This window comes from Rhineura floridana, chromosome 6, assembly GCF_030035675.1.
Source record: "Rhineura floridana isolate rRhiFlo1 chromosome 6, rRhiFlo1.hap2, whole genome shotgun sequence".
Taxonomy (NCBI): domain Eukaryota; kingdom Metazoa; phylum Chordata; class Lepidosauria; order Squamata; family Rhineuridae; genus Rhineura; species Rhineura floridana.
In genome coordinates, this window is record NC_084485.1 from 37,701,038 (window position 1) to 37,773,126 (window position 72,089).

At 41.9% G+C, this 72,089-nt stretch overlaps 2 long non-coding RNA genes across 2 annotated transcripts; both read left to right on the forward strand.

Moving 5' to 3' along the window:
- The first annotated feature begins 14,677 nt into the window (after positions 1–14,677).
- LOC133387211 (uncharacterized) lies at positions 14,678–44,513 on the forward strand. The gene is made up of 4 exons (XR_009763414.1): positions 14,678–14,765; positions 15,359–15,413; positions 29,601–29,723; positions 40,511–44,513. It is a non-coding gene; the product is annotated as an uncharacterized LOC133387211 (long non-coding RNA).
- Positions 24,034–27,661, forward strand: LOC133387212 (uncharacterized). The gene is made up of 3 exons (XR_009763415.1): positions 24,034–24,171; positions 26,976–27,063; positions 27,545–27,661. It is a non-coding gene; the product is annotated as an uncharacterized LOC133387212 (long non-coding RNA).
- Positions 44,514–72,089: the final 27,576 nt, after the last annotated feature.

Sequence of the window (72,089 nt, forward strand, 5' to 3'; positions counted from 1 at the left end):
ATTATGATGGTTTACAATAGGGAAGGGAGTAGCAGATAATAGGGATGCTTACTAGCAGAAGCCTTGCATTCACTAAAAACCAAACTGGTTTGTGGGGTAAGTCAGAAGAAGCTCACAAATCTTAGGAGAGGCTGCTGGATCAGGCTAGTGGCCCATCTAGTCCAGCATCCTGTTCTCACAGTGGCCAACCAGATGGCGATGAGAAGCCTGCAAGCAGGACCTGAGCACAAGAGCACTCCCCTCCTGCAGTGTCCAACAAGTGGTATTCAGAAGTATACTGCCTCTGATCATGGAGACAGAGCCAGAAGCCATTGATAGCCTTATCCTCCATGAATTTGTCTAATTCTTTTTAAAGCCATGCAGGTGAGAGGCCAAGTTTGCTCTTGTGGGAGCAAATTCCATAATTTAATGATACACTGTGTGAAGTATTTTCTTTTGTCTGTCCTGAATCTTCCAACATTCAGCTTCGTTGGATGTCCGTGAGTTCTAGCATTAAGAGAAACGTGTATTGGCAAATAACCCAGTATGTTGCTAGCATTTTATTATTGTGTTTAAAATCTGATATTGATAATAGAAGGGGAACAACATATACACCAGTTGCAGCCTATGTTGAGTAGTGCACTTACTAGACAGAAACACTCAGAAGGATGGGTTGGGCTGGTTATACCTGGTGCAAGTGTTGCAATGATGAGTCTGTCTATAGGCCCATAATTGGGCAATTATGGGTCTTTGCCCAAGTGACTAGTTACTGATTAGTTGCCAGATCCTTCATTGGCTGCTGCCCTATGATGACAACAGGTAGAATGCCTTTGTCTTCCTCCTTTCCCCAGCTGCCTCTCAGTGATTTGTCCTAGGGGGTGCACCTCTTTACCCTGGCCTTTGACACCTGATGTATATATATTTTAGGACCCACCTTATTTTCTGTGATGTTCAGGTTGTTTTAAACTTTTTTTTAATTGTGTATTAAAATTGTTGTAACCTGCTCTAGGAATTTTGGGTGAAGGGCAGGTAATAAATTCTAATAATAATAACAGCACGCACAACCACACCACTCTGAATGGATTACAAATACAACACATGCCTCTTCATAGTATCTGATAGAGTTGCCTGCATCTGAACCAAGGTACCCTTCTCTCATCCTACAATGGGAGTTCCTCCCTCACCATGCACAACCTTAGGACACGAGTAGAACAAAGTGATTTGGATACAGCCCTGAGTGTTTAAGATGCTGTTGTCAATGTGAGGTGCAATTACTTATGGTATTGGAAGCTGACTCGGGATATTGCACAAATATGTCAGCATGAAATGAGTGGCAAGATGTCAGGTCCATCGTTTTAGTCGCAAAATGTCCTTGCCCTGCAACCTGCGTGATTAACTACACGTGAAGCATCAATACATGTTTGAGAGCCCCAGTCTTTTCTTTTCTTTTCTTTCTTTCTTTCTTTCTTTCTTTCTTTCTTTCTTTCTTTCTTTCTTTCTTTCTTTCTTTCTTTCTTTCTTTCTTTCTTTCTTTCTTTCTTTCTTTCTTTCTTTCTTTCTTTCTTTCTTTCTTTCTTTCTTTCTTCTGCATTGGAAAGGGAAAGTTAAGAAGAAATAAGTGGCAGTGGTGCTCAACCCTTTTCCTACTCATTTCACCCAAGCAGAAATCGTGCTTCCTTGTGTGGTTTTCAAATACAAAAGTTTCATCCTCCCTCCACTCTATATCCACTCACAGTTTCTTCCTTCAGAGCTGTTTTCCCAATCAGTGGGGGGGATGTATTAGGATTCTAAACCTTTTGTTTTCATTTAACACACCCTTAGCCTCTCTAACTGGATGTCTAGTATTCAGCTAGATCAGCCTTTCCCAACCAGTGTGCCTCCAGATGTTGTTGGACCACAACTCCCATCAGCCTCAGCCAGCATTGCCAATGGTCAGGAAAGATAGGAATTGTGGTCCAACAACTTCTGGAGGCACACTGGTTGGGAAAGGCTGAGCTAGATCCTTACAATATTTTACATATTACGAGCTTCATGTGGATCTATTCATTTTCATGTGGTAATAGCCTCTAGGTAAATGTTTTCTCTTTACCTTTTTGTTGCTGTGGTTGAGTTAAGCATGTGCTTCTGCCTGTTCCTCAAAAGTATCCTTTGTGAATCTTATAAAGCACTTGACATTTGTTCTCATACATTTGTATCTGTATTGTATTTGTTCTGTACATTCAGCAATATCTGGTTGCTACATGTCATGTTAGTTAGTTACTTTATGTAACCTTCTAATAAGCTGTCAGGATAGTATGTCTCACTGATACTTCCCACTGTTGTTGGATTGCCACTTGTTTGGCTTCACTATGGCTACAGATGAGATAACATGCATGCAGCATCTTGCTTTTTTGTTGTTGTTGTTGCTTAGGTTCAGATAAATGGGAATCCATGTCACCTCTACAGGGAAGGAGCTTCTCTAGATTCAATTCAAAAGTATGGGAAGAGTCATCTCTCTCTCTCTCTCTCTCTCTCTCTCTCTCTCTCACACACACACACACACACACACACACACACACACACACACACACACACACACACACACACACACACACACACACACAAACACTCAACATCCCACAACTGTGTGCAAAGTCTGCAAAGAGCAGTGCTTGGGTGTGTGTGTGTGTGTGAAATTGACATGACTTTTCCTGTGCTTTAGCAGTTAGCTTGCAGAAGCCCTGTTAGTGCAGAGATGCAACTTTCAACCTTGAGGCTGTTGCTTCAAGGATTCCTTTTAGAGTCAGAAAGGTGGGATAAAATACTTTTAATAAATACTTCAATAAATGTCACCTTCAGACTGAAATGGCTTTGCAGGCTCTGGTGCTGAGTCTTATCAGTTTTATGATCTGCCTTCCCACTTTCCTGAGGGAAAGCAGAGTGAAGACATAAATGCACAGCTACTTCAGAAGGATCTATGCAGAATATATACATGTGGCTCACTATACGGCTTAGGTCCAGGCTATCTGTTAGATCGTATCTCCCCTTATGAACCTGCTCGGCCTTTGAGATCATCTGGTGAGACTCTTCTTTCTATTCCATCTTCTTCGCAAGTTTTTCTTGCGCAGACACAGCATAGGGCCTTCTCAGTGGCTGCCCCTAGATTATGGAACTCTCTCCCCAATGAGGTTCATACGGCTCCCTCGTTATCGTCTTTTCGTACCCAGTTGAAGACTGTTTTGTTTAGACGGGCTTTTAATTAATAATGTTTATCATTTTTAATTTATTCAGGATTTAATGTACTTTTAACTGTTTAATTGTATTCTTGTTTGATTTAATTGTTTTGGTTTTTAGTCTAATTGTGTTTTAATTGTAAGCAGCCCTGAGTCTTTTGAGAAAGGGCGGGGTATAAATATTTTAAATAAATAAATAATAAATAAATAAAATAATAACTGTGGTCCAGGTGTTGATGCCTCTCTCTGTGCAAGGCGTGTAAACTACTACTGAGTTGTGTCCTCTCCTCTAAATACAGCAGTCGTTCCCCTAGGACAGCCTTTCCCAACTAGTGTGCCTCCAGATGTTGTTGGACCACAACTCCCATCAGCCTCAGCCAGCATTGCCAATGGTCAGGAAAGATGGGAATTGTGGTCCAACAATCTCTGGTGGCCCACTAGTTGGGAAAGGCTGCCCTAGGAACTTCTGTCTTGGCACTCATGGTGCAAATCATGTTCAAAGATTAACAGACAGGCAGTACTATCATCCTTCTCTTCCCTTCCTTAAAAAACAAAAATTATAACTTCATTACAGAGCTAGACTACAGTGACAGCCTTTGCAAAAAAATTTATGCGGAAGAAACAAGGGATTTGCTTCAAATTTCAACAGATGAAATGTGATTATGATTACAACATGTGCATCCTGTTCTTTCTCCAAGAAGCAGTAGTGTAGTGACAAATTCAGGAGTGCAGGGTCCCTACATGATAGTCACACCATGGCCCCTCACAGCCATGCCCCCCTTTCCCACTTTTCCTCATCTCCCCTGCTCTCCCTATCATCTCATGAGTTCACTCGCACTACAACAGAGGTCTCTAGGAACCAATCAGCATGAAGGAGAGGCTGTGTGCTAGCTACTGAGGAGAGTCTTTTCAGTGGCTGATTAACCTCCTATCACTTTGTTTGGCGCCAATCAGCATGAAAGGATGAGGACTGTTTCATTCTTTCATAATGATTGGCTGGTACATAGGGACCTGGCTGGGACCCTGCTCCCCAAATGTAAGGTGTCTGTGACCCCATGTGTACCTGGATGACTACTAATGAGTTTGTGAGACACTTCCAAGTCAAGATTATTAACATCCGCCGGGACCTTGACTCCAATATTGCTGCAGTTGAATCCATTGAGGTGTCCGGAGCACAGTCTTGTCCTGTTTTATTGGATGAGTTTCAGTTGGTACAGCTCGAGGATGTGGACAAAGTGCTTGGACAGGTGCGGGCGACCACTTCTGCTCTGGATCCTTGCCCCTCGTGGCTAATAAAAGCTAGCAGAAATGGAACTGCCGGCTGGGCCAAGGAGGTGATTAATGCCTCTTTACGAGAGGGAGTGGTCCCACTCTGCCTAAAGCAGGCGGTGGTGAGACCGCTCCTAAAAAACCCCTCCTTGGACCCTGATAATCTTGACAACTATAGACCGGTAGCTAATGTTCCTTTTCTGGGCAAGGTCCTAGAGCGTGTGGTCGCTCACCAGCTCCAGGTTCTTTTGGATGAAACTGATTATCTGGGTCCATTTCAATCGGGCTTTCAGCTGAGGTTTGGTACAGAAATGGCCTTGGTCGCCCTGTATGATGACCTCTGTCGGGAGACGGACAGAGGGAGTGTAACTCTGTTGGTTCTCCTTGATCTCTCAGCGGCTTTTGATACCATTGACCATGGTATCCTTCTGAAGCGACTTGCGGATTTGGGAGTTGGAGACACTGCTTGGCAATGGCTGCACTCCTACCTCGAGAACCGTCTTCAGAAGGTGGTGCTTGGGGAGCATTACTCGAGGCCCTGGGTACTCCAATATGGGGTCCCGCAGGGCTCAGTTCTGTCCCCCATGCTCTTTAATATCTATATGAAGCCGCTGGGTGAGGTCATTAGGAGTTTTGGAGTGCGTTTTCAGCAATATGCTGATGATACGCAGCTCTATTTCTCCTTTTCATCTTCTTCAGGTGAGGCTGTTGATGTACTAGACCGCTGCCTGGTCGCGATAATGGTCTGGATGAGAGCTAATAAACTGAGACTCAATCCTGACAAGACTGAGATGCTGCTGGTGGGGGGGTCCCCTGACCAGATGGTTGATGTCCGACCTACTCTAGATAGGGTTACACTCCCTCTAAAGGAGCAGGTCTGTAGTTTGGGGATCTTATTAGATCCGCTCCTGTCTCTGGAGGCTCAGGTAGCCTCGGTGGCATGGAATGCGTTCTACCAGCTTCGGCTGGTAGCCCAACTACGACCCTATCTGGACAGGGAGAACCTTGCCTCAGTTATCCATGCTCTGGTAACCTCTAGACTGGATTACTGTAATGCACTCTATGTAGGGTTACCTTTGAAGACAGTTCGGAAACTTCAGCTGGTGCAGAATGCTGCGGCCAGAGTCCTCACTCGGACTAAAAGATCTGATCATATAACACCTGTCCTGGCCACACTGCACTGGCTACCAATATGTTTCCGGGCCAGATTCAAAGTGTTGGTTCTTACCTATAAAGTCCTTAACGGCACCGGACCGCAATACCTGATGGAGCACCTCTCCCACTACGAACCTACCCGTTCGCTGTGCTCGACGTCGAAGGCCCTTCTCCGGGTTCCAACTCACAAGGAGGCCCGGAGAGCAACAACGAGATCTAGGGCCTTCTCGGTGGTGGCCCCCAAATTATGGAATGCCCTCCCTGACGAGATACACCTGGCGCCTTCTTTGATATCTTTTCGGCGCCAGGTAAAGACCTACCTCTTTGCCCAGGCATTTTAATTTTAGTTTTAGTTTTGGTTTTGTGTTTAATTTTAATGTTATTGTTAATTAGTTATATGTTCTATTTTTGTCTTAATCTGTTTTAATGTGTTTTTATATTTACATGTTTTATCCACATTCGCTGGTTTTAAATGTGGTTTTATCATATTGTACACCGCCCTGAGAGCCTGTTGCTATAGGGCAGTTTAAAAGTGTAATAAAATAAATAAATAAATAAATAAGACCGTCTTTCTGCCAGTTTTTCTCTCAATAACCTGGTAGGGTAGAGAAGAGTAGGCTGAGAGGCTGGAGGGGGGAGGGAGACAAGGACAAGGCCACCTATTGATCCATGAGGCCAAGTGGGCATTTGTAGTTTATGTAGAAGGTTTTCATCAGGTCTCACGTTTCTCCTGTTGTCCATTCCAAGGTGTTGATCTGTGATTTCTGTAGAGGGCAAAGGAAAGGGCCAGTCACTTGGAAAAAAACTTGGTTTCCCTGTTCGCAAAATTCAAACACCTTTCTTTTCAGTGGAATCAGATAAGGAAAGGAGGCAGGCCTCCGAAAAGGTGCTATGAAGCAATTATCATAGAATCATAGAAAAGTAGAGTTGGAAGGGGCCTATAAGGCCATCGAGTCCAACCCCCTCCTCAATGCAGGAATCGAAATCAAAGCATTCCCGACAGATGGCTGTCCAGCTGCCTCTTGAATGCCTCCAGTGTTGGAGAGCCCACTACCTCTCTAGGTAATTGGTTCCATTGTCACATGGCTCTAACAGTTAGGAAGTTTTTCCTGATGTCCAGTCAAAATCTGGCTTCCTGCAACTTGAGCCCATTATCCATGTCCTGCACTCTGGGACGATGGAGAAGAGATCTGGCCCTCCTCTGTGTGACAACCTTTTATGTACTTGAAGAGTGCTATCATATCATATCTATTATTAGAGAGCATGTGTGCTGTAGTAGTACTCAGGCAATACTGAACTACAACTAGGGTGAATCTGTCAGTTTTGGTCTCTCACATTTTCCTATTTATTCACTCTTAAATTTAGTTCTCCACATTTCCCCAGCAATTTGTGATCTTTTTTAAATGATGAAAATTCATCAGCATTTTAGTGTGATTTTCTCCCAACAGTGTGATTTTCCTACCAGCATTTTTTCCTAATATCATGTATTTTATGTTATTTTTTACTAATGTATACTTTTTTATGCACACCTTTCTCTAATTTATACATTTTTGTACTTATTGTTTGGCTGTAGAATTGCATCACAACATTTGGAGAAGCGTGAGTTTCAAAGGACAATTATGTTTCAGTTTGCATAATAGTTCAAAAATGGAAAATTAGGTCGTTTCTCATTAACATGCAAGCAAAATGAAACCTCTCCCCCATCCCTAGTTACAGCTTAGATGCTTTTATCTAATAAACTGTTTCACATCTCCTTTAATGGGGCCCACTTCCCCCACCTCTCACTGCACTTTTTGGTGCTGCACTCTTTTCTTCTGATCTGCTCTTCTGTGATGTCAAAGCTAGCTGTAATGGAACAGAGACACTTGTGTGAGAGAACCAATCAAGGGGAGCAATAGATCAACAGGACAGTGAAGACAATAAGAAAGGAATGTATGAATGGGTTAAATCAAAACTGAAGCCCTTATTCCTTTGAGGTTTTAAATGAAGCAAAATACTCATATAGAGATGCAGTCCTATACATGCTTACCTGGGAATAAGCTTCACTGAACACAACAGGGCAGAGACAGCCAGCATGGTACTTCCAGATCTTGTTGGATTCCAATGCCCACCATTCCTGACCATTGGCCAGCATGGGCTGATAGGAGTTGGAGTCCAACAATATCTGAAGGGCACCAAGTTGGCTGCTTCTGCAATAGAGTTTACTTCTATATAAGCATTCAAAGGATTGGGGTGCATGATGCTGGAACTGTAGAATGAATAGAAGAATGGCCTGGTTAAGGTAATTAAGTAAGATTGGGTGAGTAAAGTTGAACAAGTGATTCCCCTTGAACAATTGACCCCAAGTGATGCTAGTAACTGCCTAGGCAGGAATGCAATGAGGGCAAAGGAAGAAGTTGGGAAGAGAACAAGCAAGTGGAAGCAGATTCTCCTATCAAAACGGAAAGTAACTGTTTTAAAAAAGAATCTTGTTCTAGACTTCGGTCTGCAGTCATGAAGGTGGGGCTCTTCCAAAGCTGCAAGGTAATATATTTAGGCTGAAAACCTATACACACTTACATGGATGTAAGTCCCACTGAGCCCAATGGGGCTGCCTTCTAAGTAGACATGTCTAGGATTGCATTGCTAACTTAAGTATTTCTCCAGAAAGGATATTTTCCATTACATCACTGTCCTCAGCCAGTCTATCATTTCAGAGGGCCCAAGCAAAAAGCAAATGATAATCTGCATAAGATCAAAATGCATATATATAAAGTTTAATACATGGATTTCTCCTCAGACAGCCTGTCATGCTTCCCTACTATATTTCCATCATTGCCGACAACATAATACTGCTGCACCATTCATGTTCCAAAGAACACCTCAAGTCAGGTAGACACACAGCAGGTTAATTAGGGGGCTTGGTAAATTGAATCCACGGACTGTAATTACTGGCACTCAAGACCTGCAATTTCTGTTTTAATTAAAATAAACAGTGTGAAGAAACTGACATCACAGCAGAGTAACCACCATGTAAGTCACAGTTAATTATGTTGAACTATGGCCTCCACTGTTAGGAAAGGAGGTGCAGGTGGGGGCTTGATTTGAATATACAAGTACTGGACCTGATGAACCATCTTAGCAGAGTTTAATTAATGGATGTACACCACAAATTGCCATTTGTAAGTGGACAACTCTGTTATGAATATTGCATAAACTATATACATAGGAGCTGGCTTTTGCTTTAAGTCAAAATTACATGGCGTTTTTTTATTGTTTTAGAGTTCTGTTATTTGCTTTTGTTTTCTTCCATCCATCCCCCACCCCCAAACTACTAGGGGCAGTGGCTCTACCAATTGATTAGGATGGAGCACTAGACTGAAGCCAGAAAATGCCCATGGACTCCAGTGGGACTAACTCAGCTTGTACCCTTTTACTCTGCTTTAACTGACTTAAAGCTGAAACGTGGAAATATATCAGATCATTAGCAAGCTGAGCTGCTGAAAATATGTAATCTCATTAACAAATTCATGCATAGGTTCCAACATGAATTCCAGCCATATTATAAAGTTATTAGTGTTTATCTCTGCAAAGGATGGCTCTGAGATGAAATATTGTGCACAGAAAATGCCAAAAACTTAACATTTGATAAGTCGTTGGTAGCTTGAGAAGGCAGCATAGGTACATGCTGGTTTGTGGTTTTAAGATTCTTGGTTCTGTTCATGCCTGTGAATAAAACCAGTTATAACAACAGATACAACTATTACAATTATAAAACAAATACAGCCATTCCGCATGTAACAGAACGGTATAAATTCAGCAAAAGAGGCAGGTCCCACAAAACAAAATACCTTAACTGGCAAAGACCAAAGTAAAGAGGTGCTTATTTATGTATTTATTTATTTATGTTCTGCCTTCTTGCAAAACATCAGGGTGGTGTACAGCATCATAACAGCACTTCAAAGCAATTAAAATGACTGGCTGCTTGAAAACACTTTAAAGAGCTGCACAAAAAAGTCTTCAAAAGGCACCTGAAAGTCAAAAGTGAGGATGCCTGAATGTCTGCCAGGAGGGTGTTCCACAGCATGGGACCAGCAACACTAAATTCCTGACTTCTAGTTGAGGCTAGTCAACCCTCTGTAACACAGGGGACAACTAACAGTGCTCCTCTGGATTATCTCAGTGATTGGGCAGGGATATAAGGGATCAGGCAGTCCTTAAGAAATCTTGGAGCCAAGTTGTTTAGGGCTTTGTGTATCAACTCAAGAACCTTGAACCTGGCCTGGTAGCATATGGGCAGTCAGTGCAGATTTCTACCAAGGGTGTCACATGCTGTCAGACATCTGCCCCCATCAGCATTTTACTGTAGTTGCTGCATTCTGCACTAGCTTCAGCTTCTGGAGCAGACCCAAGGGCAGTCCCACATAGAGCCCATTGCAGTAATCCACCACTGAGGTTACCAATACATGGAATACAGTGGCTAAGTTATCCCAATCCAGATATGGCCATAGATAGTGTATCAGATGAAGCTTGTAAAAGGCACTCATAGCCACTGAGGACACTTGGACCTTCAATGACAAAGATGTATCCAGGAGTACCCCAAAGCTACATACCTGCTCCTTTAGAGGGAGTGCAACCCCAATCAAAAGAAAAATACTCATATACACTATCCATCCACACACACTCATACCCCACACAGAGGAAGAAACAAAAAGTGAGGGGAGGGGGGAAAAGGATTTAGCTCTTTAATTTGACAAATCATCTTCAATAGTGAAGCCCAGGCACATTGTTCAATTGCGGCTAAGAGCACCAGTTAATAGCTTTGGCTAGTGTGCCAGCTGCAACCATTCCTGGACAGGGATAGCCTTGCCATAGTGGTCAATACATTGGTAAACTCATGATTATTGTTGTTGTTATGTGCCTTCAAGTCATTTCGACTTATGGTGACCCTCTGGCCCTCTGTGTGTGTGTGTTTGAGGGTGGGAGTGGGGAGCTGGTGAACAAAGTGGCAGAGCCCCCTAGTTAAAAATATTTTCCAAACTAATTTCAACCTTTCCTCATATCTGATCACACCCTCTCACCCATTAGGGCAAAATTCAGTACTTCATTTTCAAACCTATTGTAATTTAGCTATTGTTGTTGTTATATGCCTTCATATCAATTACGATTTATGGTGACCGTATGAATCGGAGACCTCCAATAGCATCTGTTATAAACCACCCTGTTCAAATCTTGTAAGTTCAGGTCGTGGCTTCCTTTATGGAATCAATTCATGTTCGGCCTTCCTCTTTTTCTACTCTCTTCTGTTTTCCCCAGCATTATTGTCTTTTCTAGTGAATCATGTCTTCTCATTATGTGTCCAAAGTATGATAACCTCAGTTTCATCATTTTAGCTTCTAGTGATAGTTCTGGTTTAATTTGTTCTAACACCCAATTATTTGTCTTTTTCATGGTCCATGGTATATGCAAAGCTCTCCTCCAACACCACATTTCAAATGAATTAATTTTTCTCTTATCCGCTTTTTTCACTGTCCAACTTTCACATCCATACACAGAGATCAGAAATACCATGGTCTGAATGATCTTGACTTTACTGGTCAGTGATACATCTTTACATTTGAGAACCTTTTTCAGTTCTCTCATAACTTCCCTCCCCAGTCCTAGCCATCTTCTAATTTCTTGACTATTGTCTCCGTTTTGGTTAATGACTGTGCCAAAGTATTGATAATCCTTGACAAGTTCAATGTCCTCATTGTCAACTTTAAAGTTACATAAATCTTTTGTTGTCATTACTTTAGTCTTCCTGATATTCAGCTGTAGTCCTGCTTTTGTGCTTTCCTCTTTAATTTTCATCAGCATTTGTTTCAAATCATTACTGGTTTCTGCTAATAGTATGGTATTGTCTGCATGTCTTAAATTATTGATATTTCTCCCTCCAATTTTCACACCTCCTTCATCTTGGTCCAATCCCACTTTCTGTATGATATGTTGTACAGATTAAACAAGTAGGGTGATAAAATACACCCCTGTCTCACACCCTTTCTGATTGGGAACCAGTCGGTTTCTCCACACTCTGCCCTTAAATCTCATGATTAGACTACTGTAAAGCTGTAATGTGGGACTACCCTTGTGCCTGGTTCAGAATTTGCAGCTAAATGTAGCGGCTAGGAAATCTAGTGGGACACCCAGTTTTACACATTTTACACCAGAGCTGTAGAATCTGCACCAGCTGCCAATTAGCTACAAAGCCAAGTTCAAGGTTTTTATATATATATAAAAACTGCCTCCCCTGTTATAGTCTGGCCAGTCTTTAAGATCTTCCAAGGAGACCCTGCTGGTTTTTCCATGACTAACAGATTGCCGCTTGGTGATGAAATGGGAAAGGGCCTTCTTGGTGATAGCACCCATCCTCTAGAATACCCGGTAATTTATGAGGCAGAGACAATAGTCATGATTTTCCCCCTTTGGGGGAAGATCTGTGGCTCAGTGGTAGAACATCTGCTTTGCATGGAGAAGGTACCAGGTTCAATCCCCAACATCTCCAGGTAGAGCTGGGAAAGATCTGTACCCTAGGAAGCTTCTGCCAGTCAGTGTAGACAATACTGAGTGAGATGGAGCAATGGTCTGACTAAGCATAAGGCAGCTTTCTATGATCCTATTTTCTATGTTATGTTAAATGTCTTTTTAAAATTAATATGTTTATGCAAACTTTTCTGGACTCCGACTCTTCGTTTTTAATTCTTTGTTCTGTACACTGCTCAGTTTTATTTAAGCGGCGGTAATGCAGTCGAAGCTCTGCTCACGGCTGGAGTGCGATTCCAACGGAAGGAGGAAGTCGAATCTCCGGTGAAAGGGGTAGAGGTCCACTCAGCCTTCCATCCATCTGTGGTCGGTAAAATGAGTACCCGGCGTATGCTGGGGGGTAAAGAAAGGCCGGGGATGGAACTGGCAATCCCACCCCATATATATGGTCTGCCTTGTAAACGTCGCAAGACATCACCCTAAGAGTCGAAAACGACTTGCACTATAAGTGCGGGGACACCTTTACCTTTTTATTTTAGAGAATTCCAATGAAAACAGAAATAGGAGTAGAAATTACTGATGTTTGTTTATTTGTTTCATGGCTGGAACAAAAAGCAGCCCAGAAGTACAGTGGATATTCATTGTTGCTGTTGCTTTCAGTTCACAAACAATACATAATTGATTATATTTCCCTCCACCCGCTTCACATTGCTTTTCCTTTGCATTGAACTGAACGGGGTGAAGTAATGTAATGGCAACAGAACTTACACAATTTACTAGGGCTATGCACAGCCCCCTATCCACCACATGACCCCAATCTGGAGGCCCTGGGAAGGGCAATCCCCCATGTCCCAAAGAGGGGACACCTGCCCCACCCCTCTTCCATCCCTGAAGCTATTTGGGGGTGGGGCTGAAGTTTTTATTAAAAAAAACCTTAACAATATGGGCGGGAAGGGGGGAAGAAGGAAACATTATGTCTCCTTATCTCCCCTCCCCCCAACTGAGAGCCATGCAATCAGCATGCGCAGGATGAAATCGTTCTGTTGAATAGCTGGCAAGCAGGACAATTCTATCCTCTGCAGTGCCTGTTGCTGTTCCTTAGGGAGCAGCTTCTCTGCATGCAAGGAAGCCACCCACAAATGCGTTACGACCGGTACCACACAGGATGAATTCTCCCACTTATCAGCTGATAAACAAGAGGATTTAATGCTGCAGGTTACTGCTCTTTTGTGAGTGGCTCCCCAGCATACAAGGAAGCTGTTTGCGAGTGGAATTGGCATGCTGTTTGGTGGAAAAGGCACCTACCTTTTCCTGTGAAGAAGTGCCTCCTTTCCCCATTTTCTTTCTTCCTTCCTGCACATGCCTGTCTCTTCTTTCTGCCCTACACTCCAGCCCCTGATAGCCCCAGATGACTCTGGGCTGCTGTTCTTGACCCATAGATAACCAGGGTTATCTCAACCTCACTTGGCTGAGGCCCAAGTGCTTCCAAAGAGGCCCAGTTTGGCTCAGGCCTCGACCGAACATGGAGCATGGGCCTATAATTTACATAATTATATAAGTTACATAATTTTGCCACAGTCAACAGTGAGATGAATAGCATGGTTTTTGGTGGAAGACAAATTGCTGCCGAATGGAAACAGTGCTACTTGTGATGAATACAGGGTGGAATGGAAAATGATGCCTTCTTATAGAATCATAGTGTAGTTGAGTTGGAAGGGGCCTACAAGACCATAGAGTTCAACCCCCTGCTCAATGCAAGAGTCCAAATTGAAGCATACCTGACATGTGTATGCACAACGAGTTCTACCTGTATTCAAGCCAACATAAGTCAAAGCCCCTTGGAGACCTTGCCCGCACAATGTGGCATGGATCATGGATGGGTTGGTGGGGCCAGGGTGTATAGTTTGCACAGCCCCATGCCTCCTACTCATGAGGAGATTTCTGATCAGGACTATAATCTCCGCTGAAACAGATTTTCTTATAGAAGTCTCAAAGAACACTATAATGTCAGCCTTGCCAGCAGTAATGTCCTATATCCCTCCTGCATTTTACACTGCACCCAGGCTTCTCTTCCAACCACACCTTTCACCCACTTCCAAATGCATGCCTTCTTTGATGTCAGCAGACATTCTAGGAACATCTTCACAAATTTATACCAGACTTCCTTCTTTACAAATGCCCACTAATTCATAATGGTGCTCTCCTGAACTATAAATATATCATACATACCCAAGACTGCACTCGGACCTATGAAGTGCTCAAACAATGAATGAACAACGAAGAACTGTGGTCACTCATTCATGGACTGGGCACAATCTACAGCAGTTGCTGCTGCGGCTGCCATAGCAGCTTCCAGATTAAAAAAAAATTAAAATAGAACATCTGCATGACACAGTAGCAACTGCAGAGACTTACATGTCAAAATCCACACTGATGCAATATCCTAAAAATTGCAAAAGAATCAGGGAAACAGTTAAGAGAAAAAAGTCACAAATGGGGATTGCATCACAATGTTGCTGGGATTAGGCATGTGTATCACCACACAGCTGCAGAAAGACTGCCTTACTAGACAAGGAGATCTCCTTACATCAACCGTCCAGAACAAACCAGAGGATTGACCTTGACACCTTCTGAAAGTTTCTAGGATAGGTAAGCTTGCCACACCTGATTTGCCACACCTGATTTCTGAGCCTGGCCATTTCCCAGATGGCAAGTGAAAAGTGGGAAAATGGGCTCCGTCTATCACTGGAAATTCCCTCCCTGTTCAGTTTGCCAAGGAGCATGGGGTTCATAGGTAGAGATGGAGGGATCTGTCAATTTCAGCTCCCTGGGTTTCTTATTTTTCCAGTCTAAATTCAGTTCTCTACATTTCTGCAGCAATTTGTGATTTTTATTTAAAAAAACCTCAATGTAAATTCTTCAGCATTTTAGTGTGATTTTCTGCTAGCACATTTTTGTATGAGGTTTTGACTAATGTATCCATTTTTGCAAGCAATTTCTCATCATATAATGCGTTTTTGTATGTTATTTTTACTAATATATTCATTTTTGTGTTTACTTTCCCCCTTATATGCATTTTTATCAACATTCCTTGGCTGGAGAACTGCATTGCAAAATTCTGAAACGTGAATTTTGAATTATGGTGGTGTTTTGATTCTTATATTATTTCAGAAAGTGCAGATTTGATAGATTCATCTTAAAATGCAAACTGAATTGAATTTCTCCATCATCTTTACTTGCAGCTTTGTGTATTGTAAGCCATCCAAAAGACTCTTGGGTTGGAATGGCAAAGTAAATGTGAGTATAAACTAGGAAACCTGCTGGTGACAGGTTGTTTGCCACTTGCCTTCAACTGCACAGGATCGAAGTCTGACATCTGATGTCATTACAGCCCCTCTGGAAAGAGTTATTCTAAGGAATCCCAATGGATCTGATTTCTTTGGAGGCATCTGCACTGTATAGTGCCTTCTAAAAGTCATAGCTTCATTAAGACCCGACACTCAGGGGAATTGATAAAGGCATGGCAGATTTCAATATGGTCGACAGGATTTTTTTTTTTTTTTAGTGAGCTTCCATATTTTTGGAGCTGCAATGTTTGACCTGAATTCTTCTTTTATGAGTTCAGTAGCAGGCACTAAATGCAATTAAGGGTGGAGTGTATTCACACCCTCTTCTCTGTGAATCTTTCAAAAGCTTGGGAGGAAGGGTGCCCTTCCCCTAAATAGCCATGAAATACCATGGGGTTCCATTTATTGTTTATCCCATTTTCTATATGAGGAGTGAGAATGCCTTTCCCAGATACTTCAGTAAATCATGGCTCAGTTGTACTTGCCAGACTGCATTTACAGAGCAATCCTATGGACACTATCTTGGTGCGTGATCCTATGTACTCTCAGTAGCAACATCCAAACCGGAAGAGCAGAATAGAAACTGATAGCCAACATCAAGGCCAGTGCCAGAGGGCAGCCAGGTTGGGCCCTGGCCGAGGACCCCTGAAGGGCCCCTCCTTAGGGTGGATGTGTAGTGCTCCCATTCCGTGATCCGTGGCAGCATTGGATCTGGACCCTGCCACAGATCATAGAGAAGGAGCTCCCAGGCACACCCCTACAACTGTGCAGGCCTGCGTATTTGCCTGTACACCCCACCTATCTCTCACATTGGGATGAATGCTGGCCATGCTGTGCGTATGCCTGCCATCAACCAAGATGGCAGCCAAGGCTACCCTAAGGGGCTGATGCCTCTGCCACCATCTTGGTTGATGGCAGGCATGTGTGCAGCATAGCCAGCATTTACCGCAGCAGGACAGGTAGATGCGGGCAGGTGCCGTGGACCTGGGCCCAGTCATGTCTGGTGCTGGTCCTGGCCAACATAACAACTCTGGCTTCAGATAGCATTTTGCCCAGCCAACACATCCAGCTCTGCCATTTCTCCCTGATGTTCACCTGAATCTCATCTGCACTATATGTTTAAAGCAGTATTGTACCACTTTAACAGTCATAGCTTCCCCCAAAGAATCCTGGGAACTCTAGAGTTGTTAGGAGACCCCTATTCCACAGAGCTACAGTTCCTGAAGTTCCTTGAGAAAAGGGATTGATTGATAAACCAGTCTAGGAATAGTAACTCTGTGAGGTTGCCTCTCAGGACTCTTCAAACTACAGTTCCCAGGATTCTTTAGAGGAAGCTGTGACTGTTTAAAGTGATATATTGTATAAACGTACAATATAATGCAGATGGGGCCTTGGTTTGTGTACAGGGGTTATATTCCCAGGAGATGCTGTGATCAAGCTCCTACACCTCCACAATCCATTTTAAGTTATATGACTGGTTTATCATATGAGGAGGAACCAGGGAGAATCAGTAGGACATTGAGCTGCTGAGGCCTACCCATCACCTTTCTGGTGTTCTAGTGACAAGGTTATGGGCAAGATAGCCTTAGTGGTGATTATGGAGAACCCACTGCATGCCTCTCATTAAAACCTCTCGGGTGAGCTACCAGCAAAGAGTGTAGTTCAGTTGTCACAAGTAAACAGACTTACAGTCATAGGACAGTATGTGATAGCATCACAGAGGAATCTGATTGCTAAGTCTTGGGGGCCTACAGGACCCTTGTGTCACTGAACACTGCTTAGCAGACAGAGGAAGAAATGTCCCTCTACCACCCGTCACAGCATTTCTATCCTTAGTATGCTGCAAGTGTCGCATTACTGTGTATCATGAGTGGTGCAGAGAGCTGATTGGCCAGAGAATGGGAGACTGATAGAAATATCTTCAGAAGTCTGTCTAAGTTCTAAGGGAAGGATATCAGTGTATGGGGGATAAGAAAGTGTGGCGTTTAGATTTTTGGGGAAATTTATTCATTTATTTTGCATGAAATTTCACTTGGTAGGGCAATGCCCAAGTAGATCTAGTAGACTAGCCTCCACTGCTTGTAACCTTAAAAGACACACAAATCCTGGGAGAAAAGTTGGCATCCTTCATAGGAACAACTGGCTTCTCACTGGCCACAGCAGGTATTGGTGATGAACATGGTAATATTGATGCATATTGCACCTGTATCTGTAACAGATAATATCTGGGATTTAGTGTTTAATTAATGAGTAGTGGAGAAGGGTGCTATCAACTAGGTGCTTTTCCACAGTGCATGTTGCAGTCCACCTCCACACCCTCAAATTGGGGTTGCACTCCCTTGGTAGTCTACTTGATGCCTTAATTACAAGACTCCCTCATCCCACATGGAGATTATTTGGGCATGCTTGTCTCTGGCTTCTTTGTTCTACTGCCATGTGCTCCAGCTAGCTCTGATCCTGCAATGAAAGATGAGTCAGAAATGCTTGGCCAGTAGTACAATAGGTAGGATGGGTCTCATTACATAATCTGCTTCAACCACATTCCACCCTGAATTCTGTGGTTCTGTATTTCCAGCATAGTTTCTGGGTCAAAGATTGTCGGGACAAAATCTGCTTCTAGGTCAGATTCCAAGGGGAAATTTCAAAATTGTTCAAAACAATTTCCATTTGCAAAGTGGTGCAATATCTGAATTAAATCTAATATCTACTGACAGCAGTGGTTCCATGTCAGTGGGTAGGGATGGAAAGGTCTGTCCATTTTAGTTCTCTCTTTTTCTCATTTTCCAACCTTAAATTCAGTTCTCCACATTTCTGTAGCAATTTGCAGATTTTTAAAAAAAAATCCTCATGAAAATTCTCCAGCATTTTAGTGCAAATGTCTCCTAATGAACACATTATTGTAGACAGTTTTGACTAAGGCACACATTTTTGCAAGCACTTTCTTGTCATATAATGTATTTTTCGATGCTGTTTTCACTCATATATTCATTTTTATGCACACTTTCCGCTAACATATGCATTTTTGTAAACATTCTTTGGTTGGTGAACTGCATTGCAAAATTTGAATAAGTGAGAATTGCAAAGGATGGCTGTGTTTCAGTTCTCATATTGTTTCAGAAAGTGCAGATTTGATAAATTCAACTTCAAGTGTGAACTGAATTGAACTTCTCACACATCCCTATGAGTGGGACACTGGAATTCACTCTGGGTTTTAGCTGATGCACTTTGGACAGCTCTTTGAAAGTTCAGACTAAAATCCAGAGTGGATTCTACTGCCCAGTGACATGGAGCCACCAGCCGTCACTGTCAGACAATGTCATCTGTCATCAAATTATTTAAAATGGACTTGCTATTAATGCAAGGGGTACCCTTTCTTGTGAACCGGAGGAAGGACCATAGCTCAGTGGCAGAGCATCTGCTGTACATGCAGAAGATCCCAGATTCAGTCCCTGACATCTCCAGGAAAGGCTGGGAATGTTTCCTGTCTGAAACCCCAGAGAGCTGCTGCCAGTCACCATACTAAACTAAATGGACTAATCGTCTGGTTCAATATGTGGCAGTTTTCTGTATAGCCACATCTGCCTCTAGGTGCATCATGGAGGAGAAGCAGGCAGGGCGTCAGATAATTAAGTGGAGGAAATCACATGAGACATTAAAATTGGTGAGAAAAAAAAAGAGAGAGAGGTATTCCTTTCACACCTTTCACACAAACTGGGGTTCTATGTGCTGCTTTTCTTTGTATGGGCAAAGCCACAGCATGCTGGTCTCTCTCTCTCTCTCTCTTTCTGAGGAGGCAACAAGCAAGGAAGTGGTATATACTGTCTGAAGAAAGAACTGAAAGAGAGGTACTCCTTCTTCCAATCTTTTCCCTCCTCCCTCACTTTTTTCTGCTTGTACTGAATGTAGTCAGAACATATTCCAGAAGATAGGCAGACTGATTTTCTGTCTTCCACTCGGCTAGAATTCCCTAAGAGGTAGTCTGTTACAAAAGTGTAAAAATGTGTAATGGGGTAATTCCTTGGTTTTGTTTTGTTATGAACTTCTTAAATCAAGTCACTTATATCTCATTTATAAAAAGAAAAAGACGCTGAGGATACAGTTTAGGCTGACTTTGTGAACGTTACCAATGCAACATAGAACCTGGAGATCACATCTTTTACATTCAGTGACAGCATTTTTAAATGTGGGTGTATGATTTGAATAAATTCATGGCCATGAACAGAAATAGTTTTTATTAGATGCCTTCCTAGTGTGTTACTCTATATCATTACAAACTTCTGACTTCCATTTTTGATAGACTCTCTCTCATAGGCTTAATGGCCACTAACACCTTATCCAAGCTTAAAATCATTCCAGTGTGCAGTGGAAGGATCTAGTCTCTGCCCAGGATCGTGGTCTTCCCTGCAATATAATGGAAAGAGTGTGAGAATTTGAAGCATGTTACCTACTAGTATAATTTCATGCACACATAAAACATTTTTAAAAGTGCCTTTGTGAAAAAGGTTATCTTATGTTTTTCTACATAACACTACCATCCCATTCGTTCTAGATGGGTTGTATTCCCCAATAACAGTGGCTCTTCTAGCTCAGTCAGTCTTCATTATTCTCAGATCTCTACCTCACCAGTGATATGGTCAATTAATGAAAAGTTTGGAACCTGAAGTTTGGAAAGCATCACCTTACAATGACTTGAAGCTTACCTGAGTGCCTCTCTTTGTCAATGCATATGAGAGATTGTCAGATGTTTTAAATCAAAAGTCAGACTTTCATGCTCTGGAAGAGAATAACCTCCAAAAGGCACTCAGTTTAGAGCACGTAGGAGTCATGCTGCAGCTGACTTATTTCCTTAACAAGAAAGGGTGGCAAAAGGCAGGATCACACCCATTTTTGCTGAGCATGCCATTTCCTTTCTCATATCCTCCTTTCCATGATCTGGGTTGGGCAAGAACTTTTGATGTTAATGCAGCATATCAATGGAGTCCATGCTGGCTCTAAAACTAGAGGTGGGAGAAAAAATTGGTTTGGTTGACATTTTAATGTGAACTTACCTAATTTGCACTTCCTGAAACAACACAGAAACTAAACCACCATTATCCTCTGAAATTTACACTTCTCCAAATGTTGTGACGCATACAAATTCATATGTTAGGAGAAAATGCATATAATATGCATGTCAGTGAAAGCAACATATAAAATGCATTATATTAGGGGACATTGCTCGCAAACATATGCATATTAGGCAGTATTGCACACAAAACTGTATATTAGGACAAATGCACACTACAAAACATGATTTTTTGTGAGATCTTTTTAGAGTGCATGATAGGCAATAATGCAACTGATGTGGAAATGTGGTGAGCTGAAGTAAGTCTGAAAAAAAAATAGTAAAGGAGAGAAACAGAAATTGACAGATTCTTTCATTCTTATCCAAAACACCTCAGAACTAAAGGATCAGTTTCTTGTTGCTGTCAAATGAGTCTTGCCAACTTGGGGGATTACGTTCCTGCAGATGATCTTAGTGATTGAGCTGGCATATAAGGGTTCAGTTAGTCCCTAAGGTACCCTGGACCTGAGTTGTTCAGGGCTTTGTAAATTAATACAAGGACCTTGAACCTGGCTTGGTAGCAGTTGGACAGCGAGTACAGAAGTTTGGCTGCCGCATTCTGCACCGGCTGGAGCTTCTGAACCATTCCCAAGGGCAGCCCCACATAGAGTGTGTTGCAGTAATCCAACTATAAGGTTACCAACACATGGACTACAGAGTGGTCAGGCGATCCCTGTTCAGGAATGGCCCTAGCTGGCAAACCAGACAAAGCTGGTAAAAGGCACTCCTGGCTACAGAAACTTGCTACACTTGGACCCTTAGTGACAGAAATATATACAGGAGTACTATTGAATTTATTACCACAAGATGTGGTGGTGGCTGTCAATCTGGATGGCTTTAGTGAGAGTTAGACGAAGGAAAGAGATGTCAAGAGTAAGTAGTCTTGATGGCTGAATGCTACCTCCAGGATACAATTGAATACTAGTTGCTGGGGGCCAGGAATAAAAGAAGGCTATTGCCCTGATGTTTAGAACAAGCATCCCTGAACATAGGCCACATTGGCTGGGCTGATGGGAGTTGTAGTCTAACAGCTGCTCTAATGAGACCCAGTAATAAAATAAAAATGTAGGAAGGAAGCCAGGCCATAAATCACATGGTCTTCAATGTCTGTGTACTAATGCTTAGAGTATGGGAAACAAACAGGACAAATTGAACTCTTAATACAGGAGAGTAAATGTGTCTTGATAGGAAAAACTGAAACTTGGTGGGATGACTCCCAAGACAGCAGAAGATGCCAATGTGGCTTCATAGAAAGCTTAGAGATGATCTGAAAACAAAAAAGGACACATTTTGGACACAGAAATTGGAAGGAAGGCCAGGCCACAAAGGAAGAGTACAGACAGGAAGCACGGAATTGTGAGGATGGCATCAGGAAGGCTAAACCCAAGAATGAGTTGAGGTTAGTGAGAGATGCCAAAAGCAACAAAAAAGCTTTCTTCAGGTACATCCATAGTAAAAGAGAGAAAAGAAATGGTGGTACAGCTACTCAGTGAGGATGGCAAAATGATAACAGATGACAAAGAAAAGGAAGAAGTGCCCAATTCTTACTCTGGCTCAGTCTTCTCCCAAAAGAGGGTCTACAAACCTCCTGGGAAATGTGAAGTTGAAGGGGCAGGATTGCAGCTTGAAATTGATACACAAATGCACAAGGAATACGTAATCACTTTGAAAGAGTCAAAATCTGCAGGGGCCAATGAACTGCATCCTAGAGTATTGAAGGAATTGGCCAAATGACTCTCGGAACCACTGTCTATTATCTTTGTGAAATCATGGAGGACTAGTGAAGTGCCGGATGGCTGGAGGAGAGCTAATGGTGTCCCTATCTTCAAAAAGGGCAAAAAGGAGGAACCTGGGAAGTACAGACTAGTCAGCCTAACATCAATCCCTGGGAAAAGTCTGGATCAGAGTATAAAATGGTCAGTCTGTAAGCACCTTGAAAACAATGCAGTGATTACTAGGAGCCAAAATTTATGAAGAACAAATCCTGCCAGACTAAACTTATCTCAGTTTTTGATTGGGTAACCTCCCTGGTAGACTGTAGGAATGCTGTGGACATAATATAGCTTGACTTCAGCAAAGCTTTTGACAAAGTGCCCCATGATATTCTGATTAGCAAGCTAGCTAAATGTGGGCTGGATGGAACAACTATCAGTGGATCCAGAGTTGGCCACCAACTCATACTCAAAGAGTGCTTATCAATGGTTCCTTCTCAAACTGGGGGGAGGTACCGAGCGGGTTACTGCAGAGCTTCGTTCTGGGCCCAGTGCTCTTCAACATTTTTATTAATGACTTGGATGAGGAGGTACAGGGAATTCTTATCAAATTTGCAAATAATGTAAAATTGGGAGGGATAGCTAATATCCTGGAAGACAGAAATGAAATTCAAGGGGATCTCGATAGGGTGGAGCATTGGGCTGAAAACAACAGAATGAAAGTTAACAGGGATAAGTGCAAAGTTCTTCACCCAGGAAAAAGAAACCAAATGCACAGTTATAAGATGAGAGATACTACAGGTGAGAAGGATCTTGAGATAGTTGTTGATCACTAGCTGAACAGTGTGATGTGGCTGCATAAAAGGCAAATACTGTTTTAGATAACATTACCAGAAGTATGGTTTCCAAATCTCGTGAAGTACTAGTTCCCCTTGATTTGGTGCTGGTTAGGCCTCATCTTGAGTACTGCGTCTAATTCTGGACACCACACTTTAAGAAGGATGCAGACAATCTGGAACAGGTTCAGAATAGGGCAACAAGGATGATCAGGGAACTAGAAACAAAGCCCTATGAGGAGAGACTGAAAGAACTGGGCATGTTTAGCTTTGAGAAGAGAAGACTAAGGGAAGATATGACAGCACTCTTCAAGTATTTGAAAGGTTGCCACACAGAGGATGGCCAGGATCTCTCCTTGATAGTCCCAGAGTGCAGGATGTGGAATAATGGGCTCAAATTGCAGGAAGGCAGATTTCAATTGAACATCAGGAAAAACTTCCAAACTCTTAGAGCAGTACGACAAGGGAACCAATGACCTAGGGAGGTGGTGGGCTCTCCAACACTGGAGGCATTCAAGAAGCAGCTGGACAGCCACCTATCGGATATGCTTTAATTTGGATTCCTGCATTGAGCAGGGGGTGGACTGGATGACCTTATAGGTCCCTTTCAACTCTAGGATTCCATGGTTCTGTGAACATCTGGAGGATCCCTGGTGTAAATAACTGGACCAATGGTCTGACTCAGTATAAAGAAGCCTCCTATGTTCCACATGCCCAAATGTGCCATCATCCTTATATCAGTGGGGAAAAGGCCTTCTCATCTACCTTCTTTTATTCTTGCAGATCATACACACTGGCTACTGTACTTCATTTAAAAATAAAAACAAAAAAAGTCATGCTATTTTCTTTCATTGCAGAAACATGAGGACACAACTGAAATAAGTAATTTGTAACTTTTTTTTAGCCTGCCTCTTCAGTGCTGCTTCCAACGGAACATAAATAAAACAACAGAAGTAACCGTCAAAAAATCAACCCTAAAGAGTATCAATAAACACAATAGAATCAATGGCAGCAGTAATATAGGGCTACAGTGCCCACTCAGAAGCCGCAGAAGAGGTAAATTCCTTTCAAAAAAGCCACAGGTAGCTTCAAACCTCATCAGGGAGGTTGTCCCACAGCCTTTGAGCAATTTCCATAATTTCAGTCACTCCAGAGGGCAGGGGTATCGGTTTTGATGTTAATTATAGAGTCTCAGTGAGGATTATTCAACTCAACATGTGGAGAATACTGAGCACACACACACAAGTGTGTGTGTGTGTGTGTGTATGTGCATGCTCAGTATTCCACACATGTTCCACAAGAGTGTTTAGGGGGCTGTTTGTACAATTTATAGCCACAATGGGGGTTTTTATTATAAAAGTATTGTTTTTCTTCTCCCATTTTCTCAGTTTGGAAGTAATTTCAGACACAGTGTTTGTGTGACATGGAGCAGTTTGCAGTAATTGGATGGCTGCAGTCTGCCTCCCCTCAAAAATTCTCATAAATGCTCTCAGGAACTCACATAACGAGGTTGGCATTCACCTTTCCAGGCCCAGTAATGAAGCTCAGCATTGCTGCTGAAGATTTGCTTTAGTTAAAGAAAAAGAACAAGACAGCTATTAAAACTTATGAGTGGTGGAGTCTAAGTAACCTCTTAGCAATGTCAGTAGAAGGATCTGATTGACGTTAGTGGGTGCTGAAGTGAGCCTTTAAGAGAGTGGTGCATTAAGTTTGAAAGATCTAGACTTCCTGGAACCACAGGTTTGATTCCTGACAAGGTGGCTGGGCCTCTCATTGCTCTATGGCAGATAAATGGATTTTTTCTGCATTCAGTGTGTGTGCGTGTATGTGTTGGAAGGGGAATTATTTTGGTGGCACCTAAATTCCTATTTTCTAATCAAATGGGGAACTATTATGTTAGTGTAATCTTGGGATTATTTACATAAAGCAATTTATTTTTTATTTCTTTGGCTTATTCCACAAAAGGCAGCATTTTATTTAGTTGGCTGGATTCTGCCCAGATTTACACCCTGTTTAATAATCCAAAATGTATCAGTTTAGGATCCTCTGGAAAGAAAATTATTCTCTGTGAATTTGCCTCGACTTTTGTATCCTACCCTTCCTCCAAGGAGAACTGGGCATTAAATATGGGCCCCAAATTGTACATTTAAAGCAGTATTATACCACTTTAAATAATCACGGCTTTCCCCAGAGAATCCTAGGAACTGTAGTTTGTTAAGGGTGTTAAGAGAATTGTTAGGAAACCCCTATCCTCACCCCCAGCTACAATTCTCAGAATGATTTAATTATCAGTCTCTCTTCCCAGGGAACTCTAGGGACTGTAGTTAGGGGAACAAGGGTTTCTAACAATTCTCAGAACCCTTAACAAACTAATTCCCAGGATTCTTTGGGGGAAGCCAAGCAGTATAATAGTGCTTTAAATGTATAGGACAGATGGGGTCATGGAGTTATCCTGTTTTCTGCTGATCCTAATATAGCCCTTCCATTGTATTATTATTATTATTATTATTATTATTATTATTATTATTATTATTATTATTATTATTATTATTATTATTATTATTATTACATTTGTATACCGCCCTATAGCTGAAGCTCTCTGGGCAGTTTACAACAATTAAAAATGTGTGTGTTTATACAACCTTTAGCTGGATATGCAGAGAAGACAACTGGCGAAAGCATGTGTGATCCCTCCCCCCCGTCACACATATATGTGAATATCTGAACAGGACTTATGTAAGAGTCTAACTATCCATGACATTAATAACTGAGCCAGTGTGGTGTAGTGGTTAAGGTATTGGACTACGACCTGGGAGACCAGGGTTTGAATCCCCACACAGCCATGAAGCTCACAGGGTGACCTTGGGCCAGTCACTGCCTCTCAGCCTCAGAGGAAGGCAATGGTAAATCCCCCCTGAATACCGCTTACCATGAAAACCCTATTCATAGGGTTGCCCATAAGTCGGAATCGACTTGAAGGCAGTCCATTTCCATTTTCATTTTTAATAATCATCATTTAAAAGAATTTAAACAATCAGGCATGGGGCAGTGGTTGTTATCAAGATTACAGCATGTGGGAAGGGAAGATTGAAACTCTTCCCTCCGTAGCTAAGATCTCTGTGACATTCACCCCACCTTCCATGATAATTAGCATTAGGAAAAGAACTGTCATTGGTGCCAGTGAGAGCTTGTATTCCAATGATTTTCTGCACATATAGTGGTGTGTGTGTATATTTTTTTAAATATATTTTTTATTTGGGAATATACATAGAAAAAGTATATTTTAAATACTGACATAGTTCATAGACCATATATACAAAGACTAATACTTTGCATATGTGTTTGTTTTCAGTCTATCGCTATCCACTTACAATACAAATACAATACATATTACTTAACATTGGTTATTTGATGATAATTAATTAATTAATTAACAAGTTGACAAATCTCGAATCAAGGTATGATTTTTTCTCCAAAAAACCACAAAAAACGATTGTAGCCATAAGCTATTAAAGGCAGTTGGAACCCGTATTGATGCTGTTGTTTTGTTTATATGTGTAATAAAAGACGACCATTCTGTAGCAAAACTGTCTTTTTTCTTTTGTCCTCTTACTACTCTCAGACGTTGAGTGAGTTTCTCTGTGAGCGCTATTTCCCATACTATACTGCACCATTTCCTAATGTTTAATCCTTTTGCCTCCTTCCAGCATTTAGCTATCAGCATACGCGCTGCTATTAGGAGATACTCAACTTGCTTTTTGTGTAATATGGTTTGATTTTGACCATCAAATTTATTAAGTAATGCCAATTCCAGTGTTTTTATTACTTTCGTTCCTGTTATATTGGATATTTCTTCAAAGACCTCCATCCAGAATCTTTGAATACGTTCACATTCTCACCACATATGAACATAAGATCCTCGTACTCCACATCCTCTCCAGCACAATGGTGAGTAGGACTTGTTTATCTTTGCTATTCTGGATGGCATTAAGTACCATTTCTGTAATATTTTAAGTGATATTTCTATGTATTTAGCTGATGTGGCTTTAAAAGGAAATGTCCCCCACATTTTTGTCCAATATTCTTGATCAATTTTAATAGCCCAGTCAGTTTCCCAGCAAGTTCGTAGCCCTTGTTGTGATCCCAAATCCTGTTTAAGTAGTAATCTATATGTTATTTGCCCTTTATTTTTTTCTGTTGTGTTAACTACAATTCTTTCAAAATCTGTCAAATTTCTAATGCCTTGCTGTATGACATGTTGCTTTCTGATAAATGTAGATAGCTGATACCATGCTAACCATGTAATATTTGAATTCTTCAATGATGTCCTCCAAACAGCCCTAGATATGGGTAATGAGTCAGTGTAATAATGCATTAATCTATAAAGTTGATTATCTTTTAATGCCTTTTTATTTATCCTCTCTTTTAGGTAAAAGTCTGGATGTCCACAAATTGGTATCAGTGGGGATATCCCTGGCATCAAAGATTCCTTTCTATATTTCCAGACCTTTAATATAGAGATAATGCTTGTATATTTTTGTTGTATTACCTTTTTAATTTCTTTTTTAATAAAAGGTAATACTGTAAGATCTGTGTCTTGGAATAAAGACTTTTCTATACAAACCCAATATATTTCTCGAGAATCATTGATTATAGACATCATATGTCTAAGCTGATAAGCATCATAATATAGTTTCAATAATAGTATTCCCCATCCTCCTTCCTCTACCCTCCTATATCTCAATTTTTTTGGTGTCCTAGGTCTTTTGCTTTTGAAGATAAATGTGTCAATTGTTGATTGCCATATTTTTTTTAAAAAATGTGCAATATCCATGGGTAATACATAAAACAAGTACGTAAACTTTGGCACCACCATCATCTTTATAACCGATATTCGACTCATTAGCGACAAGTTCATTTTATTGCATCTTTTAATGTCTGCTATTATTTGATTCCAAATCCTTCCATAATTTAATTGGAAGGATTTGTTCATATTTTTTGAAATTTGAACTCCTAAATAACAAAATGACTTGTGAACTAATGGGATTTTAAGTTGGTTGGACATACCAATCTGATCTTTAGAAGATATATTATAGCATAACAAATCTGATTTTGTGTAATTGACTTTCAGTCCTGATGTTTTTTGGAAATGCTCTAATTCCTCTTTAATATATCTTATACTTGTGTGTGTATTTTACAAAGAATATCGCTGAATATATTTCCATCTATGCGCCACAATCTTGACAACAATCACCCCATGCCTGGAATTTTTTTTTAAACACACACACACACACACACACACACACACACACACCATTATTGTCAATTATTTTATTTGTTGTATTTCTGTAACGCTATATAAAATATCAAGGGGGGAGGGTATATCAATAATACATAAGACAATACAAATAAAAATGGAAGGGACTAGCTAATCAATTTAAACAGTTGGCAAGGCCTGTTGGCATGTATAGGTCTTCAGTAAACACCTGAAAGTCAAAAGCCAGGATGCCTGCTTAATCTCTGCTGGAAGAGTGCTTTAGAGAATGGGACTGATGGCAATGCTAAATGTCCAACTTCTAATGGAGGCCAGTTGGGCCTCTGTGACACAGGGGACAACTAGTAGTGCTCCTTCATCTTAGCAGAGCTTGGAAAAGTTACTTTTTTGAACTACAACTCCCATCAGCCCCAACCAGCATGGCCACTGGATTGGGCTGATGGGAGTTGTAGTTCAAAAAAGTAACTTTTCCAAGCTCTGCATCTTAGTGATTAAGCTGTACGCATGTAGACTCTCTACTGCACAGAGTTCACAGCTGTGTGGAAGAATCAACCTATACCTGCAGAAGTTGTACATGATCAGAGCCACATTATACACTTATCATGGAATGCAAGGAGGTTAGGGTCAGACCAAGTAGGCATGATCCCCTTCCTACTTCATATATTGTGTGTGAAACAGTTTGATGGTGAGGACAGAGCTACAGTTACCAGCTATGAATACTGGGACACAACAAAGTTTGCACACATGCACACACAGTCTTTCCACTGCACCAAATGGATCTGTGACATATCACAAAATCACTGCTAGTTACACTATAGCATGGGGTACAGTTGGGATGAGGGCTACTTAGCATAGTTAATTCATCCCTAACATGAGTGATCATGTTGGTCCCTTTTTGTTTAAAATATTGGGCTGTGACAATATTGCTAAAATTTTATTTTATTCCTGCTGTCAACTTCAAGGAGTATCTGTTTGGATTAGGCGTTAAACCTCCCAATCATCTGATGAAACACTTTCTATTGTCCTTAAGTTTCTCACTGACATTTTTGGATTATTTGACTTTTGAAAATGTCTTTCCTGAACTTTTGTTTTTGTTTCTCACCTGGAACAGAAAGGTGAAACACCTTTAGCCACAGTAAGAAGGAAGTAAGGATTTATATATATATGTGATATATATATATCCATTCTCTCTTTGCTTCCTCTCTTTCAGAAAGAGTTCCTGATCAGCTGATAGACATCACACCTTTAGGACGAGGGGCACAGACTGGAGTGGATGGGCCAGAATTAGTGAGGAAGGGCATCACTTGATGAGACAAGGTCATGGCTAGATAAGGTGAGGATTGGGGTTGTTCCTTGGCCCAGGGTAGTGAAGGAGTTGCTGGTGTTTCTGTGTGGGGAAGGTATTCTGCAGATGAATGTTTCCATTTAGGAACTGCTTACCATAATATATCTTAAAGTGATTTCACAGTAAAAACAATTAAAAAGCAATTCCATATGCACAAACAGTTAAAAACAAGTTGCTATGTAAAAACAAATTCAAATCCAATCCAGATACGCTTAAAATGCTTTTTGAAAAAGGAAGGTCTTCAACAGGGGCCAAAAAGACAAGAGAGACAGTGGCTGTCTGATGTGTAATGGGGGGGGAGGTCCAAAGAGTAAGTGCCACCACGCTAAAGGCCCAATTCCTATATCACACAGAACAGATCTCCTGAACATATGGTATCTCCTGGAGACCCTCTCCTGCAAAGTGCAGCAATCGTTTGGGAATATAAAGGGTGAGATTATTTGAAAGGTGGGGATGTTGAGTTGTTAGTTATGTGAAGTATTTTTTGTTGTTCACATTTAATAAACATAAAAAACTGGGTTGAAACAATTAAAAATCTCATCATGCTTTTTATTGGACTTTGAATTCAAATTGTTGAAACATTGCTACTGTACTGCTGGCTACATTCTGAGGGGCTTTTTTTAAATACTGTAATCTTTTCCGTATTGTATCTGGTCCAAATTACTGTGGGATAAAATTAATCTACCTCCTATATTTTAAAACGCATTAAATTCTTACTATTTTCCTGCACTCCTATCTAACTTTTGTTTTAAAAGGAGAAACATTTTTCACCAGACATTTCACCTTAACTTGAAGACCTTTGCTGATCAAATCCAAAGCAACAGTACATACAATCTTTATTAGGACCAACTAAAAAAGTCACAAATATGTCACACCTCTAGTGGTAATTGGAACATATGGGCAGGAGTAAAGCAAATGCTGCCCTGGGCTCCTGCTGGTAGAAAGGATGGGATATAAATCTAATAAATAATAATAATAAAATGTGGTAGTCCCTATATTAGCAGTGCTGAATATTAATTTTCAGCAATGCCTAGGTGCAAAGTCAACAGAAATTGAGTAGTGTCACCTATCAATTAGAGAGCATGTTACTCTTCCCCATAGGCAAAGTTCCATCCCTATTTGGTAGAAAGTCATTTTTTTCCAGTTCTAGGATCTGCTCCTGGACTGATTAAATTCGGCTCTATGTTTGCATGATAATCAAGTCACAACGTAGAAAGCAAAAACAGCAGCTGGATGGTATGAAAAACCAACATTCCGGATCTCTGGCTAGTGAACGCTGAGAAAAGATTATGATAATGATAATACCATAAAGATGACACACCAGTTCCAGCTCGGTTGTAGTAGTCGGGATAGTAATGTGTGGGTTGCAATTTCCACTTAGCATGAAGTCAACTGAACCCAGGTTGCTATGGTGCTTTCAGGAATATGTGTCATCAACTTTAAATCCATCTTTGTCCACATACATCTCCCTTTTCCATCCATAGCTGTCCCATCTTATTCTAAGTAATCTTTTTAAACAAGAGTGAAAGCTCTGATCCTCTGATCCCCTTCCCTAAGAGAAACTTGTAGCATCAGGCCCTACACTGGTTTATTTCTGACAGCTATTAATCTTGTTGACACATTGTGGCTAACACCAAACATGAGAGTATTTTATTCATCGGCTGGTGAGAAAGTTCTGCCTTTGTGTGTGGGATATGCATGCACACCTCTTAACTGTTTAGCCTGGGCTCAGAATTCATCTCCTCATTAACCGGATATAATTACACCTGACAAACGCACTGAATGCACCAAAGCATGAAAGTAAAAGACAGAAGGATTAAATTGATATAAGTCTGCCACCCTGGCAAATACAGCCCCAGAAAGCTTAAGAAGAAGCAGGATGAATAATTGTTTAAGGATCATCGGCATGATTACAGGGTGTGATCTCACGCACTGCACCTGAAGAGTCAGATAATTATGGAAATTACAAAAGAAAATCAATTGGAGTGCTAAGATACGGGGAAAGTTCAGTATTGGCGCACAGTGCCAGAAATGCTATCTAACAGGGCCATTTTACTTGATTTTAAAAGGTGGGATTTTCAATGCATCACAGGGCAGAATAAAATAAACTTGTCTTTTAATTTTTTCCCCAAAAATGAGTTTATAATAGAAAACAAAATGTTAAGAGATAACTTTCATGCAATACATTCCATTGATACTTAACTCAAAATGAAAGGTGTAAGTGAAATTGACATCTATAAAAATGATGGCCATTTTCCATCAAAGAATTAGATGTGCTTAAATATATTGAAATAAATGGGCTTAAGCACTCATAATTCTGTGCTAGATAAAACCTAAATTTTCCATACTGAAGCTTAATACCCTAGCCATTCCACTATGCAGGCTCCCATTGCAACATATAAATTTGAATTGCCAGCTAGCTACTCAAATATATTTTGGGCTCATTTAGTTTTCCTTATACGCCATATGTTGTTGGAATCTAGCTCTCATCAGCCCCAGCCAGCATCGTCAATGGTCACGGCTGATGGCTGTTGTAGTCTAATATCTGGAGGACACCATGTTGGCTATAATTAGACCAACCTGGGGCCACTTACATTCTTGCCATGCAGATTGCTTGACTGTCCTCAGCAAACACAGTGTCTGTTGTGTCAGGTTTAGACTACAGACTTTACAAAGGAAGTTGAGATGTTGATGCTTGGAACTCTTGCAGAAAAGTAGAACCTCTTCTTGCAAGTATTGCTTCCCATATTTTTTTTAGTTTATCTCTACTGACATCCCAATCCACTGATTTCTTTTGACTTTATTAATCATCACACAAGACACCTCAACCTGTGTTTCTAACATGGAAGGGTAAGCTGTCACTATAGGCTTCTCTGAATTATCAGGTTGACATGGAGGCAATACCCTAAAGGGATGATCCTTATGCTCTCTCTTGACTTTTCTTCTGTTTTTGTGTTCTATTCAGTCTATATTCAGTCCGCTCCTGAAAAAACCTTCCTTGGACCCAGAAAGTTTCAACAGCTACAGACCAGTAGCAAATGTTCCGTTCCTGGGCAAGATCTTGGAATGTGTGGTTGCCGGCCAGCTCCAGGCGCTATTGGATGAAACCGATTATCTAGATCCATTTCAATCGGGTTTTAGGTCTGGTTTTGGCACTGAGACAGCCTTGGTCGCCCTGTATGATGACCTATGTCGGGAGAGGGACAGAGGGAGTGTAACTCTGTTGATTCTCCTTGATCTCTCATCGGCTTTTGATACCATCGACCATGGTATCCTTCTGGGGAGGCTCGCGGAGTTGGGAGTTGGAGGTACTGCTTGGCTGTGGTTCTGCTCCTACTTGGCGGGTCGTCTCCAGAAGGTAGTGCTTGGGGAACATTGCTCGACTCCGTGGGCTCTCAAATGTGGGGTTCCGCAGGGGTCGGTTCTGTCTCCCATGCTTTTTAACATCTACATGAAGCCGTTGGGTGCGGTCATCAGGAGTTTTGGAGTGCGTTGTCATCAGTACGCTGATGACATGCAGCTCTACTTCTCCTTTTCATCCTCCTCAGGTGAGGCTGTCGATGTGCTGAACCGTTGCCTGGCCGCGACAATGGACTGGATGAGAGCTAACAAACTGAGGCTCAATCCTGACAAGACTGAGATGCTGCTGGTGGATGGTTTCTCTGATCGGATGGTGGATACATACCCTATCCTGGATGGGGTTACACGCCCCCTAAAGGACCGGGTTCGGAGCTTGGGAGTCGTTCTAGACTCTTCCCTTTCACTTGAGGCTCAAGTAGCCTCGGTGGCACGGAATGCGTTCTACCAACTTCAGTTGGTAGCCCAGCTACGTCCCTATCTGAGTCAGGAGGACCTTACATCGGTGGTACATGCTCTGGTAACCTCGCGTTTGGACTACTGCAATGTGCTCTACGTTGGGCTGCCTTTGAAGACAGTTCGGAAGCTGCAGCTAGTACAAAATGCGGCTGCCAGATTGTTGACAAGGACCAAGCGGTCCGATCACATAACACGTGTTCTGGCACGCTTGCACTGGCTGCCAATATGCTTCCGGGCCAGATTCAAAGTGTTGGTATTAACCTATAAAGCCTTATATGGCATGGGACCATGATATCTGTTGGAACGCCTCTCCCAATATGAACCCGCCTGCTCACTGCGCTCTGCTTCGAAGGCCCTCCTCCGGGTTCCGACTCATAGAGAGGCCCGGAGGGTGGTGACAAGATCTAGGGCCTTCTCAGTGGTGGCCCCCGAACTGTGGAACAGTCTCCCCGAGGAGGTACGCTTGGCGCCGACACTACTATCCTTTCGGCGCCAAGTTAAAACCTTCCTCTTTCCCAATGCATTTTAACTTAAGCTATTGATTTTTCATTTGTTGTAATTGATTTTAGACTGTTTTATTGTTATATGTTTTTATTGTATTATATTGTGTATTTTAGTATTTTTGTTGTTCACTGCCCAGAGAGCTTCTGCTAGTCGGGCGGTATAAAAGTTTAATAAATAATAAAAATAAAAATAATATGTACAGTCTATATATATTCAGTTAATTTATATACAGACAATTTATTTATTTTATTTATTTTATTTGTTTCATTTATAGACCGCCCATAGCAAATAGCTCTCTGGGCGGTGTGCAAAAGGTTAAAATACAAAATATGACAATAAAATCAAGCTACACACAATAACATTATAAACATTTAAACATTTAACAGTTAAAATGCCTGGGAGCATAGCCAGGTCTTAACCTGGCGCTGGAAAGACAGCAGTGTAGGCGCCAGGCGTACATCTTCGGGGAGGCTGTTCCACAGTTCGGGAGCCACTACAGAAAAGGCCCTGGATCTAGTAACTATCGTCCGGGCTTCCCGATGAGTTGGTACCCGGAGAAGGGCCTTAGATGCTGAGCGAAGTGACCGGGTAGGTTCATAGCAGGAGAGGCGTTCCACAAGATATTGCGGTCCCACACCGTGTAAGGCTTTATAGGTCAAAACCAGCACCTTGAATCTGGCTCGGAAGCAAATAGGTAGCCAGTGCAAATGGGCCAGAACAGGTGTTATATGCACTGATTGGCTAGTTCCCGTCAACAATCTGGCTGCCGCATTTTGCACTAGCTGGAGTTTCCGAACTGTCTTCAAGGGCAGCCCTACGTAGAGCGCATTACAGTAGTCCAGTCTAGAAGTTACCAGAGCATGAATAACTGAGGCGAGGTCATCCCTGTCTAGATAGGGACGTAGCTGGGCTACCAGCCGAAGGTGGTAGAACGCATTCCTCGCCACCGAGGCCACTTGTGCCTCAAGAGACAAGGAAGGATCGAAAAGAATCCCCAAGCTACGAACCTGTTCCTTCAAGGGGAGTGTAACCCCATCTAGAACAGGGTGAACAACCACCATCTGGGCAGGGAAGGCACTCACCAACAGTGTCTCAGTCTTGTCTGGATTGAGTCTCAGTTTATTAGCTCTCATCCAGTCCATTATCGCGGTCAGGCAACGGTTCAGCACATCCACAGCCTCACCTGATTCAGATGAAAAGGAGAAATAGAGCTGCGTGTCATCAGCATACTGATGGCAACGCACTCCAAAACTCCTGATGACGGCACCCAGAGGCTGCATGTAGATGTTAAAAAGCATGGGGGACAAAACCGACCCCTGAGGGACTCCACAATGGAGAGTCCAAGGTGTCGAGCAATGTTCCCCAAGCACTACCTTCTGAAGACGATCCGCCAAGTAGGAGCGGAACCACTGCCAAGCAGTGCCTCCAACTCCTAACTCCGCGAGTCTCCCCAGAAGGATGCCATGGTCGATGGTATCAAACGCCGCTGAGAGATCAAGGAGAATCAACAGAGTCACACTCCCTCTGTCCCTCTCCCGACAAAGGTCATCATACAGGGCGAACAAGGCTGTTTCGGTGCCAAAACCAGGCCTAAAACCGGATTGAAACGGATCTAGATAATCGGTCTCATCCAAGAGCACCTGGAGCTGTCCGGCAACCACCCGCTCCAAAACCTTGCCCCAAAAGGGGACATTCGCCAACGGTCTATAATTGTTCAAGTTATCTGGGTCTAAGGAAGGTTTCTTTAAAAGAGGTCTCACTACTGCCTCCTTGAGGCTACCAGGGACTACTCCCTCCCTCAAGGAGGCATTTATCACTTCCTTGGCCCAACCGGTGGTACCAGTCCTGCTAGCCTTCACTAGCCAAGATGGACAAGGGTCCAGAGCAGACGTGGTTGCCCGCACCATTCCAAGCACCTTGTCCACTTCCTCAAGCTGCACCAACTGAAACTCATCCAATAATGAAGGGCAAGACCGTGTTCTGGACTCTTCAATGGATTCAACTGTCATAACATCAGAGTCTAGGTCCCTATGGATGCATGCGATTTTATTTTGGAAGTGCCCCGCAATGTCATTACAGCGAGCTTCAGATGTTTCTATGGTATCTTGAGGACCAGAATGTAAGAGTCCTCGTACAACCCTAAAAAGCTCTGCTGGACGGCAGAGAGATGTCCTAATAGAGGTAGCAAAATAGGACTTCTTCGCCGCCCTTACCGCTTTCATGTACAATTTAGTGGAGGCACTTACCAAAGCATAATTGCATCCGTCTGGAGTTCGCCTCCATCTGCACTCTAGCCTCCTTCTCTCTTGCTTCATCACTCTCAGCTCCGGGGTATACCACGGAGCTGTATGAGCTCTGCAACGAAGAGGGCGCGCGGGAGCGATCGTGTCAATAGCCCGGGCCATCTCCGTGTTCCACAGTTCGACCAAGGCCTCGACAGGAGCGCCAGTACTATCAGCTGGAAAAACTCCCAGGGGCCTCTGAAAACCAATAGGATCCATAAGCGTCCGGGAGCGGACCAACTTAATAGGTCCCCCACCCTTGCAGAGGGAAAGAGTCGTCGTGAGTCTAAAACTCAGCAGGCAGTGATCTGTCCATGACAATGGAGTAGATGAAAAACACCCCACCACCAGATCACCATCTCCATGACCAGTGGCGAAGATCAAATCAAGAGTGTGACCCGACACATGCGTGGGGCCCGTAACAAATTGAGACAGCCCCATGGTTGTCATGGAGGCCATGAAGTCCTGAGCGGCCCCAGATAAGACAGTCTTGGCATGAATGTTGATATCCCCCAACACCACATGTTTGGGGGACCTCAACAACACCTCTGAGACTATCTCTGTCAGCTCAGCTAGGGAAGCTGTTGGGCAGCAAGGTGGGCGGTACACCAACAGGATTCCCAGTCTGTCTCCTTGGCCCAACACAAGGTGAAGGCACTCTAGACCAGTCACCATCTGGACAGGATGCCTGGTGAGAGAGAAAGTACTCCTATAGACCACAGCGACCCCGCCTCCCCGGCCCTCAGATCTACCATAGTGCTGCACCGTATACCCAGGTGGGCAAAGCTGAGAGAGAGCAACTCCTCCCTGCTCACCCACCCAGGTCTCGGTTATACATGCCAGGTCGGTACCTTCGTCCACAATTAAATCGTGGACAAGGGAGGTCTTATTATATACCGACCTGGCATTCAAAAGCAGCACCTGGAGATCTAAGGGCTGGCTGATAGAACAACCAGCAGTTCTGTGGCCTTGAGGAGAACCGGAACAAGGCACAGGCACAACTTGTCTGGGACGAGTTCCCCTTACCTGGCACGTTCTCCTCCTAACAATGGTTTGGCTCCATCTGGTTGGCCTCTGTGCAAACAGAATGCTGGATTAGATGGCCCTTTGGCCTGATCCAGCAGGGAACGTCTTCTGTTCTGGGTGGGCAGAGGAGTCCTAACTCCCAGATCCATGGGTTGGATAGCATTATTTTGGGAGCAAACGTCTTTCTTTGCCTGCAGAGAAGACCTCCACCAGCGGGGAGGCCTTGTCTTTAACAAAAGCTCACATTATGCCTGTGGCAAACTCTGTGGGCATAGACTGACCACCGGCAGTGTTCCTGCTGGCAGTAAAGACCATTAGGTCCCAAAATGTAGCATTCTGGGGGCAGGGAGGAAGCCTATTCCCTGAAGAGTCCCAGGACTGGGTTCCCCATTCATGCTGGCATGGAAAAAGTGGATAGACAAACGTTTTTCTCCCTCTCTCATAACTTGTGGACATTCAATTAAGCTGAATGTTGGAAGCTTCAGGACAGACAAAATAAGGCACTTATTCACTCAGCGTATAGTTAAACTATGGAGTTTGCTCCCACAAGAGGCAGTGATGGCCACCAACTTGGATGGCTTTAAAGAAGATTAGACAGATTCATGGAGGATAAGGCTATCAGTGGCTATTAGCCATGATGGCTGTGCTCTGCCACCAAAATCAGATGCAGTATGCTTCTGAAAACCAGTTGCCGGTAGCTGCAGGAGGGGAGATTGCTCTTGCACTCAGGTCCTCCTTGTGGGTTTCCCATGGGCATCTGGTTGGCCACTGTGGGAACAGGGTCACTGGCCTGATCCAGCAGGCTCTTCTTATGTTCTTAAATGATTTCTCCCCCATTAGAACCAATGAAGAATTTTTTTAAAAAAACCATTGGAATGATGAAAGTTAAGTATGTCTGTCCCCTAACATGTTGCCCTGGCCAGTGCAAGCCAGCAGGACTTTGCAAGTGGTGGATGATCCACCAGTTCACACCTCCCGCAACCCCACTTCACATTGCACTGTGACATGAGTAACTTAACTAATTTCAGTGAAACTAAAGCATGAGCAATCCTATATAGATTTACTCAGAACTGAGTTCATTGGGGCTTACTGTTATGTAAGCATGTGTAGGACTGGAACCTTAGTCTGGATCCAACCCTATAATATCTTCTGCCTGGTTCTTGCCATTTTTTCCTCCATTTTGAGGATGGGAAGGATGCTTTTTCCTAGGAGATTCCAATGACAGGCATAGCCAACTAATTCTGCTTTTGTCTCCATCCTCTCCTCCCTGCTGAGTTCTACAAAGGCAACACTGAGACTAAGGCGGAAGAAGCTGACAGCCAATGTCACTCTTTGGGCTGCTTGTAGTAAGGTGGAAGATAGGTGGGAGCGAACTGAAAACAGACTGAGTTTGATCAGGCAGTGGTCCTCACACCCTAATAGACCAGCCTCCACTGATCTACAGCAGCCCCATGTGTGTACGCTTGTGGAAGCACAGGGACCTCTCCATACCTTACCAAGGCAGGGATCCTGATGATGTGAAGAGGTTGCTGCATGCATATACTTGTACACACAAGTCACTTCAAGATGTGTAAGAGTGCAGCATGCTTCCATAATGACATATCTCCACGCCTATTTGTGTCTTTGTTCCATGTACAGTGGAGCCATCAGGGCAGGATTTGGAAATATAAGTCCAGGCCCCCAAACACAGTAGCCTTACCACATTTTGAAGTAAGTAAAACAATACATACCTGGAGAGGACAGGAGGATGTACGATAATTAAATAATGAGCCTAAAATTATTTAACTTCACATGCAATTAATGCCTGAAAGCATTTTAAAAAAGAATTAGTTATGGCAAACCTTACAACAGATTGAGAATATTTCCGGTTTTTACCATTGGGACAGTTCTGTTGAAAACTCATTAAAGGTTTCCCAGAGTAGCGATGAGGCTCTTCTCAGATCTTTTGCAAAACCCAGATACGTCAAAGGAAGGACATAAGCATAAGTGTATTATGAATCACATCCATCCATCATCATAATGCAACATGTATTGCAACAAAGTAAGCTTAATGCTTCCTGGCAACATCAAAGATATCATTGAATCTTAAATGATATCAATGCAAAGCCAGTTGGGGAAAAAAGAAGCAAAAATGATATGACTAATATTATCTATGCTGCTGCACAGAAGTACACACAAGTGCACAGTTTTATCATAAAATAAGCTATTTGCACCTCTTGTAAAACTATATATAAAGTAATACAACTAAGAAACTGTGCCACAGAGTGTGCCAAAGGCTTTACGGAAAAGGTGCATTTTGTGGAGGGATTTGGAAGACTAGGAAGACAGATGTCATCATGAAGGTGCTCTTGGAATCACTAGGCCTAAGACTCAGCAACAGGAAAAAGGTGAAGTTCTTTGAAGGAGCAGGTGACCTTTGGGCAACTGAGAGTGGTGGAACTAGAGGAGTGAAGGACATGGATTGAGATGTAGTTGAATATGAGAGCAGATGAATAAGAAAGCAAAGCCATGGATGGCATTTAAAGAATGAGTGAACTGGATGCTGGACTGTGTAAGGGACATTGTGTAAACCCTACTATATCAGGCTGGGAGGGGGACTCCGTTTGGATAAATTTATTATTTTTGTGGTAGAGTTATGGATAGAGCCGTGACCATTGAAGACCAGTGCTGAATCCAGCCACCTACTACTATCCCTGAACAGATGAACAGATATCCTGCCTCTCCTGGATTGGGCTTTTCAGCACAGGAAAATGTACATATAGCACCTGTTTGCAATCCATCTGTAACTTCTTGTTTAACTTCTTGTTAAATTGGAGCACCGGTTTGCAACTCTTTTCCAATAGTCTTGTTTTATAAGGGAGAGAAGACTCCCATCATCACCAGACATCTTAGCCAATGGTCAGGGATGAAAGGATGAAAGGATTTGTAGTCCAACAACATCTGGGGACCCAAAGTTGATGAAAACTTATTTAGTGACTGTTCCATAGTGACCACACAAGATTCATGGTTGGCAGGGATTTGTAACCAAGTCTCCTGGTCAAAGTCCAACACACCTGCCACTCCAGCATAATGGGTCTTTATTGCAATGTTTGGCTGGAATTTTGAATGTAAGTTATGTTAGAACTGCTTTTCCATTTACCTTCACAGCTGTATCGGTGAACAGAATCTGGCAAAAATTTCTCCTCATCAATCCATCTGGAGGTTCCTCATCAATCCATCTGGAGAAAGTTATGTGGGTAATCTATACCCATGGAAATTAGAACATTTCCACATTTGTGTGAGCGGGATTGACTTTAAAAGTGAACTCAGGAGCACAGAACTTTATTTCAAGGAGGCCCAATGTTCAGCAGATAATCTTTGACAAGCCAGTATCTTTCGGCTCTACTTCCACATTTGTAACATGCAAATAAGGAATGTACACACAGATTGACTTCCTCTGTTGGCTGCAGCAGGAAAGTTGCTATGAGCAAGAAAGCTTCTGCATGCACTGACATTTGCACACCTTGTACAATCTGTGGACTTGATGTTGCCCACTTTTACCTAGAATTCTCTAGGTTTATCCCCTCTCCATGCCAATATAGGAATTCTCAAGCATTATCAGTGGACCATGCAGAGGAATAGCTATTGGGCTGTCACTTTTAAAACTGATCAAAGTAAAAGGGAGCTGAGTTCTTTTCAGGCACAGGGAAGTAAATACTGTATATCCCTGAGGTAACACCGTTATTTCGACTGATAGGGTAAATTTGTTTTAGTGTTTTTAACTAAAGTCACTTTGGCTCTGGTTCCCAAAATGATATATCAGAATATTCTAAAGTTTTCCCAGTTGGTTTTTCCAATGTCAGATTAATTGATTGTGAGGTTTTGATATAAAAGAGAATTGATTCAGGATTTTCAAAAGCCTGCATATGTTCTACAGTTATTGCCACTGTATTCTAAATTGTTGAAGGATACTATCAAGAGAGTGATGCTCTGCTTGCTTACAGTGAAGTCATTCTACTGAATGTGATGTGCTGACACCAGAAGCAGCTTGCTGGAGAGAGTGGAACAGCTATGCTCACTTCCAGGCAGATGAGTTATTGTTGCTTCCTGGGCAGGAGAGGGGGGGAAGGAGAGGAGAGGTCAGCATGGTGCAAATGCAGAGGCAGGAGTGTATATTGGTTCTGCCAATGCATTTACATCACACCAGATTGCCTTGCCCCTCTCCCTCCCAGTAAAAAATAGTGACCTGCTTTCCAGGAAGCTAGTGTGGCAGCTCTGCCCATCCACGAAGCCACTTCTGGCTGACACTACTATACACGGATAGTGAATAACCACTAGAATATGCTGAGAATTTCATCCCTCCATATAAGAAAACTTAGGAGGCCTAAGATTATTATATATTAATTTATTGTAAAATTATTCCAATGAGATGTTTTCTTAAAGGAAAACTCATCAGAATTGTTTTTAAGGCTCTCTTATGTGGTTTTCTCTAAAGCAAGTGAGATAAGGGCCTTCTTGAGGTTGGCTCCCTATTTGTGGAATGCTGTTACAAAAGGACATTAGTTACAAAGCAAACAAAGCAAAATTTTAGAAGTCTCTAGTGTTCTTTCCCCCCAAAGAAAACCAAACCCAGTAGCATTGTCCCTTTGATATTGGGGTGGAGTGTTTTAGGCAGCAGGGTGAACTATTTTCAACAGGGACTTTGTTCCTGGAGTAGTTCTTCCACTGGAGAGAGGAAGAAGTGAATGCCATATGTCCTGCACATAACTGTGGTGAGGTGAAGCTGACCTCCCGAAAGCAGCATTTTCGCTGATCACCTGGACAGGGCCTGAGTGGAGCAGCAGTGAGGTCAGGGCTGTGGACCAGCATTGAGGGGAGTGCCACTGTCAGTATGACACTCTTATTGGTGCAACCATGTGGCCTGACCTCACCACTGGCCCGTCCCAGCCCCAGGCATATGAGCAGTGGGAATGCTGGTGTTAAGAGGGGGGCTCCATGGCTCTGCCACACCCCATATGATGCTGTTGCTGATAGTTGTGTGGGACAAGGAAATGGAATATCTACATGTTTAACGGTCTGAGAGGTTTCAAACAGAGGATTCTTCTCTTCAGTCATCACAGATGAGCACTCTCAGGTTGTTTTTGCGACATCCCTTTTGCAGTCTCACATCCTTCTGGAGCCAAAACACACTTCTCTACAATTGCAAACTTGGTGGAATACTGGCTTTCTGAAATACTGCTGTAGAAATCCCAGTGGAAACTCCACCTTGAGGAGTCAAAATGTATGTGCCTGTGGCAGAGGACAGTAACAATCTGTTCTTAAAAAGTGACAATCTTTAAATCAGTGTGATTGGTGTACTGGAAGGAGGCATAACTGATTCCATTTTACAATGATTCACTTAGATTTGTTCCAGAATGAACCCCTTAACAGAATTTATATAAGAGACATTGACTAAAACAATACTGACACCTGCCAATCATTGTGATGATGAGTCATTTTGCATGGCTCAGGCTTTCCCTTACTTAGGGAGCGCAAGTTCATTTGTAATCTATTTAGTGTGGAGCACATAATAGTTTTGCTGCTCATTACAGATATAATCTTGCTTGGCTTATTTGATTTGGGTCGCATCCACACCATCTGCTTTCATGCAAAGACACCATCCATGCTGAGTGTGTAACTGGCACCCTATGTGGCTATTCACATCTTTCTCCCTTAATGAAAGAGACACTGGAGACTGTTCCATGGCAAAAACCACAGAAAATTGCTTAACTTTGTCAATATGCTGGAGAACCTACAGGGTAAACACAGAGCAGTGTCAGCTGTTTCAGAGAGCAGCAACGCTAAATATACCAGAAAAGAGTTTTTAAAAACAAAACAAAATTTGAGCTTCCTGGGGAATTCCTGGCAAACACGTGAAAGGTCTTCCAGAGCAGCGATTAAAGCAAAGCAGAAAATATTCTCCTTGCCAGCTCTCACTTGCTAAATATGCTTCTCGGCTAATGTTTTTCATTGATTTACGGAACTCTTCCAGACTCTTTTTGTTGTAACAGTTTATGAGATTGGAAAAGAAACTCTGGGCTTTGCCAGTTTTTCTGCACCAGAATGGACAAGTTCAGTAGCCAGCGAGGCTAATTGAGCAGTTGTTTAAATTTTGTTTTGGCTCCTCTCATGCATTTCTCCTTCTGACTTTGCTTTAGCATCCATGACTCGCCTGCTCACAACTGTTGATGCAAAGAGTTTCTCCCTTGCTGCTGACACCATCTGGAACTGCCATTCTATATTTTCCCAGCTCATCAATTATTCTGATTAAAAAGCTCAAGATAACAGAATTTCTTAAAAAAGAAAAACCAAAACAAAGTCAATCACAAGCTCAAATGCTCTCCCCGCTTTGAAGTCTTCTTTGTGCCTGAAAAACATCACCCCCTGTTCTCCATTTATCATGCCCTTGTTCTCTCCTCTTTTGACTCAAGGAAATTCACTTCACCAAAATTCTCCCGAAACCACCTGAAGCAGGGATGCAGAACCTGTGGCTTTCCAGATGTTATTGGACTACAACTCCCATTATCTCTGCCCATTGGCCATGCTGGCTAAGTTGATGGGAGCTGGAATCCAAAAATATCTGGAAGGTCACAGCTTCCCCATCCTCTTACCTGCATGTCTGATGCCAATGTCAACTGGCACTCAATGCCCAACCCCTCCATTACTCATTTCTTGAAAGATCTTCTCCTTCACGTGTATCCAATGGTGTGGTTCGCACATACATACACTTCACATGGTTTCTCATGGTGCACCATTGACTGGATGTATGAATTGATTGCTTGAAAACTAGCTGTCAATATTACATTAAAGCTGTAACTGTGACTTGTTACTGTGATGGATTTTGAAAGTCACTCCTTGACACTGCAGTCATCTAGTGATGGTCATTCATGTATTAGCCAGCCCTAAATAATTTTGTAAGTGCATGTATTTGTGACATATCTGTTAAGGCTGTAACTCAGGGGCAGAGCATCTGCTTTGCATGCAAGAGGTCCCAGTTCAATATCCGGCAGGATTGTCCAGTGTCATGGGTGGGGGGATTATAGATCCTTTACATTTCTGGGAGCAGGATCCCAGCAAGATCCTTGTCCTTTTGTGCTGATTGGAGCCAATCAGAGTGAAAGGAGCTGAGTCAACCACTGAGAAGACTTTTCTTAGTAGCTAACACACAGCCTCCCCTTTCATGCTGATTGGCTCCTAGGGATGTTTGCTGTAGTGGAATGTGGACTCGAAAGATGACAGGGAGATGTGGGAAAAGGGAACATGGCTGTGAGATGGTGTGGTGTGATTATCATGAAGCGACCCCACACTTCTGAATTTACCACTACACTACTGAGTGTGATTACTGTGTGTGCATGTGTGAATATAGAAACTCCTAGCTTTTGCATGGCTGTAAGAGTCATAAGAACATAAGAAGAGCCTGCTGGATCAGGCCAGTGGCCCATCTAGTCCAGCATCCTGTTCTCACAGTGGCCAACCAGGTGCCTGGGAGAAGCCCGCAAGCAGGACCCGAGTGCAAGAACACTCTCCCCTCCTGAGGCTTCCGGCAACTGGTCTTCAGAAGCATACTGCCTCTGACTAGGGTGGCAGAGCAGAGCCATCATGGCTAGTAGCCATTGATAGCCCTGTCCTCCATGAATTTGTCTAATCTTCTTTTAAAGCCATCCAAGCTGGTGGCCATTACTGCGTCTTGTCACATGCTTTGCGTTGACTTCTTTTGCCTCTGACCACACCTCTACTGGCATTTGGCCTCTGGAAGGTTGAGCGTGAGGAAATGTAGCCCTAAGACTGAAAAAGGTCCCCCACCTCTGACCTAGTATATGTGGGGTTGCCAGATCAGAAGTATCCCAAACTCTGAGATTTCAGGGGCAGGCCCTAGTGATGTCATGGGGCGGGCCCTAGTGATGCCATGGGGTGGCCCTAGTGATGTCATTAAGCACGATACATTAAACATCAACCATAGTTGCTTGGAGCATACCACTCAGACAAAAAATTTTCTCTGATTGGAAATTAGGATAGAAATCTTAGCTAAATTAGGGTGTTTCTAGGTCCAGCTGAAGTGATGGGATTACTCCTTCTCACCTGCTTAGAGACCTTGGGTAGGGAACATTTACTGTAGCCTACTTGCTTCGGGCAAGAAGGTTTAAGGGCTTATCCACATGGGAGAACTACTTTGTATTAAAGACACTGTTTTTACTTTTGTTTTCTCTTGGCACAATCCAGAGTAAGGGCTCAATGCCAATGGCAAACAGGGTGTTTTCAATTCACACTGAAGGGAAGAATCAAGCTCGCAGTTTCCTCAAGACCACACCCTCTAATAGAACATTTTCCACTCTCTCTCTTGTTACCTGGTAACTGAGCATCCTCAGTTTGTTCTACCAGTTAGTTTCATTAAAAAAACCTGAAGTGCGATTATTTGTCTTTTCATTGGTACAAACGAGCTGAAATACAAATCTTTGTTTGAGCAGTGTTATGCTTTTGCACACAGGTTAAGGGGAAAAGAAAATAAAGACATGTTTTGCATGCCAGCAGAATGTGAAAGAGCAACCAGAAGTTACTCTTTAGCCCACAGGAAATGAAAAGAAAGAAGGGAGGAGGAGGGAGTGGGCATGGAGAGGGGAACGATTGACACACCCACCTAAAAGCATCGGAGCAAAGTATCTGCAAGCACTAGAGGTACGGAGCAAAGACATTTTTTCTTGCCCTTTTAGCATTATCAGAGGATTGGGTTAGTACGGATTTACAGCAGGGGAACGGTGTGATAGCTTCTGTTTGCCTGTAATGTCATGTGAACCATGCAAATTAAAAGGGGATGTAAGTACCACCAAGGACACAGTAACTCCCCATGTAGATGAGCCCAAAGTGCCCTCAGGCTAGGCCAGTCACCAGAAAGCCATTGTAGGAAGAAGAGAGCCTAATGTTGTGGAGATGTTAGATGGGAGCACTCAGGAATAAAGATGGATGCCCCTGTAGGCTGCTATTCTAAATACACTTACTAAGAGACTAAGCCCCATAGAACTCAACAGGACTTGCTGTAGATATTGTTAGGACTGTGCTGTTGGTAAGGCTTGACTAGGGATCCTCTGCAATGATTAGGGACGGGGGAGAATATTCAAAAAAATCAAACTTGGTACCAGATCCCAACTGAATTTGCTAGCTTGCTATCCTTTTGGAGTGGCATCGATCTCTTGTGGAGGGTCACGGCTGTAATTGGAACGGATTTTGTGGCTGTGACTGCAATTGGCAAGATTTTTTAAAAAAATCCTCCCCCATTTTACATATTTTTTTCATAATCAAGATGTTGTGTCAATCACAGGATTTCCATTTGTCGATTACATATTATGAAAAAAACCGTTATTATTGCATTATCATTATTATCTCTTCTCCCAAAGGGTTCTTCAGGACTCCCCTTTCTTTTGTAAAAAATAGATTATTATAAACACACATACACACTGTGCTGCCCATCAACCACTCAGTTTGGTGCAAGTAGCAATCAATCATTCAACCCGGGAAAGGGGTGGGTGTACTTGTCCTCTCCTCTATGAAATATCAGTACTTCCAAACTGGCACAGACCATATCCAAAAGAAAGCCTGAGGCAAGATAGACTCAAAGGTGATTATCTGCCTCATTGATATGTAAAAATAGGAAAAAACACCATGTGGAATGCTATGATCAATACATTCAAATAAGCAACCTAAAAATTATGCAATATTTTTCCTGCTGCCAAAAAAACACCTGGAACGCTGTGATCATTCATGGCACCTACCTAAAAAATATGCAATGTTTTTCCTGCTGACAGAAAACTATGTGGAATGCTATCGTTTACATAAGTATCTATGAAAATAATTACATAATTTTTGCAACCCATTTTGCACCATGCAGCGAACCCCATTCCTGGCAACAGTATCCATATCAAAGCAGGGTTGGCAATCCCCTGCCTGGATTGCCCTGCCTGCCTTTTAACATGGCTGCTCCAAACTTCTTTACAGACTTGGAGAAATTAGTAAGAGTTAAGAAGATTCTCTACTCTTTCCTGCCTACTCTGTGGGCTGCTATAAACTCACTTTGACAGCCAACCCAATTCCAGTGAGTAATAATTGACAGAGAGAAAACACACATGGTTTGGCCTAGCTTCACAGGCAGTAGCTTGGGAACAACAGCAATTGAAGCCATGCTTCCAAGTATGTGAATTCTCTTTTACCACTATTGGGCAAGAAACAAACCATCATGCACATAACAAAGTGCATCATCAGTCGGTTTAAGGGGGTTGAGCTGACCTCATGGAACCACAGTTGTTGCTTCGATGGATGCAAGGGAATAAGGTCAGAGGTAAAATGGAAATAGACTGCCTTCAAGTCGATTCCAACTTATGGCGACCCTATGAAGAGGATTTTCATGGAAAGTGGTATTCAGAGGGGGTTTACCATTGCCTTCCTCTGAAGAGGCAGAGACTGGCCCAAGGTAACTGAAACGCAAATAGAAAAAGAAAAAGAAAAGACAATGATGATTTCCTAAATGCAATACCATACCAACCACAACAAGATTCCTATGAGTAAGACAGAAAACTCAGCATCCCACAACCAGTCAGGGTTCCTAACCAAAACTAAAAAAATCCTGGCAGCCTGTTAGCCAAGGTCACAGAAAATCCCCATGCAACACAACCTGACCTGGGGGCTGCAATTAGTGTAGAACGCTGTGGCACAACTGCTGACGTGAGTGAGACCCTATCAGCACATCATAACTCCGCTCTGAAATCTGCACTGGCTGCCAATTTGTTACCAGGCCAAGTTCAAGGTGTTCTTTCCATGTTACGGGTGCCACATAATACTTGTGCTGCTCTTGTAAGAAGTCAATCCTTTTATGTGGCAGTACCTACGCTTTGGAACTCCTTGCTTATTTACATTAGGTAGGCACCTTCATTGTACTCATTTTGGCACCTGCTAAAAACATTTTTGTTTCGGCAAGCCTACTCAGGCATGTAGAAGCTATTATGTTTTTTGTCTGTTTTTAACTCAGATTCCAGGCAATAGTCTCTTCCAGAGATTGAATTTTGGACCTTTGTATGCAAAGCATGTGCACTGCCACTGAGCTACAGCCCTGTTTAAAAACGTATCTTTTAAACTTGTTCTTTTCAATTCACTAATGAATGCACAGATACTAGGGCAGATCCACACCATGCATTTAAAGCACATTCAACATACATTTGACAGACATAAATCCCACTGCAAAATCCTGGGAACTGTAGTTTGTTAAGGGTGATGGGAGCTATAACTGTGAGGGGGAAACTGCACTTCCCAGGATTCTTTAGGAGGACTCATGTGCTTTAAAGGCAAGTTGGATGTGCTTTAAATGTATTATGTGGATCTGCATTACTTCATAAACTTGCCTATGTATAAATCATTTTAATTAAATTTTAAAATGGAAATAAGCTATAAAGTGTACTGGGTGACCATGGGCTATGCACCATCTCTCATCCTAATCTGCCCCTCAGGGTGAAAACAACAGAGGGGGCATATGACCACCCCAAGGAAGAAGGGCACACTTAAAATGTGGACGAAAAAATAATTTGTAAATAATAATTTACAACCATACTGTGAAATCAGATACATATGAAGACATAGTATCACGAAATATTTATATAAGCATGACTTTTATTTATTTATTTATTATTACATTTGTATATTGCCCCATAGCAGAAGCTCTCTGGGCAGTTTACAACAATTAAAAAAATTAAAAACAAATATACAAATATACACATTTAAAAACACATTTTTTTAAAAAAAAGTTTAAAAACACATGCTAAATGAATGTCAAAGATGTGTAATATTTACACAGCCTGTGAAAATATTTATAGTGCAATCCTGTACATGTTTACTCAGAAGCAAGTCCCAATGTATTCAATGAGGCTTAGTCAGGGAAGCATGCACGGGACTGCACTTCAAGGATAACGAACTTCACTCACCCAATCCAAAATTCTGGATCATGCCACTTTAAGCTGTTTTGCAACTGTTTTATATTTGTTTTACAGTTATTGGATTTTAAATCACTTTATTTCTTGTTGTGAGCTGGCTTGGTTTCCAACCCTACCTAACACGGTTGTTGGAAATATTCCATATACACACACACTGGAGATGTAAAAATACATACACCCCATACAATAGCTTATTGTCAAAACCAGTTGGCCATTACAGAACATTTTTTTAAAAAAAATAAGTATTAGTTTCCTGCAAAATCAAAGCACTGACACTTAAGTAAGCCCTGCCTAACTGCTTTTAAAAAAAAAAGGATTGGAGGGGGAGAGAAAGATTTTCAACACAGTCATTTTCTATGTTCACTCAAAAGTCCCATTGACTACTATGTCTACTCAAAATCAAGTCCTAGTGAATTCAGTGGGGTTAACTCCCAGGTATGTGGAATTAGCAGGTTTACTCCCAGAAAAATTTCATGATGGGAAGGTTTTCAAAACAGGTTATGAATGAGACAAATAAGCTGCCCTCTTCAACAGTCCAGTTCAATTTAAACTTGTTTGACTCCTTAATTAGAAAAGTATAACACTGCAGCATGTACACTTTTTAAAACTTCTGTTCAAAAATTATTTGAAAGACAAAAAGTATAACCATTTTTGCAAGTAATTAAAAAACTCTGTATGTACACTTTTATGCCTACCAAGATCCTGCTGTGATCTTCTGTTATAGTGCAATCCCATGATGTTTACTCAGAAGCAAGTCGCAATCCTGTACAAGACAGTTCTCTTTATGCTGCTGAAAGCTATATATTTACTGAATTCCTGATGTGAGACAAACAGGAAAAGGAAACTGTTCTCAGAACCTGAAATGAGGTGAAACTGGACACCCGGCAACCCTAAATATGTAAGAGCAGAAGATGGCCTGTGACAAGATGCCTTGTTATGCCAGTAGGCCTTCCTTGTAGGCTTACCCAGCAGACGTGGTAGGCAGGCTGGCTGGGAGCAGCAGCAGCTCCTCTCCAATGATCACTGGGCAGCTGGGTCTGGGAGCCACTACCACTCTCATTTCCAACAAGCCATGGGATGATGCCCCGTTGGGGGCATTGTGGAAAAGTAAATGGCAGCAGCCAGGGCCCATGCAAGAGATTGTGCTGTCTGAGCTGCCAGTGTCACTGGCTGCCCACCACCCTTCTTCACCCCCCACCTCCTACCTCGTCTATGGTGCTGCAGCTTCCGCCTGTGACTTACTTTGTTGTCATTGTTACTTGTTTTGGTGGCAAGTCCTTTTGCCACATTCCTTCATGCCTCACTCTGGGAAGGATCGGGTGGGCAGGGAGTTCTTTTTATTATTTATTTAGAAATTTATTTGTATGCCACTATTTATTTATTTTTTTAAAAATCAAAGCAGTTTACAACAAATACAAAACTATACAAAAGAGCCCAGTAAAAATACAGTAAAAAACAAAGGTTAACTATTGTAAAAAGATAGCTTCTCAATTGCCTACATAAGCTCTGAGGAACTGAAATGTTTTCAAGAATGCGCTTGAAGGTTAAGACAGAAGGTGCCTGCTGAACCTCTGTTGGCAGAGCATTCCAGAGAACTGGGCTGATGATACTGAAGGCTTGATTTCGTGCCGATGTTAAATGAGCCTCGCTAATTCAGGACAGCCAAAGCCACTCCAAAGGATGATCTCAGTGATCAAGCTGGGATATAAGGGTTTCGGTCAGCCTTTCCCAACTAGTGGACCACCAGATGTTGTTGGACCACAACTCCCATCAGCCTCAGTCAGCATTGCCAATGGTCAGGAAAGATGGGAATTGTGGTCCAACAACATCTGGTGGCCTACTAGTTGGGAAAGGCTGATCTATTCCATCCATAACATCTGATGGGTGATGTATCATGACATATATTCCTATGTCCTTTGTACTTTGGCTCTGTGATATGACTTAGAGTTTAACTCAGTCCTTCAACTATTGTAACTTGTTTTAATAAAGATGTGCCTTCAGAGTTTTATATTTTGATGTTAAATGGGTATCCAACAATTTCTTTTGTGCAGAATATATATATTTCTATTCTTCTATTTCTGCAGTGATGGCCAAGGCAACCTAGAATGCATTTTATCAGTTGTAGTGTGCAAAATATGAATAAATAGCATATATTATAAAGACTGTTCTGCTGTCTGAAGTCTGACTCCCAAATAAAAAATTTCTGGTACCTACCAAGACTCAAGAATTCTATTCTCCACCTACACTAGACAACTACTGTTGATAACCTGTGAGCTTAGGTGACATAACGTTCGACACACAAGGAGTCTGTGTAGATACTGGGGAAGGGAGAAAGCAAGAACCATTGACCCTATGCATGCACTGGCAAGGGGGTAGTCTTTCCGGTAACACTCACAACAACCCGATGAGGTAGGTTAGGCTGAGACACACTGATTGGCCATAGGACACTGACTGGCAGAATAGCTGATCTTATCATATAATGTAGAGCAGCCTTTCCCAACCAGTGTGCCTCCAGATGTTGTTGGACCACAACTCCCATCAGCCTCAGCCAGCATTGCCAGTGGTCAGCAAAGATGGGAATTGTGGTCCAACAACATCTGGAGGCACACTGGTTGGGAAACGCTGGTTCAGGTCGTCCCTAAGATACCCTGGACCTATGTTATTCAGGGCTTCGTAAATTAATACAAGGACCTTGAATGTGGCTCAGTAGTGGATGGGCAGCCCCAGAGCAAGATATTCTGGGTAGGGTTGGGGGAGAAATTCAGTCTAGTTCATCTTTAAAGGCAAACCAACTCATTTGCACTTTCCAAAACAATATGAGAATCAAAAACACAGCTTTGCAATGCAGTTCTCCAGCCAAATTATTTGTACATTTTATATTAGGGGAAATTGTTCTGCAAGAATGTGTACATTACACAAAATTGCATACAAATGTGTCTATTTGGAGAAATCCTCATGAAAATGCTGATGAATTTTCATGAACACTTTTTTTAAAAAAATACATACTGATTTGGAAATGTGTAGAACTTACCTCAAGAGTGTAAAAAGAGAAACTGAGAGAATCTGAAATTGACAGATTCCCCAATCTCTAATGGTTGGGGTGACTGTGAAAGCATCTATACCACAGTGGCAGTTTGCTTTGGTGGCTAATGATACCTAAAATGAGAAAAAAGGTTGATGTTACATTTACTTTAACCCCCCTCCCATTTTAGCCATTATTAAGTCATTGTAGGAAATGACGGTGCCAGCACAGGCAGAATGCTTTGTTCTGAGGAATGGGCACACTCATACCCTGGTCCTTCCTAGAACATGACAGAAATAAAGAGCCTTGCTGGACAGGTGGGAGACGGCAGGGCTAGCCAGCAGAGGCAAAGGGTGGGTCCGGGGGAGGGGGAATAAGCCCTCAAACTCACCACTTAAGGCAGTTATCTCAGTTTGTCTATTGAAAGGGCTGACACTGACAGCAGCACCCAGGCCCAACCACTCAGCGCTCATTAGAGTGCAAGAAAAACGTTTTGAAAGATGATGGGGGCTCCTGGCAGCAATGGCCCCTGTCTGAGCCACTACTGGGCTATTTCAAGATTTTCCTATGACATACTAAGAGAAAGATCAGCATGCATGGTGCTGCTTTTGACCTGGAAAGCATACTGTGTGAAGAGACTGGAAACCTCAGAAGACTCTGTGGTAATCCTGAAGCTTCTGGGGTATCCTCTCATTTAACAATGGGAAAGGCACCAGAGGGGAGGTACCTTTTCTGCCTTGTAAACTGGCATAGAATCTGTACCCTCTATAACACATTGTACCATGAAATGTATAGAAGGAGGTGCATTCATTAGAGGAAGGTGCCTGCAACACAAACCACTCCAGATGACTCAAGTAGATGAGCAGAGACACATCGTGGCTACAGATCAATGCAAGAAAGCAAATGAAACCAACAGACTATTAGCCAGTCTCATCCAGGAAATGACCACCCTTTCCCCTTTGAGATGCCTGGCTCAAGTGCATTTATAGTAGAGATTATACTGTGTATTATGAGGTGTCATGCTGTCCCTATAAAGCAGGGATGGCAGAATGGATCCTGTGCTCACCCATCCCTACAGATCATTTTGACATTTGGGCAGGGCTGCCCTCTTGGTTGCTGTTGTTATGTGCCTTCAAGTCCACTACAACTTATGGCGACCCTATGAATCAGCGACCTCCAACAGCATCTGTCGTGAACCACCCTGTTCAGATCTACCTTGAGATGCTAGGGATTATACTTGGGAAACAAGCTCACCTTGAAGACTCTGAAGGTGCATAGATGTGTCACTCTGAAAGCTTTGAGGTATTTCTGCTGTTTGGCTTACAACTCAATAGGGTTGAGCAAATCTGTCAATTTTAGTTTCACTCAGTTGCCCATTTTTCCAAGTTCAGTTTTCCACATTTCCACATCAGTTTGTGATTTTCTTTGTTTAAAAAAAAGGTTTCATGAAAATTTGATTGGCATTTAATGTGAATTTCTTGTAATATACAGATGCATATGCAATTTTGCCTAATATACACTTCTGACACTGCAAGTGCCTCCAGATTCAGTATTTTGTGGAGGGATCCAAGCATACACTGGAAAATTTAGGTTTGCTTACTTAAAGTGGATTAAACAGTTCTGTCACCAAACCACTTCAAAAAACAGAAATGGATGTTTTGCTGTTAGGAAAGTGATGGGGAAATGGATTGAAAAGTCTAGAATGAACAAATAAGTATTGGAAAGGCATATAAACACTCCACAAGCAAATTAGGATGAATGTAGGATGAATACTCATTGTCATATACCCATAAACAAAACAGAACAAATGCCTAATAATTATAATATAACCTCTGTGTAAGCTTTGTGCAAGCAAATCAGGATGAACGCTCAATGAATAAGTTCCCTGGACTGGAGGAGTTCTAGATGTCTTCAGTGGGAAAGACAAGGTGCACAGTGAGCAAGTGCACCAGAGTAAGAGAAGGGTAAATGCTGGGGAACATTTCATTCATCAAAGGCAAAGTGAGCAGCAACACAAACTGGAAACAAATGTTTAGATGCTAAGCTGCATTTTAACTCTCCCACTGTTTGAAAAGAGGTTTGCAGTTCATAAAATGATAGAGCCAGGCACAGTGGGTGGGTACAGAAGCAAAAATTATGTATATTTATATAATAGTACACGTACAGATCTCTCTCTCTCTGTGTGGGGGGGGAGGGGGAGAGAGTGAGAGAGTGAAAGACAAACATGAGACTTGGAACTATGAAAGCATGACACATTTATACTTTGCCATGCAATGTAATAAAAAAACAAAAAGGATTCCCCATTTGCCTGCTATTTTAATTGCTTTTAATTATCCAGCGTTGTTTCCCCCCTTTATTGAAATATCAATGCAAAGCTATGTTACTCAGTACACCCTAATGCCCTTTAAAATCATTAACATATCATGAAATGGATGGCAGACACCTGCTATACTACTAAAAATACAGAACGGGTGGTGGGAGCTCTTTATTAATGGAAAAGCCAATCGTACCAAAACTGAATTATTTTAACAGCTCTGTTCTTATCGTGGGAACTCATTTAGAGTGGACTTGGATAGCAGAAAATGTAACGAGAGCCGACTCTAATAGGGGAGATGTTACTATAACATTTGGGGTAAATGTAAGCTGATTCCATTATGTGTGTGGAGCAAAACCTCTGACATTTCAGCCACTACTGGGCTATTTCAATATTTTCCTATGACATACTAAGAGGAAGATCAGAACATACTGACTTCTCTGATCCATAACCCAAATGCCAAATGAGGTTACCTAGAGACATCATAATGAATTATGCAGTAAGGTGAACATGGCAATCGTAAGTCAAAAACAAATGAGGAATCCCTTGTGACAATTGACTGAATCTCCCAGACCGTGAAATGTGTGCTTTAATGAAAAAACTGGGCCTAAAGCTTAAAGTTGCATGTTTTTGAATCTTGTTACAGTATAAGAGCCCAGTGGGGGCTGTTGCCCATTGGGACTGGGAGGGCAGAAGGCAGAGAGGTCAAAAGTAGATGGAATCGGAGCTAATGGCAGGCAGAGCCAACTAATTCTAATTTTGCCCCCATCCTTCTCCCTGCTGAGTTCTGTAATGACAACACTGGGACTAAGGAGGAGGAAGCTGACAGACAGTGCCACACTCTGGCCTGGCTGAAAGTAAGTAAGAAGAAAGAGGCTGGATGAGGACAGACTGAAGCTGATGTGGCAGTGCCCCTCTTGCTCTAATGGATCAGCCTCCACTGTAAGAGCTCAGCTGGATCAGACCAAAGGCCTATCTAGTCCAGCAAGCTCCCACAATGGCCAACAAAATGCTTATGGAAGCTTAAAAGCAGGACAAGAAGGCAAAAATGTTCTTCTGCTCTTGTTCTCCAATGATTGGTATTTCAGAGGCATGCTACCTCTGATCTGGGAGATAGCATAAACCACCATGACTAGTAGCCATTAATAGCCCATCTTTCATGAATTTGTCTGATCCTTTTTTATTATACCTATGGTGGTGGACATTTGTTTCTTGCAAACACATTTTTTGAGCAACCAAAAAGATGACTGTACACATGGACATCACTGAATTGATTCTATAATTGGAAACAGAAGATGGAGAACTTCCATACTTTCAGCAAAAACAAGACCAGGAGCAGACTGCAGTACAGATCGTGAACTGGTTGTATCGAAAATCAGAGTAAAGCTAAAGAACAACAAAGCACTCATAATGCCAAAATATAATTTAAATAACACCCCAGAAGAATATAAAGATCAAATAAGGAACAGGTTTGAGGCTTTAAACTTAGTTGACAGAGAACCAGAAGAACTATGGAGTGAAGTCAGAGACATTATCAGGGAAGAATGCAAAAAGACAATACCTCTAGTTAAAAAGAGAGAAAGACCTCAATGGATGACTGAAGAAACTCTTAAAATGGTTAAAGAGAGAAGGAAAGCAAAAGCAAAAGGAGATAGAAACATGGTCAGAACCCTAACTGCAACAATACAGTGACTAGTACGTAGGGACAAAGAGAACTATTACAATAGTTATTGTATAGAAATTGAAGAGGACAACAAAAAGGGTAGAGCCAGAGCCCTATTCCAAAAGATTAGAGAAATGAAAGGGAAATTTAAACCATGAGTAGGGATGTTGAATAATCAACAGGGGAACACACTGACTGACTGAGATGAAATAAAAGGAAGATGGAAGCAATACACTGAAGAACTCTATACAAGAGATGCCAGGATGACAGATTCATTTACGGAGGAACCATATGATGAAGAACCAGAAATTTTAGAATGTGAGGTGAAAGCTGCTCTTAAAATACTTGGAACAAATCACCAGGAACAGATGGCATACCAATAGAGTTGCTACAGGTTACTGAGACTGAATCTATCCAAATTTTGACAAAAATTTGTCAAGAAATATGGAAAACTAAACAATGGTCCACAGACTGGAAGCGTTCAATATATATCCCAATTCCAAAGAAAGGGGATCCCAGGGAATGCAGTAATTATTGAAGTATTGCTTTAATATCCCATGCAAGTAAAGTAATACTCAAGATTCAACAACAAAGGCTCTTACCATATATGGAGCGAGAAATGCCAGATGTCCAAGCTGGATTTAGAAAGGGAAGAGGCACCAGAGATCATATCGCAAACATATGTTGGATAATGGAACGGAGCAAAGAATTTCAGAAAAAAATCACCCTGTGCTTTATAGATTATAGCAAAGCCTTTGACTGTGTAGATCATGAAAAATTATGGAATGCTTTAAAAGAAATGGGATTTCCACAGCATCTGATTGTCCTGATGCTCAACCTATACTCTGGACAAGAGGCTACTGTAAGGACAGAATATGGAGAAACCGATGGGTTCCCAATAAAAAAGGGTGTGAGATGGGGCATATTTTATCACCCTACTTGTTTAATGTGTACACAGAACATATCATACGGAAAGAAGGATTGGACTAAGATGAAGGAGGTGTGAAAATTGCAGGGAAAAATATCAATAATTTAAGATATGCAGTTGATACCATACTGCTAGCAGAAACCAGTAATCATTTGAAACGAATGCTGATGAAAGTTAAAGAGGAAAGCACAAAAGCAGGACTATAGCTCAATGTCAAAAAGACTAAAATAATGTTAACAGAAGATTTCTGTAAAGTTGACAATGAGGACATTGAACTTGTCAAAGATTATCAATACCTCCGCACAGTCATTAACCAAAATGGAGACCATAGTCAAGAAATCAGAAGAAGGCTAGGACTGGGGAGGGCAGCTATGAGAGAACTAGAAAAGGTCCTCAAATGCAAAGATGTATCACTGTACACCAAAGTCAGGATCATTCAGACCATGGTATTCTGATCTGTATGTATGGATGTGAAAGTTGGACAGTGAAAAAATCGGATAAGAGAAAAATCAACTCATTTGAAATGTGGTGTGGGAGGAGAGCTTTGTGCATACCATGGACTGCAAAAAAGACCAATAAACCAGAACTGTCACTAGAAGCTAAAATGATGAAACTGAGGTTATCATACTTTGGACACATCATGAGAAGACATGATTCACTAGAAAAGACAATAATGCTGGGAAAAACGGAAGGGAGTAGAAAAAGAGATAAACAAGAGAAAGATTGATTCCATAAAGGAAGCCACAGACCTGAACTTACAAGATCTGAACAGGGTGGTTCATGACAGATGCTCTTGGAGGTCACTGATTCATAGGTTCACCATAAGTCATAATCGACTTGAAGGCACATAATAACAACAACAATGGTGGTGGCCACCACCACTCATGGTAGTGAGCGAATTCTGTAGTTTAACAGTGCACCGTTACATCTTAATTTTGAGTGTGTTCAATTTAATAAAAACATAAGAGAACATAAGAAAAGCCCTGTTGGATCACACCAAAGGCCCATCTAGTCTCGCATTCTGTCTTCACAGTGGCCAACCAGATGCCTGTGGACAATTCAGATCTCATAAGCATATATGTACGTGGCTAGGATTTATTTGCTCCTACTGTGCATCACTCTATGCTTTAAATTGAATTGCATTTGCCATTTCAATGGCTATTTGGTTGGATGTAATTCTGAACTGAAATTTTGAGTCTTAGAGAATGCTTCAGCCCTCCTTGCATTTTATTTTGGATGGCTGGAAAAAACCTATGGTTGGTAGAACTTTCCAACAGGTAGACCTGATGGCAGAAAAGTCCAGTGCTTTCCAATGGCATTTCCAGGTAAGAAATACTTGTCTCTTTAACTCTGTGATGCTGCTGCCAGTCACTATAGTCAATACTGGGGTAAATGTACCAGTGATATGATTCAGTATAAGCAGCTTCTCAGCTGGTGGTGCCAGGGTTACAGCCGGTTACTGAGAGAAGGAAGAATGAGGTGATAGGGAGGTTGGCATGGTGCAAGCACAGTGGTGAAATTAAGCCAATGCTCCTTCCTCTGCACCTGCACTGCACAGGCCTCCCTGTCACCTTGCCCCTCCATCTCAGTAACTAACAGCAGCCCGGCATTGGGAAGTCAGCTAAGCAGTGAAGCCCCATTCTGCCCTGCCCCACTGACCACTAATGCATTTTTAATGTCCTTTCCTATATGCTTCCAAGTTGCACAGTGAAAAAAGCCGATAAGGGAAAAATCAACTCATTTGAAATGTGGTGTTGGAGGAGAGCTTTGCAGATACCATGGACTGTGAAAAAGACAAATAATTGGGTGTTAGAACAAATTAAACCAGAACTATCACTAGAAGCTAAAATGATGAAACTGAGGTTATCATACTTTGGACACATAATGAGAAGACATGATTCATTAGAAAAGAAAAGACAATAATGCTGGGAAAAACAGAAAGGAGTAGAAAAAGAGGAAGGCCAAACAAGAGATGGATTGATTCCATAAAGGCAGGCACAGACCTGAACTTACAAGATCTGAACAGCGTGGTTCATGACAGATGCTCTTGGAGGTCGCTGATTCATAGGGTCGCCATAAGTCAGGTTCGACTTGGAGGCATATAACAACAACAAAACATGCTTCCAAATGGAATCCTTCCAGGAATTTCCACAGGCCTAACGCAAGTGACGTACCACCATTTTTGCACATCAGTGATCACCAATGAAGGTGTAATTGATAACATCTTCAGTACCAAATTCATTCTCCACATCACTCTACACTTTATTTTCCATTGCATTTGCCATTTCAATGGATATTAGTTTTGATTTAATTCTGAGCTGAAATTTAGAGTCTTAGAGAATATTTCAGCCCTCCTTGCAATTTAGTAAAAGCTAAACTTGTTTTGTGTGCCTCCTATACCTTGTTTATTCTTCTACCCCATACCTAATTGCTTTGCCACACTACCCAGAAGCAAGAGTTGGCTGGGTCAGTAAGAACCATCCCTTCTTTGTTTCAGGAGTCTTTTGAAAACCAAAATTTTTAGACAGCACTTTTAACATTAATTTTCTCTTTTCCCAACTAATGCAATATTTGTTGATAATTTTATTAATTGTTTTTAATGATGCTTTATTGGTTTTTAATTTTATCATGCCTTTGTATATTGCAAGCTGACTTGATGTACTTTAATGAAAAGTGTGGCTTCTAAATATTTTAATATATAAATAAATAAGTTCCATAGATTACAGGGCTGTTTAGTGGAGGCAGCCAGGGAATAAAGTTATCCACATGGTGGTAGAAGCAAGGACCAAAAACAGAGGCAGTTGTCTGCATTCCTCCATTCTTTCTCATTGTGGAGTCTACACCTTGCCCTCATACCTGGCAAGGTTAAAAGTAAGTCCATGGTTGAGCAGAAATGATTTCCCATCCTTTCCCTAACATGTTTGGGTCAAAAATGAGGGTTTTCTGCTCACTGCAACCATTTGCATGGTACAAAATCTGAAACTTTTTCTATACTCTATTCATACAATGCAGTTAGAGAGATAAATGTGAGAAGTAATTAATAAACAGCCAACTTAAATAGTTCTTGGAGGTAACTCTGCCATATTATGCATTATGTGATAGCATAAAAATTGAAATAGCTATAATTCATATGATCTATAGTATATTTAAAGGAAAGCTATTCACTAGCTGAGATGCATAGGCAACACATTATCCTCAAAATTCCCCTGTCTTTATTTAAGTTGTAGGCTTCTGTGACATAGTGTGATTTATTTTAATGATATGCAGTGCCTCACTTTGCATTTTGTGATTTCAAGACTCCTATAAGCTTATGTAAATTCCAGCTGCTAGGCCACTAGATAAAATCATGGCTCTTACTTACTCTCTTTATGTCACATAAATGTGAAAAATTGAAGAGTTGCTCCAGGCCAATGTGTTACATTTTACATTGTGGTGATCTCTGTAGGCTGCCTTTTCAGCTCAAATAATGTTTTAAACAGCATGAGCAAAAAATGGAAGATCAGTTGGATGTTTGGAGTTTTGTACATTGTCGTTCCTATCTTTTCATCTCAGAATTCTTCCCTTGTTTGAAAATTTGGTGCTACTAGAAAAAGACATGGGAACACACAGGGCCAGCTCCAGGAATGTGGGGGCCCTTGGGCATTAGCATGCCCCGGGCCCCTCTGCTTCCCTTCCGCAATCCCACGGATCGCAAGATGAGCTTTTGAACTGCCCGCCATCCCCAGTGCTTCACCTACCTTTCTCTGCTGTTCACGCAGGGTTGCCATCAATAAAGATGGCGGCAGAGGCTTCAGTCCCTTACGGAAACCTCGGCTGCCATATTTATTGATGGCAACCCTGCGCGAACAGCAGAGAAAGGTAGGTGAAGCGCGGGGGATGGTGGGCGGTTCGGAAGCTCATCTTGTGATCCAGTGGATCACAGAAGGGGAGTGGAGGGCCCCTTAGGGCCCCCCAGGGGCTCCTACAGCTGTGGGGCCCTCGGGCCAGTGCCCAACCTGGCCGCCGTTTGGAACCGGCCCTGGGAACACACACACAAAGTACACAGAGAGAGCAGATATGAAAGGCATTTGTAGTGAAAATTCATAGTTAATCCACAGAACTTTCTTTGACATAGGAAAATCATAAATGAAGTTTTTCATTGATTTTGATAGCTTGAAACAAGCCATTGAAGTACTCCAGCATTTTTAAAGGTTTGGACTTCCTGTGTCCTGGTTTCACCTAGCCATTTTCCAAAGATTTTTCAGGATTTGTGGTGAGTCATGTTGAACATGTGTAGCATTCACAAGACTTATGCAGTATATCAAATTGCCAAAAATCTCAATTTGCAATAAGCATAAAGGAGATGGTAATGTGAACTGGCCTGATGTTCCCAGATCTATCAATTTTGGTTCTCTCAGTTTGTCATTTTTTCCAGTCTGAAATTCAGTTCTCTGCATTTCTGTAGGGATTTGTGATTTTTTTTTTAAATCCTCATGAAAATTCTTCAGCATTCTAGTGTAAGTTTGTCATAATCAGCACATATTGGGCAGTTTTGACATATGGACACATTTTTGCAAGCAATTTCTCCTAATATAATGCATTTTTGTATGTTATTTTCACTAATATATTCATTTTTATGCACACTTTCTCCTGTTCTGTGCATTTTTGTAAACATTGGTAGAAGAAGTGCATCACAAAATTTAGATAAGTGTGAATTTTGAAGGATGGCTGTGTTTCAGTTCTCATATTGTTTCAGAAAGTGCATGTTTGATAGATTTGGCTTTAAATATGAACTGAATCAAATTTTGCTCTCATCTCCAGTTCCCAGGAAGTTTTTGTGGAGCTAGTCAACAGGTAAGTGGCCACAGTGTTCAGTAATTTAGATGGCCAATGCCAGTGGGATCCATTGTGAAGATTTGTGGAAAGGTATTTTGCAAAAAGAACCAATGCCGCTTCCTATAAAACATGAGTAATAATGATGCCTCTTTTAGTGCAAAGTATAAACTATTGTCATCACCATTGTCTTCATTTGTGCCTTTGCCTACTGGGCAACTTCAATTTATGAGAATCTCAATCGGTAAGAACATTTGCTTTCTTTTAATTTTGACAGTAAGTTTCACTTTGGTTTTCCAATGTGAATCAACCACAGTGCGTACTGGATACCATTAAGTTTCACTTGGATTTCACACCACAAGTTTCTGCAGTGCCTGAGTTCCTCCTGGTTTGACACAAAAACCAAACAGGAACACATAATGTGTTCTGAAAGATATTTGCTAATTTTTACAAATGCCATTCCAACACAAATCTCCTGTGTTACTTGTAGTTTGACTCTAAGGGGTTAGATCCATAAAGGGTATAATTTATCTGCTTTTCAAATAAAATATATAAATATATAAGGGAAGTTTGACTTCAGTAGTGTCACTTATACTCATCACACTTTCAACAGACATTTTGTACACTACTAATGCATCATAGCCACTGGCAAATACAAAGTGGTAGTCTGCATGTTTAAAAAACAGCCAAGAGTTAAAGTGTATGTGTGTGTATTGGGGGGAGAGAAAAATCTGATTATGAAGTATCAGAGTAGATCTGAACATGTCAAATTCCTCTGGAGGCAGAAAGAAAAAAAATACTGGTACACAGTTCTTGAAGTCAATAAAAGAAATCTACCGAATTCAGCAGAGGCATCAGGGAAATCACTCTTGATTTGTCTTTGATAGGTTGACAAAATCTCAGTTAAAGCCATTTTAATACTTTTGTGGCTAGGCTTCCAAATACACTGATCTCAAGCCAGATCTCACTTAACAGAACCAGCCCTTCATGTCAATCAAACTTAGAGCTTAGAAAAACTGATGAGACCAAGACAGCTTCGCTCTCTTTTGTGCTCCTCTCTTCTTGAGTTGGACAGCAACAAATCCAAATACCTGTCTTTATATGGCTGTAGTATCTAGGAAAGAGAGTCCCATGCCTTTCTTCAGGAGAATTAAATGCAACCAATTTAATCTGGGTCCCTGGATGTTGTGATTTAAGGTTAGCCGCTCTCTGGCTATGCAAATCATTTTTCTGGATTGTTTCATAATGTCTCAATAGATTTTGTTATTTGAGAAATACAAGGAGTCCTACTCTAAGAGCCACCATTGTTTTGAAGCCATTCCCAGGTGGTGATTTTGTTAAGCTTGAGGCTTATTTTGAATGAGGGTTTATTAGGGCTTGACCCTGTTTTCTATGCCAAGAATGGAATGTGTTACAAAATCAAAGAGCATTTAATCACATACAGAGTGTATTTCACCCATCGCTGAATAACCAGCCAGAGCTCAGGCACTTCTGGAAGAAGAGCTGCATTAGAACTTCTGGAATTAGAGTTACGGTAGAACATTAGAGTTACATTAGTCTCAATCCAATTCATTTTAGAAAACAGATATTTATTTATTGATACATTTATATACCACCTCACTGCCAAAACATGGAAAGGAGAAAGGATCAGGAGAATCTGTAAATGCAAGGTAGCAAGTCTTTCATAATACTGATGAAATCATATTACATGATGGAACTTCAGGTAACAGGTCTGGGAGGTGAACAGCCTGCCCTTTGGTTTCAGACAAACCAACGGAGGGTGCCTTGCTGCCTCACCTCTTCATTTCATATTACTGGGTGAGAGGGCCACTGATGGAGACAGTCTTGGGAGGTGAGAGGCCAAATGGCAGTTGGTTCTGGCAGAGCTGGCAGGGAGGGGAGGCTTGCTTTCTCTCCTATCCTCTCCCTTTGGAGCTACCATTTGTTAGGAATATGTCTACCCTGGGAAAGAACCTTTCTGTCTTGGGAGATTTTCCAACACTTTGCTTCATCTTTCAGCCTTTCCCCACCCAACTCTATTGTAAGAAAATCTTCTCTCTTTGTGCTGATGAACTTAAGCTTCAGAGCAGGGATGGAGAACTCGTGGCCCTCCAGATGTTGCTGGACTACAACTCCCATCATCCCTGACCATTGGCCACTGGAGTCCAACAGCATTTGGAGAACCATAGGCTTGCCACACCTGCTTTAGAGAACATTGATTACACAGGTCACTGAAGTCATAAAGACTGGTCCTTGAAGCATACTCTGGATTGCCCAATAGTTTCTGCAAGTTTCTTGCCTGTGCTTTCCACAAATAAGTCTTGTATTGTTTTTAAGTTAAAGAATGTTCTCTTGAAATTCTCCAGTCTATTTATGGGCTGAGAAATAAGGGACACTGTTCACTGGGAGGAAGAGAAATTCTCCAACAGGTTCTTGGTCTCACCATTGGCAGTAACACAGCATCCTTTCCCTTTCCCCCAAGTTTGTTTTTTTTGCACTGAAACTGGCAACAACAGCAACTGTGTTGGCAACTTGGCCACCATTTTGCTTTCTCCACAATGCCCTGGGCCTAGCATTGTTCTGGGGCATTATAGGGGGAAATGACAGCTACCATCATTTTTTTAAAAAGCAATTAGTCAAGAATATTGGGGTGAGGAGAGAAGTGGGTTTCTAAAGAGGGATAAAAGTAACTTTTCTTTAAAAATAAAAATTAGTCAGCTCTTCTGTGGTCACAATTGCGGTAGAGTGCTGTGATGTGGTGAAGGCAGGGGGGCATCTGAACAGCAACACTCTATTGAACTTACCCACTTCTTTGGTTGAGTCTACACATGCAGCAGAATGAGGCGAGAGAATGTTACAGCGCAGAATGGACTGTAGTAGGCACTTCAGACTACAGGTGGGAGATACCACTTCTGAGTGCTCACCTGTGTAAAAACAGCACCCTTGCAAAAAGAAAACTAGCAATTTAGGGTGAGAGGTTCTAAAGCAGCCTTTATCCTGCTGTGATGGTTTTCTGTTTTCAAGGAGTTTTTAACAGAGAAGAGCATTCAAGAAATCGTATTCCTCCTTTGAATTGATGCTCATTCCATCACCTCATCCTGTTGCATGTGTAGGAAGAAAAAATATATATTGACATGCCTAAAGACCTTCCCTCTTTAATTCTTATATGTATGCTCTTCTTAATATATACACATAAGATTCCACTTGTGATGACAGAAACATTTTAAACATACACAAGGTCGTGTGATCTGATCTGCCTTTTGCAGAAATCAAAGGGAATATTCTAAGGAGACTTCCTTTGCCACACAAATGTAACATACATTTGAAGTGGGCCTCAGGGCGTTGTTCTGCACAAGCCCACTGAAATGACTGGGAGCTGCACACAACCACTGCCCTATATGAACCTATGTAGGAATTTGGTGAGAAATGAAAACATGGCTCTGGGCACTCCTGTGGTCCCATCATGCTGGAAGTGAATATCCTGGTGTAATGTCTTTATAATTTAAACTGCAATTCTAACCCCACTTACCTGGAAGTAATTTAATTTGGAGTAGACATGGTTTGGCTTGCAGCCTAAGTTGGGATCCAATGCACTCCTAAGCAATAGAAATGAGAAGACTAGAAGCTTCCATGACAACACCTCCAACTCCCACAAATTGTAGAGCGGTATGCCACTGACACCCCTCAAGTAACCATGGACACAATCCATGTGCATTGCAATGAGGGATCCCCCCCATTGGTGTCACCCTAATATGTCACACACAAAAAACATAACCTGCCAAACACAGACACACTCCACAGCAACAACCACTGTAGCGCAGGCAGTAAGAGTCTAGGAACTGAGAGGCTCAAGGGATGCCTGAGTGTTGCAGGTCACATCCCCTTCATACCACTCACGCATAAAGACTGCACACGACCACAGCTTTGGATAACAACATAGGAAAGGAAGAGTGAACAGTACAGTGCAACACCTAGCCAGCTTTCTTCAGATAAGGAGACACGAATAACAAATGTGCAATATTTATTTGACTGGTAAACTGCCCAACCCAATTTCTCAATAGTTCCCATAGAGAATTTTCTACTAAAGTTCCCCCTTGTGCACTCCAAATGTATACACTGTATGGCTTGAGATATAAAGCCCCGTGTTATGAACACACCTCATCATCTGAGCAACAAGCTTTTTTTTGCAGGGGTTGTATACTAATATGGGTCTACTGTGGTTGAATGAACTGTTAGTCAGAATACATTATGACAGTGTTGCTGAAGTGGGAGAAAGTGGCCAAGGCAATGTACTTTGGATCTCTATTGAGTTCAATGGGACTGCTTTAACTTAAATCTAGGGTGTACATGTGTTCTCCTTTACAGAAGATAGTATTCTTTTTAAAAGGCTGTTGATCCAAGTCTGGCTTATGGATAAAGAAGCAGAAGAATGGTGATTGTGAGCCTTGAAGTTGCCATCAGCTGTTAAAAATGGTCCGGAAGCTGCAACTGGTACAGAACACGGCGACGTGCCTGATTAAAGGCAGCCGCTGGCGAGATCATATCACTCCAGTGCTAAAAGAGTTGCACTGGTTACCAGTTGCTTACTGGGCCCAATTCAAGGTGTTGGTTTTGACCTTCAAATCCCTATACGGTTTCGGCCCAGTCTATCTAAAGGAGCGCCTCCAGCATCATCAGCTATGCCGCCCAACAAGATCAGCCTCAAAAGACCTTCTCTCCATCCCATCAGTCAAAACAGCCAAACTGGTGAGGACTAGAGAGAGGGCTTTTTCAGTTGTGGCACCCACCCTGTGGACAGCCAGCCAGATGGGCGACTAATAAATTCAATAAATAAAATAAATAATAAATAATATCTCAACAGTACACTGAGCAAGCAGAAGGGCATTTATGCATATAAACTTGCCTGTGCAAATTCTGTGCAAATCTCATCTCGTCTTCAGTCCTTTTTTCTTTTGGGTGATGCATTTCCTCTCTCTCTTTTTCTTTTTACATCATCTCTTTTGTGGCCATCTGATGGCACTGGTAGAGTGTCTGAGAGTGGGGTCTGAAGGAGTTTAAGATTCAGACTAATCCTGGGCTGCTGTTACCTTGCCATGCCCCTCTCTCTGCCCATTTTTATACCCTCTGCCCGTGGAGTTGCACTGGCAGTGAGAATATGCCAACATACATTTAAGACAGTATTTCCTTGATATTGCTCTGGTCTTAGGACTCCACTGGGAATGTATCTCCAAGATCTGCTGGTGCAGGATATTACACCAAACTCTACATCTCCTGAACTGGCATAATTAAAGCATTGGATTGCAACCCAAACCTTTCTCAATTTTGTTTTCCAAATGAAAATTGGGATTCTAAGAAATCTGCTAAATACCCAAAGCACTATACTGGAAACCAGATTCCACATCATGGTAAATTCATATTTCTTTCTGTGATGATAATATGTGCTACCTTCACCTTAGATATAAGCAGCTTCATACTTCTTTGCTGTCTTCCACATGTGATGCTGCTGTTTGACCAGGACCCTTGATAATGGGACCACCTTCCACAATCATACAGATAAAATGGTTAGCATCCTATACATGTGTGTTATATTTATCTACTTATTTTGGGTTCTGCTTTTTTTCTCCCCCTCCTTTTTTTTTTTAGAAATGAACAGTTCGCATCATGATCAGTGATGGAAGTGTAACTTTCATTATCTGTTTTGAGAATGAATTAAGCAATCTGAATAGAAACTACATTGACCCATTGTGGTCTGCAATAGCACTAACTTCTCGGTTCTTCACAGTTACAGTTTAGGTAACATATTAACTTCACTTTCTGTTCTTAAAAAACAGATGACTCTACAGTGAGCCTATCAGCAGCAACATTAGCATCTAGCACTAATGTACATTTGCAGTACATTGTGAAACTAGCCAAATCATTCCACATGATGACCACTGAACCTCTTGATCTGTTCCAAGACTTCTGTTTTCCCTGTTCTTATTGCCCTAGCACTTTCATTAGTGGCTTGCAATATATATTGGTACTTCAATGCAAGCCACCACAGTAGTGGCCTTCACAGAGGTGTGCCACTGTGCACATGACCTCTCAGCAATAGTGTTGCTACAGCTTACTGAGAGGGAGAGAGGAAGGAGTAATGTGATGGGGTTGTTGGTGCTCTGTGAGCTAGCCAGATTGGCTCCATTGGTGCACCTACACAGCACTGACATCCCTACCACCCTCCTTTCCCTCCTGGTAAGCTGTTGCAATGCTGCTTCTGGGAGGTCAGGCATGTGGCACCATCCTTACCAGCCAGTTGATATCGGGTCACCATCTTTCTCCATGGGACTGCACAAAAAGGCTGGAAAAGATGCAGAAAGGGGAAACCAAACTGATCAAAGTGCTGGAGCAACTCCTCTATGAGAAAAGGTTGCAACATTTGGGTCTTTTTAGCTGAGGAAAAAAAGGCAAATGAGGGACATGATGGAGATGCATACAATGGTGCACAGTGTGAAGAAAGTGAATGAAGAGACATTTTCCTTTCTCTCTCATAACAGTGCAACTGGGCATTATCAAGTGGGAAGCTGAATGGCAGGATGTTCAGGACAGACAAAAGGCAGTACTTCTCCATACAGCACATTGTTAAAGAATGGAATTCACTCCCACAAGATGTGGCGATGTCTGCCAATTTGAACAATTTGACAAGGAGTTTCAGCAAATTCATGAAAGCGAAATCTATGAATGGCTACTAGCCAGCATGCCTATCTATTGCTTCTCATATCAGAAGCAGGATGCCTCTGAATAACAGTTGCTGGGGAACATGAGCAGGAGAGGGCTCTTGTACTCATGTCTTGCTTGTGAACTTCCCATAGGCATCTTGGGGAGGGGGTGTAGCAGCAGACCATCTGTTTTGCATGCAGAGGTCCTATGTTCAATCCCCAGCTTCTCCAGGTAGATCTGGGAGAGACCCCTGCCTAAAAGCCTGCAGAACTGCTGTCAGAGTGTGGAGAATATCAAACTGGATGGACCATTACTCTGATGCAGTATAAGACAGATTCCTACCTTCCTATCTGGTTAGCTACTGTGGACACAGAAAGCTGGACCAGACAGGCCTTTGGTCAGATCCAGCAGGGCTCTTCTGATGTTCAGAAGTGCCCTAAGGATCTAAGGCTAGACAGTAATAGGGGGTCAGCAGCAGCAGCAGCACGCAATATTGGCAATCAGGAGGTGTATGTGACATAAGACAGTCATTAGGATAGCAGCAGACTAAAGTGAGAGGTGGCCTATTCTGGTTCACTCTGCATTTTAATAGAGCATTTTGGAGAGTGCTTGATTCTCTGTCTTGAACATTTTCCCTCACTGAGTTTCAGTTTTCTTTCTGCCTCCTATCTTACAGAGACAGGCTTAGAAGCTGAACTAGAGCCGTGAGAGATAATGTGTTACGGTGAACCACAAACAGGCCAATGCAAAGGCCATCACATACCTCCATAATTGGCCCTGCACAGTTAAGTAGTTGTCTGGGAGGCTTGTGTCATGTCTCTGGCAAAGGCTGGAACTGTCCAGAGCTGACATTTAGCTAAAAGACATCTCCATTAACTCAGAGCAGTGAGACCCTCTGTTCTCTTTAATTCAGGCTTCTCTATACTCTAAACTAGACATTTACTGGAAGACTTTGCAGTAATGCTAGTAGGTTACTAAGTGCAGAGACGTCTAGGAGGGTAGAGAAGTTTCAGATGAAAAAACGAACCTGTACACTCAAGAAGCCTCCTTTTTAAATGATGGGACAGGATGTGTGTGTTGGGAGAGGGGAGTGAATGAGAGATTTCTGAACACCTTTCCCTGAACTTTAATCAGAAAACTTTCCAGGTAAAAATAAAGCCTAACCCAGCTCAATCAAATAATGTGCTATCTAAACTGTTAGTCACAATCTTACTTATCGCCTTACACCACTAGGTTTGATAGATGTCAGTTCACCCAGATTTTGAGAGTATTCTGGTCAGTGGAATTTTAGGTTAGGATAGGTTAAAGAGAAAGGTCATTTAGACAAATGCCCAGTGTTTCTTCACTGTGCCGTCTCTCTCCCCCTCTCTCTCACACACACAACTCCTACCTTTCCTCATGAGTCAGAACAAATGTATGCAATGACTAAGAACAATTTATTCAGCCATTTGGTTACAGGCATGCAGTGGATTTGGACAAAGTGTGAGCCAGTTGCTTTGGGAGGGATTCTGGACTTGTCCAAGGTGAAGCTGGATCTGTACAAGGAGCTCAACCACAACGCACCCCACAGCACTTAGTGGTGCCTTGGTGTTTCAGTTGCAAAAAAAAAAAATGTTGCAGACAACTTGTCTGATAAAATACCACCCCTTGTCTTGGATGCAACAAAGTACTGCCAGCCTAAGATCAATTGATGAAAGACCTGTGGTAACATAACAGGTTTTCAACTCATGAAACTTGCATAGTTTGTATGGTTTAGAGTTAGTGCTGGGGGAGTACAGTCCTCTTGTGCCTTTAACAGTCAACAAGATGAAAGTTTTCAATGCCCACACCAATTTGCTCCTCAAATCACAACACTTAAGTACTGCAGAGAGTACTGAAAAGAAAGCAAAGTTTAATTTTATTATATATTGTTCTATAGATCACCCTACTGCTTTTAGCAGTCTAAGATTCACTAGGGACTGGATAATGGGGAAAGAAAGACTGGCCAGTTTTTCACAAGCCAGTGAGCCCCTGCCAGTAATGGGTTTTGATCACTACTGACCATGGCAGGTTCAAATCACTGACCTAGAAGTCATGGTTTCTCTAGTTTATCACCAATCCTGGTTGAGTGATGTGTTCTGAAAGATCAGAACTTCGCGTTTGAGCTCTGCATTCCACTGGCAGGATGATGCAGACAGAGGAATGTGCAGGAAAACTCCACCCACTCAGTGATGCTGCACATGCTGGACACATTCCCGAACTAATGTTTTATCAGCGTTTGTCTGAATGGGACTGAATGGTTTCTTGCACATAAGGCTTTCAATGTGGGGAGTGGAACCCCGATTGACAAGGGTCCCATTCCTGTGTTTGAAACTCTATGTGCAAGGAAGGCAGCCCAGATTATTTCCAATCATGGGGGGGGGGAGTAGCATATGTAGACTCACTGTGAAGGCAAGTCTTACTCTGAATGGTCCTGCTATCCTCTTTGGGTATTCAAGCTGAATACCAGAACCAGAAGAGGGCTATGGATGCTCTCCTGCATACAGTCCATTGTGAAAGAACACAGTAGCTACAATCTCATCAATCCTGTTTATTATGGATGAACATAAACAACCATGGCAACTTACCAGCATGCACATGGGACCATCTAGAAATTTAGGTATCGGCATTCAGTCTCATTTAATATTTTATTTATTTATTAAATTTATATCCCGCTCTTCCTTCCAAAGGAGCCCAGGGCAACAAACACATCCTCAATAAAAAAATACAATTAAAATAAGAGATATGGAGATTTTTACTACTTCTGTTTGTCCACAATTCTGATGAGTTGCAAAACTGTGGTAAAAATCCTCCTCGCCACTCAGCAGCATACAGATAATTGGTTTACCAAGCAGTTGCACATACTCTGTGGTAAGTCACTTCTTGTAAATAAAATGATCATCTGTGGTGGGTTACTGAGTACTGTTTTACCACAAATTTCCAACTAACAGTGGTGTGTGATAAATTGGCAGGATGATACAGAAGGTGGTTACCGGGTGAGCTCCTACTGGGACGAAGGGTGGGATATAAATCTAATAATAAATAAACAAAATAATAAAATAAATTTGATTTTGTTTGCATTTTTAATGAGAAACTACCTAATTTTGCACTTCTCAAACCAATATATGAACCAAAACACCGCCATCCTTTGGAATTCATACTTCTCCAAATTTTGCAATGCAAAATTCTCCATCCAAACAGTGTTTTAAAAATGCATATATTAGTATAGCATACACAATACTTTGTAGTAGGGGACATTGCTTACAAAAATGAGTATACTAGGCAA